The 51,824-nt window shown below is 40.8% G+C and overlaps 1 protein-coding gene across 1 annotated transcript; it reads left to right on the top strand.

Moving 5' to 3' along the window:
• The first annotated feature begins 7,840 nt into the window (after positions 1-7,840).
• CHMP4C (charged multivesicular body protein 4C) lies at positions 7,841-36,117 on the top strand. The gene is made up of 5 exons (XM_006202369.4): positions 7,841-8,218; positions 26,007-26,184; positions 28,374-28,488; positions 31,183-31,348; positions 31,531-36,117. The coding sequence occupies exons 1-5, from the start codon at positions 8,029-8,031 to the stop codon at positions 31,593-31,595; spliced, it is 714 nt and encodes a 237-aa protein (XP_006202431.1). The 5' UTR covers positions 7,841-8,028; the 3' UTR covers positions 31,596-36,117.
• Positions 36,118-51,824: the final 15,707 nt, after the last annotated feature.

The following is a 51,824-nucleotide window of genomic DNA, read 5'->3' as shown; positions in this document are numbered from 1 at the left end:
TTTTAAGGACCATTGTGATTACATTGGCCCCTCCTGGACATTTCGGGATACCCTCATCATGTCAAGATCCTTAACTTAATGACAACTTCAAAGTCCCTTTAGCCACGCAAGGTGACATAGTTCCAGGATTCAGGGATTAAGACATGGACAACTTGGGGGGGTGCATTATTTTATCTACCCCAATATACATTCTCGCGTTTCCTAGAATTGTTCAGTGCTTGACACATGGTAAGGTCTCAAAAACTATCTGTCCACCAAATCAATGAATGAACAAGTCAGCCTTGACATTTAGCTGCCCCATGCTGTTCTTAATCAGCATGAATGAAAATAGAATCTTCAGAACAAGGAACATAAACATGCTAGCCTGATTCACTGCTTGACTGATCCAAAACACCTGGAATACTGTTCTTGGTTCTGAGTACCACACTTCAAGAGTGAAAGAGGCAAACAGGGTCATCTTTAAAGGAAGGCAACAGGATGGTGAAGAATGGAAAACAGTGTTATGTGAAACTCAGTGCCTTTATAAAACGTTTAATCAGTAGAGTTGAGGAAGTGTGTGAACAAAGAAAAACTCATCATCAAGACTGGCACCCCCAGTGTGTGTGTGTGTGTGTGTGTTGAAATGCATCATCTTTTTTAGCAACAGTTTGCCCCAAAAGGAATTTTCACAGGTAAGCTATTCTTTAGAGAGTTAATTTTAGTTGTCGTGAGAAACATACATAAAATTATTCTGAAATGATGATGGCTTCAATTGTGTTCTGGCACAAACTGGGTATTCACATCTCATTAATTAACCAGAGGTTTTTTTGCTTTTTGGTAGGAAATAATAGTTACTACAAACTCTACTCCTTGAAATTCTCACCAATGAAAGGAATCAAATATTTTAAAATATGAACTAGTTTCTAGAGAAGGTGATCCCCTTTTAATATGAGAAGGTGATCCCCTCCTGCTCAAGTGCTGGGTGCAACAATGTCCAAAGTGTTTTCCTTTGCCTCAATTAAGATGCCCAGAGATTTTGTGAGAATCTTTGCACCCTGGTGTCAGATTTAAAGCCCAGAAGTACCGGTGTCTCTTCTGTATCAGAATGATGATAAAAATTACAATGCCTCTGCCACTATTTTCATATTTTATACCATCATTTGAATATTTAATCCTTTATGTTGTATTTCTTCATTCATGCATTCATCTTTTATTCAACAAATGTTGATAGAGTGCCTATGATATGCCAGAATTTGTTCCAGGAACAGAAAGTACACTGGTGAGTAAAACAAATAAAAATCCCAGGTCTCACAGGGCACATTCTGGTAGGGAGCGGCATGAAAAATAAACAGCATAACAAAACCAAGACAGCGTATGGTAGATGGTGGTAAGTGCTCCAAAGAAAAATAAAGCTGGGAAGTGAAGTAGGAATTCTGTAGGAGTAGGGGATGGGGGAGAGGGTTGCAGTTTTAAATAGGGTGGGAGGAGAAGGTGATACTTATGGGAAGAACTAAAGAAGGAGCCAATAAAATGGATGTCTGGTTTCTGAGCAGAAGAGTAGCCAGTGCAAAGCCTCTGCAGTGAGAGGGTGCCTAGTGGATTCTAGCCAGAGTGGGAAGACCAGGGTGGCTGGAGCAGAGTAGAAACCAGGGAGGATGGTAGGATGTGTGGACTGGGAGGTACTAGTGAAGTGAGCGTTGGGTTGGCAGTACTTCTTTTGGGGCTTGAAGACATTTGTGAAGACCTTGGCTTTTTATTGGGTTAAGGTGAGACGTCAATGGAAGGCTTTGACCCAGAGTCACTCTGCTGAGTAGGGAGACAGCAGCAAGGTCAAGGTGAGCGCAAGGAAGTCAGTTAGAAGTCTACTGCTGTGTTGAGCTGAGAGCTGAGAGCTGAGAGTAGCTTGGAGCAGGGTGTTAGCAGGTTGATGGTGGCAAGTGGTCAGGCTTTTGTAGCAGTGAGAGCACATGGGGCGTGCTGATGGATTGGATGTGGGGTGAGAGAAAGTGAGGTGTCAAGGATGACTCCAAGAATTTGGGACTGAGCGAAAGGAAAGCTAGAGTTATCATTAAGTGAGAGGGGAAGGAGCAGGACTGGAGACAATTTGTATGTTCCTCGATTAGGTACCAAATCTCACATGACTGCACTCAGGTGTAATGACGTTCTGGAGGTAAAGGAAAGTGTTAAGAGTCAACTTTGGGACGGTTATGCAGTAAGGGTGACATTGAGGTAGAGGGTGGGCTACACTTCATTTGCTATCCATTACGTGGTTGGTGTAGAAAACACTTTACAGTCCAATCTGATAACTTTGACTTCTTTCTGATCGGAGATGGACAGAGATATTAGAAAACATGGTAAGGAGCGATACAGGCAAAACTCAGTCACAGGCATTATATATCTTCATCGTGAATTAGGGCAATAAAAAGTTTTCTTTTGCCAAATTGTTGCTTTTCATAATGGCGACTATTCTGCTCATTATTGGATTGAGTCTAATGTACAAGGACTATTCGGTTCTAAGAAACAAACAAAAAAACCTGCTGATTTGAAGAATGTGTACATGTTTGTTGAGCTGCTCAGTAAATAACTATTTGATGATGATTCTGCAGTATGTTTAAAGGGTAATTCTTCTTCTGTTGCTTTAGAGAGTTCATTTGGCATCCTAAAAATGGATGTAATTTCAAGGGGTGACCAAAATGTATCAATTAGCCTGACATCTAGGTCTTTTTAACAGACCTATAAATTTCCAATTTCCTTTGCCATCTTAACCATGGTAAATCATCCTGAACAAGATCATTCTTTTGAACAACAGCCTCCTTATTAGCTGAGATCAACTGAGATTAGAAAATGAAAAATACACTAGACACTGAGAACTCTTTATGAAACCACATTTGTAGGATGACTATTGAATGAAGATTAATGTGTTATTTTCAGCTTCTACATCATTGATTTAAACATTTTTCTCTATATCCCACTGCTGGATTAAACACTAATTTATATGTGGATGGTTTCCTTGCTTGCAAGTATTATCTTTTCCCTATTGAGATTATGTATTAATGGAAGGGAAAGATTTTTAATTCAAACGTAGCTTGCATTGCATACCTCGTGTGGTTTTGAAAGTGCTACACATTAAATTGGGTAAAAGATTGTTCCACTGCTTTATAAATTAATGATTAAATCCTTTGTTTTAACTTCTGATTGATTTTCATTTGCTCTTTGGATAAAATACAAGATCCATAGCACATTGTGTGGCCCTGTGTGATCTGAACTCTGCCTACTTTTAAAGACAGTCTCACAATACTCTCCTCGTCTCTGTCCAGATGCCAGATACCCTGATTTTCTTTGAAACCCTAACATTTCAGAGTCAAGATTTTTGCACGTATTGTCTAAAATTTTAATTCTCTAACACCACCTGCCTTATTTATTCCCTATAACACATAGAGTACATTACTTTCTTTTTTCTCTTTTTTTAGCACTTTCAAGATTTATTCAACTATAAGTCACTATGCTGTACATTATATCCCCATGACTTATTTATTTTATAACTGGAAGTTTGTACATTTTGACGCCCTTCACCCATTTGGTGTACCCCCCCACACCCTCCTCTGGCAGCCACCAATCTGTTCTCTGTGACTATGAGCTTGGGGTTTTTGTTTGTTTGTTTCATTTTGTTACATTTTTTTTTTGCTTTTACTATTTTTTAAATTGAGGCATAGTCAGTCTACAATGTGTCAATTTCTGATGTACAGCACAATGTCTTAGTTATACATATACATACATATATTCATTTTCATATTCTTTTTCATTGTAGGTTACTATAAGATACTGATTATAGTTCCCTGTGCTGTTTTGTTTTTAGATTTCACATACGAGTTAGATCATATGGTATTCATCTTTCTCCATCTGACTTACTTCACTTAGCAGAATGCTCTCTAGTTCCATACATGTTGCTGCAAATGGCAAGAATTCATTCTTTTTTATGGCTGAATAATATTCCATTGTACATATAGTCCACTTTTTTTAAAATACATTCTTCCATTGATGGACACTTAGACTGTTTTCATATCTTGGCTATTGTAAATAATGCTGCATTGAACATGTGGATGCATATATGTTTTGAGTTAGTGTTTTGTTTTCTTCAGATAAATACCCAGAAGTGGAATTGCTGGATCATATGGTAGTTCTACTTTCAAGTTTTTGAGTAACCTCCATAATGTTGTCCATAGTGACTGCACCAATTTATATTCCCATCAACAAATGTAGGAAGGTTCTCTTTTCTCCACATCCTTGCCATCTCTTGTTATTTCTTGTCTTTTTGATAATAGCCACTCTATCAGGTGTGAGGTGATAGCCCCCTGTGCCCCCAATTTGTATTTCCCCAACAATCAGTCACTTCAAGCACCCTTCCGTGCACCTGCTGGCCATCTGCATGTACTTCTCAGAAAAATATCTATTCAGATCCTTTGCCCATTCGCAAATTGAATTGTTTGGGGCTTGTTTGCTATCGAATTAAATGAGTTCTTTATATATTTTGCATATTAACTATTTATCAGATTCATGATTTGCAAATATTTTCTTCCATTCCATAGATTGCCTTTTCATTTTGTTTCTGGTTTTCTTTGCTGTGCAGAAACTTTTTAGTTTGAGTTTGTTTTTGCTTTTGTTGCCTTTGCGTTTGGTGTCAAGTCCAAAAATCACTGCCAAGACTGATATTAAGAAGCTTGTTCCCAAGGTTTTCTTTTTTTTTCAATACTTTTTAAATTTATGTATTTATTTAACAATATCATTTTTTAAATTGAAGTATAGTTGATATATAATATTATATGATAGAGGTATAAAATATAGTAATTCACAATTTTGAAAGGTTATATTCCATTTATAGTTCTTATAAAACATTGGCTACATTCCCCATGTTGTACATCCTTATAGCTTGTTTTATATCTGGTAGTTTGTACCTCTTAATCCTCCACCTCCATCTTGCCCCTCCCCTTTCCCTCTCCCCACTGGTAACCACCAGTTCCTTCTTTACATCTGTGAGTCTGTTTCTTAGTACATTACTTTCTTAACGAATTGTCTGCCTTTCCCTAACTAGAAAGTGAGCTCCAAAAATGCACAGATTTTACCTTTTCTTCTCTCACTGCTGAATCTCCAGTACCTAGAACTGTGTTGGGTATACAGTATGTACTCAGAAAAAAATGATAACAAATGGATAAATGGATAAATGAACATTCCTCATCCTGGAATACCAATTTCCCTTCTTTATGCCTAGGTAACCTCTATTCATCATTCAAATTCCAGCTTAAATGTCAATTTTTCAAGTCACCTTTTTTTGATCCCTAAGAGAATATCAGCTTTCTCTATAATTTGTCCTTACAGTTCTCTGTACTTCAGAATGTGAAGTTTTCCATAGCACTTATTAGAACTTTAACTTATAAAGTCCACTAATTGTGAGATAATTTGCTTAACTCCTGTCTTCTCTGCTAAACTGTAAATTGTCCCTATCTTGTTCTTTTTTTTTTTCTTTTTCTCAGTTTTTTTTTTTTGGTCGGGGGGAGGAGGGAGGTAATTGGGTTTATTTTACTTATTCATTTTTAATGGAGGTACTGGGGATTGAACCCAGGCCCTCCTGTATGCTAAGCACATGCTCTACCACTTGAGCTATACCCTCCCTCTCTAACTTGTTCTTAATCATCTCCCCAGCACCTCACATGATGCCTGGAACATCAAGATGCTCCATCTGTTGAATGGAAACATGGATAGATGGATGATTAAGCAACTCCTCATTATAATTTTCAGTCCCTCTGTTCCGCTCGTTCAATGTTCTCTCAACAAAAAATAGTGATTAGTGAACCAGGATGGAACGTTTTTTTTCTAACCTGGAGAAGTTCTTATGCAAACATACTCCTCCATGAATTCACTAATGCTTGTAGCCTCGCTTAAAGTTGATGCCTCATACCAGCCTCTTCACCCCCACGTTATTTAATCAAGTAAATACTTAATGAATTTCTCCTCTGGACCAAACCACACAGAGGGAAAGGTCATGTAAATAGTGTCAAGACCAGAAGCTTTAAACCAGAAGCTTTCTTACACTTGACTGCCTGTGTGAGCTTGGCCAAGTTACCTGTTGAACATTGGATTCCTCATCTGTCAAAGAGAAACAGCAATGCTTATTTCGTGTGGTTTATGTAGGGATTCTTAATAATGCATGTAGTATGCTTGCACATAGTAGGTGCTCGAAAGATGGTAGTAGTTACTAGTATCACTAGAAAGTAAGTTCCTAGAAGGCAGGCTATACTTGCATTCCCAGTGCCTTATGTATAAAATACTCTCAGTAAAGGTTGGTTAAACTTCCCAGCAATGGGAACCAGCCAGAATATGTGCTACTTTTCAACTTTTAAGGAGCTTAAAATCTACGCGAGAAACTACGTTCCAAAACAGATTCATGAAATATTTAGATAATGAAGAAATGTAATACCTTTATAGTGTATAATGCATACAATATCAGAACAAAATATGTATTATTGCTTAAAAGCACTTAAGTGCTTTTAATGGCCAGACAGGAAATGGTAAGAAGCCGCTGGCTGTAGTTATTGGTAAATGATTAATTCACATGTTTCTGTGTGTAAGATATAGACCGGTGAGCCTCCTATAAAAATATTCCATTTCTTTGTCAAAATTCGATGCCGGCTCTACCAATGTTGGAGAAAACGGATCAACCGGCTGCTTCTGTGTTAGTGTGATGGCAGACAAAACTGGATTATTGATCTTGAGTATCAAGGTGTACTTGTCATAGAGCTTTTTCCCCCTTTAACAACCAGTGGTTAGCTAACGATCACAAATAGGCTCTGATGACGTTGGGTACTGTTGCTCAAATAGAGCTGTATTATGGGTAGGACCTACTAGCCTGGAAAACGAGAACGCAGACTCCATTCCATATTCCACTTCTTTGCAGCATGCCCTGCACAGGCTTTCGGTTGAATTGCGTCTTCCGTATTCACTGCCTACTGCTGTCCTTTCATCTTACCAAACTCTTTGCTTGCAGCTCTGACAGATGGGGCTGAAATAGTGAGCGTGGACAAACTAGTATTTCTTTTCTCTAGGACGTTGTGTCCTTTTTGTGACTTAGGTGCCTCTGTAAAGGCATTTGACATGGATCCAAACACAAGGACAGCCCATTATAGGCTTTTGATGCACTAACCATCACACTGAAAGGTTCAGAGACTAATTACAGAAGTGGATGCAGCTACCAAACACACTCAGAAGTCCGCACGTTAGGAAGAGATGATCACCATCCTTCCGCACTTTCAAGCCATGTAAGGATGATCCAGACTCCACCCCTGCCAACTGGCAACCAGGCGCACATCCACCTGCCCGGATTCTACATCCCAGTCAGACCAGCTGCTCTGACAATAAGGCACGTGCCCACACCTGCATCCCAGTGGCAGACAAATGTCCTGGAAGCCGGTGCCCCGCACACTCCTACCCACACGATGTACACACACCCAGACGAACCTATCTGAATATTCTAATTCGCCAGGACAGAGACCCGACACTGCTCAAGCACACTCACAAATAAACACACACAAAACACACCCGTGGAATTAATCAACTTGCTTATCCAGGTCGGCAAAGCGCACCGATACCCAGGCTTTCAGGCCCCGCAAAGACCCCTGGAAGAGTGGCTTGCTTTTCTCCGAGCCGTGCACAAACCGGTCCTTGGCCCCCGGCTGCAGTCCGGTGGGCTTTTCAACTCTCGCCTGCGCCCGAACTCCCGGGGGGCCGGGTGGCGCCGGCCGGCCGCGTCCGCTCGGTGCCTCCCCGCCCAGCCGCGCCGCGGGGCGGGGCCCAGCCGGCCGCCAGGAAATGCCCAGGAGAGGGTGTCACCTGCGCCCGACGGCTTGTTGATTCCCAGGAGCGCCGCCTTCCCGGGTCTGGTTCCCCCCAGCCCCCCGCCCCCTCCGAGACCAGAGCCCGAGCTCGCGCACCTGTTCCCCGCGGCGCGGCCCCGGGGAGACCCTGCTCCTGGCCCGCTGGCCCCCCAGCTCCAGAGCCATGAGCAAGTTGGGCAAGTTCTTTAAAGGGGGAGGCTCTTCCAAGAGCCGAGCGGCTCCCAGCCCCCAGGAAGCCCTGGCCCGACTTCGGGAGACAGAGGAGATGCTGGGCAAGAAACAAGAGTACCTGGAAAATCGGATCCAGAGGGAGCTCAGCCTGGCCAAGAAGCACGGCACGCGGGACAAGCGAGGTAGGCGCGGGTCCGGCCCCAGGCGGAGCCCTCCGCCGCCGGCCTCCAGCCCTTTCCGTGGGGACAGTCCCGTCCGGCCCACCTGTCTCCACGGCCTTTCTGGGAACTGGGAATGACCCGCCAGGGCCCGGACTTGGCCAGAGCTGAGCAAAACACAATCCTAGATGGCGAAACATAAGGAGGCACCAAACATCTCAGTAATCAAACTTAACAGTATTTTATGCAATATTTGTTTTTAAAAACTTGAAACTGATACAAAAGCATCCATGGTGAACAAAAGATCAATATTTAAATTAAGGAGAGGGTGGATATTAGTGATTTTTTCCCTATTGTCGCTGGCTCTTACATGTCCTTCGCAACACTTCTGTATTTAAAATTATTTTTTAAAATGGGATGTCGTGTTCATCATGGATTGTTTTGCATTAATTTTGAGCTTTAAAAGTATCACATTAAAATATTATTTATCTGGATTACTGAGTCTTTCTCAGTAATGCCCGCTTAAATTCTCTCCTGGTTTGCCTCACCCTGGTCCAGCCTTACTGATCGCAAGGCTGAATATCAGCTTTTCTGTTGTGTGTTTGTATCTTGAATCACACATTTTAACTTGCATGTAAATCTCCAGTGAAGTAAATTCTGGTATGTTCTGGTTTCCCTTCTCCTCAGCTGTTGAAGACTTTAGTGGACTGTTGTGCTGTTGAGATATGATACCAAAAAAAGGTCAGAATTAAATATTAATTCTATCGCTGGCTTCTGCTACACGGAAGGGACTTTGAGTCAATAATAAATCTTGGTGCGCCTCCTGCACCTTGAACCCTTTGTTCTTTGCCATAGTTAGTTGGTTTCTTTTGGTGTAGGGCTCTGTTCATAGAGAATAGATCCAAACAGCGCCTAGGCACATAAAAAAAAAAAAACCCAGCAAGAAATTGAAGTGATTTGTTCTTGTAACACAAGGACAATGTCGGACGCAGCAATAGAAGTGGCAATACCGGACTCACCACCAAACCCTGAACTTGCAACCTCAAGTTGGGTTTCTTTTGCCCCATCGAAGCCTTGGGAAGTTTTAGTTCCCTCTTATTGACCCTGCCACTGTTTAAAGCAGGAAAGGAATCATGTCTCCTGGAGTTGACCTTGAAAATCCTGCCTTTTTCCAGAAAAATGTGCGTGATCCATTGGTGCCCATTTATTACCGACAACAAAAAGGCCAAGTTTCATTTTCCTCTGCTTCTGAGTATAACTCTTGCTCACATCACAGCCTGTTTTAGACTTAAGTGCTGGTTTCTATTTTTACTTTATGTCTGAAAACATTTTGGGAAGTTATGAAATGGCAATTTCTACAGAGAGACTCTGCTGCTCCTGGGCCCTTTCCCCTTCAGTTTGATGAACGCTCTGACATTTGCTTAGTATCTGTCAATTTTTTTTCCTTCCTTTTTTGTTTTGTCATTCATTTGGAGCTGTATATAGCTTTATCTACAGTGGTTGCTCCGTATATATTGTCTTTAAAAAAATCCAAAAAATTAAACATCAGCTTTTAGGAAGTGGTAGAAATACAGATATGCTTTTAGAAGACAAAACATAAAATAATATAGAAATGTTCTTGAATTGGCAGTGCACCAAAGTATATACAAGTAGACTTTATAAAGGCATCAAAAAATTTGATAACACTAATTAAGAACATCAATCTAACTTCCTTACATCAAAGTAGCTATGGATGTAAGAATCAAATGCAAATAATCAACTAGTGTCAGAAAAGCCATTATTTTTTGTCATTTGTCCTTGGGAACTTCATTGGTGTTAGCCCAGGCCTGGTGCTACAGTGACTCTGGGAAGAGGCTGGTTAGCATGAGGCCATCTGTAATCTACACTCTGGAAAGAGTCCAATCATAGACCATGCATTGGGAACACTGTCAATATCAGAATCTTCCAAACAAACCAAATAACTTTGTAAACACATGGTTACTATTTTCCATTAGCCACTGGGAAATATTTTCACACACATAATAAGGTCAAATATACTCAGTACTAAATAGGCCTTGTACTGCACAATGTTGGTGTTAGAATGGCTGTAATTTACCTGGTAATCAGAGTGACATAATGTACATGCAGTTAATTTCAGATAACATGCTGTCAAGGATACTAGCTGAGTAGTCAGCTAGTATTGTATCAGAAAAGGCCACACTCCTGGCCAGTACAAATTCTTCCATGATCTGTTTCTCTCCAACAGAAGTTTTGACATCATTCTGAACGTCAAAAATGCGTTTCGTTGGTAAAATGAGTAACTCTTGAACTAGTATAATAAATGTTAGAAATAGGATCTCATTGGTGAAATTGTGGGTATTCTAATTCACACGTTTAATGTGGATTGGCTAAAATAATTTAGAGGTATTTCCTGGCTTCTCATGTAAGAACAGGTGTTAAGAATGTTCTAGGTTTATAACTAACCACATTAGGTGGTACCTAAGCTTGATCAGATCAGTGCAGTGTCCAGTCCTTGGTTCAGGGGGATCTCTGACCTCCCGCAGGGCACAGCCCCCTGCCAGGAAAGGTCGCTGTCCATCTTCAGTGAACTTTTCATGTAAGGTGTATTGGACTAAGAGGACATAGAGTTGGGACTTCACCAAAATCATGGAACAGGTTGACGAATTGTTTTTTTTGCCTATTTGGCTAATATATGTTTGCTTAATAAGCAGATCTGCGTCTGAGACTTGCTTTCATTATAACTCGTAGCAAGGTTGCGCAGTGATAGCTAATTCTTCTCCCTTCAAACTTCTTTGGCAGTTACCATAATCTACCAAAAAGTACGTGAGTGGGCACCACCAAATTGGTTCTGCAATAGCCATGTTATCAAGGCTCTGCTGATCTACAAGGGTAACAGTTGGAGCGAGATTTATAATTTGGTTAAAAACTTGAGGAGATCAGAGATTCCTGATAGCAGTTTATTCAGATCACTGTGCTAGAGTGCCTGCTTTATACTAGTAATCTGCTTCGTGAAAAAGTAAATTTTTTTTATACATCACTTAATTATTTTCTACTTCTGCCAAGCCCTGTCATCTAGAGCAGTTTTCAGTGCTGGATGGATATCAAAGTCACCTTGATGCCTGGATTCCCACCCCCCTCGATTCTCATGTCATTGGCTGGGGTGGGGTTTGGGCATCAGTATTTTTTTAAAGTACCCACAGGTGATTCTGTTCTGTGGCCAGAGTGAAGGATAAGAACCTAAATCCATAGCAGTGTTAATGGGGTAGAAATGAAAGTCCTCTTAGTCTTGCAGAGACTTAGTCTTGCTTCTTAACCATTTTCATATCATGGTACCCATGGGCACCGGTAACAGTTGTATGTTTCACGGGGATAACCAAGGACCAGCAGCTCAAGGACTCTTGAGACCCCAAGTTGGAGCCTCAGGAGCTGAAGGCATCAATAGTTCAGTCCACTGCAACGCCCTCCTGCCACATTTGTTGGCAGGACACCTTAGAGGTCACTGTTCTAACTTCCCTTAGGAAGTCTTTTTAAAAATAATATCATTAAGAGATGGTCACAGGGATTTGCTTAAGTATAATATCCCAAATATGTGAATATTTGATAGGAAGTAACTCAGAGTCGTAGTCAAGAGGCTGGGCTTCAGAGCAGGCAGCCCTGGGTTTGATTTCCCACTGCCCGGCACTTCAGAGATCTCCTTGGCCTGTCGGATTCTCAGCCCCTTCATCTGCATAATGGCGGTGATAAGGCTGACGCTCAGAGTTGTGAGGATTAATGACATTCCTACGTAAAGCCCTTAATTTGGTGCTCTATAAATACCAGCCTTTGTGATAACATAGCATTTTTTTTTTCTTAAGCTGGAATCAGCTTCCTAGAAAGTTCCACTCACTGGCTCACATTTTGTCCTCTGGAATAACATGGGGGAAATCTCCATCTGTCACATGAAGACCTCTCACATATCTGAGGGCAGCAGTCACTTCCCTGAGTCTCCTGTTCTGCAACCCCACCTCTGGCACTTCCTCAGTTACCCTTTAATGTGCTGAGATTTGCTCACCAGGGCCGGTGAGCGAGTGAGATGCCTTAAGAGTGAGTGCCCGCTGACATCTGTCCGCTACATCCCCTCCCTCTACTGGTGGCCCTGTTGCTTACCTTTGTCCCAGGGAAGATAAGAAATCCAAGTATGTGACTGGAAAGGTGTGGAGCCAGGCCGGAGTTACCGCGAGGCCTCTGGCTGTTGGGAAGTGGACTTAGGTTACAGGCTGAGATGGAGAGGAAGCGAATTTGGCCAAAACCCCTGCTGGGTATCATTTCACGGGATGCCCGTGAGAACCGGGTGCCGAGGCCATCCCACTTTTTCACCAGCTGCCTGGTGAAGTGCGACTCCAAGGCGCGGAGTCCTCTGTTTGGCCTGTTTGGATAAGCGGCTCACTCGGAGCCCTGTGCTGTTTCGGGGCAGGGATGGATTCGCTTTCATCCTCATGCAGATCTGGTCTTCCTTGGAGTCAGGGTGTGTGCGCAGTCCTACTGTGGGAACCTTTTTGGGCTCTCGAGTTTGCTTTTTACGATAGTTGTCCCAGAGCTGATTCTGCAAGCTTGGACGCTGGGGACCAGAAGAACCGTGTAAAGAGAACCACATCGGTGTCAGTTGGTTGAGTGCCAAGCCAGTGAGGGCGGAAGCGTGGCTCAGGTAACAGGACACAGACACGATCTGCATGACCTGGATGGAAGTTCCCCCGGGAGATACCACTTACCTGGTGACCTCCTTTCTTAACTGAGTTGCTCCAAATGGGGTCCTCAGATGAGCTGCTTCAGAATTCCTGGAGAATGCTGGTTAAAATGTATACCCACTAGTACCCATCTAAAAATTCTAATTTAGTCGGTTGAGTTCAGGGTTCAGAAACCTGAACTTTGAATAAATAACTCGGTGATTCCCACGCAGTCGGAGAAGCTGGAATGATTATCCAACTGGCTGTTAAACTGGGAGGCACTGTCTCTGCTCTGCTTCCTTTCCTCACCCATGTCTGTGGTTTCTCCCCTCCTCCGTCATCACTTGGGTACCCAGATGAGAAATGTCAATCCACCCCCTGACCTTGCCGTGGCGAAGAAACTTTTCCCCAGCTCTGACAGGCGCTCGGAGGCACCTGAATTAGTTTTCTTTAGGGAAATGCATTCGAAACTATACTTCCACAGTCGTGAAGTGTCTCAGAGTCCTCTGGTATTCAAATTACAACTGGGCATCACAATAAAGTGTTCCGTTTGCCTCATATTAGCCGACTGTTTTGTACCCCCGTTGGTGTATTCTGGGGTCAGGGGAAAGAATTTTATTCCTGGGGCGTTAACAACCACTACCTGGGTCTTATTCTCCAGTCAACTGCCCACTCTCTTCTGGAAAAGACAGATCAGTATCAGTGTGTCCCTCCCTTATCCTCCACCCCTCAAATTCCCTTCCTCACCTCCGGAGCCCCCTCCGGCGTTTACCCCGTGGTGGGGAAGCCTTACACGTCTGAACCAGCCCTGGGAGCTCTATTCTCGTAAGCTGTAATTTTAAGACTTCTAGCTTTCTCGACACCCTCCCCCTCCTCTGAGCCCTGGCAGGGACCCTACACAGGCTTACACTCTCGCTCACACACTCAGGTACTGCCCAGCGTGGTGCCTTGGGTTTAAGGTCTCTTTTGTTCCGCAGATACAGCCTCAATTTGTGTCTGTTTTCTCAGATGCCTTATCAGTTGCTTTTTCTCCGTTTAGACTTGGATCAAGTTAAAACTCCCAGCTAGACCTCCCCTTCCACCTCTGCTTAAATCAATGTGTTAAGCGTCCATTCCATATTTTACGTTTATTTTTTATTAAATATCATCTTATTTTCAGTTGTCTTAAAAGTAAGATTTTTAAATTCCAATTTCATTGTCTTATAGATGAGCTAGTTCTTTTAGTTGAATCCGTCACAGATTTGTTCAGCTGCCTTTTGTTGTTGTTGTCAAAGTATTTGTGAAAGAGTATTGAGTAAGACAAGAACCAAGGGCAGAGCCTCGTGGCATGCCACTGGAGACTTCATTCCAGGGTCACCTCTGCATGATGACAGCAGAGTTTCATGTGCCATTCAGCTGAGACATGATTACCAGTTTGATGGATCAACAGTGAGTTAGTTCAGTTATTCATCTAGCTGTGAACACACCTGACTTGGATCTCTAGCCCATATCATCTTATTTCTCTATTTTTTTTCCCCTTTTCCCTAACAGTGCTTCGGTATAACTTGTGAACTACATTTCTAAAACCAAACCATATTCACAAACCTCTGGTTCAAAATGCTGGTTTATGAACTAATAGTGTGTTAGTTTCATCAGATTCACGGGGAGAGCTCTTTAAGCTGCCACAGCAGTAGGCTGTTTCAGGAGATCTGGGATATGGTTTAGGACTGTGGTACTCAAAGCCTTCTGGATGATTGTGATGTGTATAAGGTTAGAAGGCCAGTGGGTGGTCCATGTTTTTTCCTTGTGTCAGCATCCAGTAACTCAAAGAAAGGAAACCTATGGGATTAGTTTGTGTTTTGGTTTTTTTTTTTTTTCATCTTTTTGGACTTGTATTGGCTTCTGGTTACCACTGGCTTTTTTCCTCTAATTCATTGGAAACTAGAGCATAGATTGTTGCTGTTCTAGAGTCATTCTTTCAAGTTTCTGTGGCATAAATGGTGACAGTTTGCTAACATATTATTGCTACTTCTACAAGGGTAATTGGTACTGTTTCTTGTGTAATATAACATTACCTCTAGTTTATTTTTTTCTTAATGAGTGTGAAACAATATTATAAATACTGGAACATTCATCTGTTATGATTCTTCATTTAAAATTCACAAAGCTGGAATACAGCCCTACATTTGGGGAGATATTTACATTAAGCAAAAATATAATTTTCCTTGATTTATGCTATTTTTCAGGGTATCGAATCAGCCACAATAAAACAGAATAAGGTAGAAAAGTTTTTACTAGCATCATGATTATGCAAAATCATACAATTTCTGCAGCTTCAAGAAACTAGGGCAGGAGATTACTGTGAGCTTGCCCTCAGAGGTACTCAGCATCACCAGTGTATTTCTTGGTGTTTATGTCAGATCAGATTTCATTTTCTGATAAATGAATAAGTAGAACTCAAAATAAAAAAGAACTCAAAATGCAAGAAGCTCTAATCTGTAAGATATGAGGCAAGGGACCTAATACTGAGTTTTGAAGTTTATGATGCTTTGCTTTGGGGTGGGATCAGGCTTGGAAAGGCATGAATAAGCCACTTTGGTATTCCGTTTTTGTGAACCTGTGAACCTATTTGTGGTTTTGAAGGACAAAATTAACACAGACACTTAAAATACATAGATATTATTGAGGATTTATTTTTTTAAGACCACACTGTCACCCTCTGCCTTAGTAAACTGTAGCCAGAATGTTTAGTACATACTGGTAATTTCTCCTACTTTTTCTGACTAGCATTTGATAGATGTTCTAACACATACACAATTGGCCCAAAAGTTTGTCAAAGGTAAAGGAGCAAAAGAGCAAGAGACTGGAATAAATAAATAGAGAACAATATAAAGCAAATAGTAAACCATTTCCTGAGTAATTGACTTTCTTGTCCCAGAGATTTTAATTAGTTATCTCAAACAAGTGGCGCTAATAGGGAACTGCTTATTGGAAATATTCAGGAATAAGTCCAAAGTTTGTATGGTTGTGCTCTAAAGCAGTAAGAGCTATTAAACTTGGACCAGTGGCTCTCTTAGCCGACTGCTAAGCCTTTTCCCCAAATATTTCTATCTTATGGGTATTTCCAGTGAGAGGATGGGGAACAGCTAAATCCCCCCACACCCATCATCTGCTCTGGGCACCTTCCATCAACTCTTCTTCAGTCTTGCAATTTAGCGACGTGAATACCAACAGGGTAATTGCTACCCTCAAACAAACCACACCCAGAAAAGAAGGTAAATGGGAATGGTGATTTTAAAAGTACAGGAAAGGGGAAGTTGACCCTTCTTGTTACAAGTTGAGAATCCTCGCATGAGAAGTTCCTTATTTAAAAATTAAAATGTGATGTCAACCATCTAGCTTAAACTAGTGTAAACTTCAGTCATTTAAGCTAGATGGTTGACATTACATTTGCCTTCCATGTCAAGTTAGAGGAATAAAATTGTGCGACCAAATATTTGACAAGCACTTTGGACATCTCGTTCTCTATTTACACATGGATTTCTAGTGAGTCTTCTCGCTTCTTTCACATAGTGCTACACGCTGCGCAGTCGTAATGGGCGTGTCTCCTTTGCTGCAGCAGGAATGGTGCTCAACAGGCCTTTCTCAATGAGCAGTGCTGTTTACACTACCAACTCCTTCCGTGTATTTCATTCATGTAAAGTGAAAGTCAATATAACCTTGGAGTTTGAGCAAAGATATGATCCTCTTCACTCAAAACTTCTACTGTGTTAACTGCAGCAGGAAAAAAAAAGTATAATTACGTATAACCAACTTATACATATTTCAAAGATTACATACACAAGAACCTATGTTTTATCATTTTTGAGAGTTTGACAACTTTTCTTTAGGTAAAACTATATTCGTTGAATATTGTTCTCATATTTGAAAAACTAAATGATAGTACATAGAGTTCATCACCAGTTTCAAGATAAACCTTTTTTTTTTTTATGATGGGGAGATAATTGAGTTTATTTATTTATATTTGGAGGAGGTGCTGGGGATTGAACTGAGGACCTCATGCAGGCTAAGCACGTACTCTACCGCTTGAGCTATACCTTCCCCCAAGATAAAGCTATTCTTCAAGAATTTCAAATAGCAGTAGTCACCTTGAGGGTAGAAGCTCTGTATTTGTTGATCATAGGATCTCCAGGGAATAATCACAGAATCACAGGCAGTGGGAGCTGAAAGGGACTATAGGGATAAAGTTTGTGGGTTCTCAGAAGCACTGCAAGCCACGAGCACAATAGTACGAAACACTGATGCATCATATGAACAAGGAATACTTATTTACAGGTAGAAAATAAAACCATACCACACACACACACACATGTATATAGATACATATATACACACACAACACACGCACATATATACACATGCATATACATGTGTGTACACATATATGTGCATGCATATAGGTGTACACATGCATACACGTACATACACACATACACAAACTTACACACACACAGTATATCCAATTACATCCACAGATATCTCCGTCTACCCTGTAGAATGAAGCACGATCAGCTATTTCTGAGTTTTTCTGTTTGACATTTTCTGGTTTCATCTTCCTACTGTTTCCCATATATTCTAGGCATCGCAGGCCCCCAAAGGTTACCGATTTGTGAGGCTGCTAATACTACTAGTAGCAAGTAGAAAGCGCCTTCATTCACTCGGTTATATAACTCTGCCTGCTTAAGCATTTAATTGGGTTTTTACAAAGACTATCAAGTAGATTTGAATGGATGCATTGGTATGTTGTTCCAATAACAGGTCAGTTCTACTTGCCTGACATTGACCTGGGGAGCAATTAATTATAAAAAAAAATTTAAGACTTTCGGTGTGTATTTACAGTAAATCTTTTATGTAAGCATTCCTTCTTTTTTTGACAACTGCAGCCTGAAGCTCTTTTAGGTCCTGACCTTCCCCTCTGAGATTTAACTCCTCTGATGATCTCCGGTGCGACATCCTGGTGGTAAGAACTGCCTCATCTCCAAGTGTAACCGCCAGCTGTTTAGGATGAGGAGAGGAACCTCGTTTCTGTCAGAAAACAACTTCCGTTTCCCTGTCCCTTGCTATCTTTCTTCAGCTAGAAGGGTCAGGCCACCTCTTTGTAATCCTTTATACTTTATTATATTAATCAATCACCGTTTCTTTTTTTTTTTTTTTTTACACAGGATTCAGTCCGACGTTTCTGCCTTGCTTACAGCAATATTCCACTTCCAAACGCCCTTTTGTTTACTTTCTCCAAGCACATGCCTTTTTACTTACTGTCTTCTCGGGCATCTGCTTTGCCATTGTATAATCCCCTACGTCATCGCTGTGGCCAATCTTCTTTTAGCTGCCCGTTTACCCTTTTTATGACATTTAATATTCTGAGACCTCTGAAAATAGGGATCTTACTTAGAAGATCCAGTTGGTGTAGCAGGTTGGTGTGATTTGCTCTGGTTTCTAACATACATATGCACCAGAAAACTTTGCATTGTTTAGTAGGAGATTTGCAGTCAGGTAGGGCCAGGGGCTGGAAGGAGTTCCTTGTGTAATACCTTTCATCATTCATATTCTTTACTGAGCAGTGTGTTTGAGCATCTCTGTAGACAGTCACCTGGCTTCATCTGCATCACCTCCTCTGTGAGGTCTTCCCTTACCCTCCAAAGAGTGTCTCCACATCCTTCTGTGTCTCAGTGGTACCTTGTACATGTCTCATTCCTTTCCTCTATGTCTCCTCTGCTACTTGAGGCAAAGGATGTAACTTACATGTGTTAGTATCCATGAGAACAGTTCCTGTAAGATGGCAGGTGCTTAAGAAGTGCTTGCTGAATGATGAGTAAGTGATCGGATGTCTGTTTTCTATTTCGCCTCCTCTGAGATCGTAGCCTTATTTCTTTGTCCCTGCAGTGCCTGACATAGTGACAAGCCTGTGGTGGCTCTTCACTGTGTACTTGTGGAGTGACCAAAATGAGTGGATAAAAGAATGTTTTTGTCTTTTTTTTAAATGAAGAAGGCCAGGGAAAATTCATAATGAGGTGGCCCTGGATAAATGAATGTGAGAACATTCCAGCATTTCCCCAGCTGATTCCAATCTAACCTGTGACTCGGAACAGAAGCATTTTGTTTTTATCCCATTGATGGAATGCTCGTGACAATGCTTATTCAGATTGTTTTTCGAGAACTAGAGCAAGGTTCCAGAAATAGAAGGCATGGTTTAACGAATGAAGTGATGTGTATGTGAGTAAGAACAGGGCTTACAGTAAAGTTTCTCAAATAAAACAACACGATTATGTGACTTCCTAGGTAAAAGCAAAAGAGGACACAGCCAATTATGAGAGGCATATGTCACTTCAGCGCTCTCTGGGATTACTCTTCCGAGCCTCATCTTTTAGGCTTTCTCTAGAGATGTCCATTCTTGGAAGAGAAAAGAGCCATTGTAATGCAGTTTTATCTTTTGCAGACGGATGTGTCTATAGTCACTGGATATAATGGCTCCTAAAAGGTTCTTCCTTTTTTTTTTTTTTTGCCAACTAATGGATTAACAATGGACATACTTATAAACCTTGAATGAGTGAAAAACAACTGAGTGATCTTTCCAACTAAGATGCCCTGTGCGTTATATGAGCAATGAAACCACAACTCTTTTCCATTACAGCCTGAAGTTATTTTTCATAGATAACTAACTGAAAGCCTTCCTCCTCTGGAAACATGGGTAGAGTAAAGTTGCTTAGGGCTAGGTGAATTTTGGTTCAAGTGGGTAATTCTTTTTTTCCCATTTTAAATTAATTTTTAAAAATTTTATTGAAGTATAGTTGATTTACAATGTTAGTTGCAGGTGTACAGCAAAGTGATTCAGTTATATGTATACATACACATATATTTTTTCTTTTCTCGTTCTTTTCTGTTATATGTTATTACAAGATATTGAATGTAGTTCCCTGTGCTATACAGTCGGACTTCTGTTAGTTGTCTGTTTTATATATGTTGATCCCAAACTCCTAATTTATCCCTTCCCCCTCAGGTGGGGAGTTCTCAAATTTCAGTCCCAGTCCTCAGTGTGCTGTCTAGTAAGGGCTTTTCACAGTACATGTGGGACACTGTTCTGTGGCTCCATTGCTGAAGGAACATCACTGTTACACAAGGAGACAAAACTCTGGAAGCTTCCTCCCATGAAGGAATACAGTAGATTCCTTTGTTTTAGAAAGAATGTTTTCCGGGTTGCATCAGCTACCTGAAAGCACATGCAGGAGCTTGGAAGATTGAATTGCACATTCTACATAGATTAAGTTACACGGCTCTAAAAACATCCTTCTTTGCCAAATCAGGAAAAATGCTTGATCTGCAACATTTGTTGAGTGTCTTAAAAAAAAATACAGCTATTTCTTTCCCAAATTGGTTACTGGAAAAGTTAAAGCCTGTCCGACTCATGGTGGGCCCGTGGCATTGTTGTTTCATGTGAGAAACAGCTCACAGGACTGCTCCTCACACCTAATCCTTGGCTCTTTGAAACAGAAGCCTCTTGCCTCAGTGTTTGAGAGAAGCTTCCCGTGGCAGGCAGAAGCCACAAAGAGTGTCAGGTGTCCCGGGGCGGGGTCCAGCCAATGCAGAAATCATCAGTTTTGCTCATACAAGGGTTTTTTGGAAAACTGTAAATCAGCTTTTAAATTGGAAGGATTTGGGAAGCAAATCCGGATCTCTTGCTTCTTTGGAACGCGTGGCGGGAAGGCTGGGCGTGCAGCCGGGGACTGGAGCCCAGCGGTGTGGCTTCCATCATTTCAGGCGTATGCTCTCCTGGTCGCTGGCGTGCCACTTCTTCCTGTTGACTCCCTGGTACTGCGGCCAGCGTCCACTGCCATCCGTTGTCACTCTTGCAGTATTTTTTACTGTTGTAACAGAAGTGTTCCTCCATCGCTTCCTCACAGGTGAGGTAGCAGAAAAGACCCTTCCCCTTAACCTCACTGTCTCCCCTTCACTTACTCTCATTACTGCTGAGTCCCTCAGAATTTCGGACGCCGATGTAGGTCAATGTCTAGTTTGTGGTATGGGGATTATAGTGTAAATTCAGATCTCACATTTTGGTGAATTTTCAAATTTTCCCCAAATATCTTGAAGGGCAGAAACCATATGTTAACATAGGCATTCCCACGTCTCTTCTCTGAGCTTCAGTTGGCTGTTCCGGAAATGGGGATATACTCCCCATGAGGCTGGGTGATTGTTCTAAGAACTAGTGATAACTTATGGAAACTACCTGGACAGAGTAGACACTTAGCAACTTGATATTATTACTAATATTATGCAACATTCCTTAATTAATGAGATTGAATATCCTACTTCCGAGACCACTGAGCAGCAAGTTACCTGTTTTTTCACCCTGCCGCTGTAACAGGAACATCATATTACAAAACAGCTCTGCATTTCAATGGTGCAGTACATTCTGCGATTCAGCAGACCATCCCAGGAAGCTAAACTCCAAATACACATATCCACCCAACACCCCCGGGTGTGGAATGTTCAAAGTAGGTCTCCTCCCTCTCTCGTCAGGCTGGTTCAGTGTCTGTACTTAGTCGGAACCTAACTGATACCCATTGACCCAGAAGCATTTTCTTTCTTTTTGGTAAGAATTTTTTTTAAGTTCTTATTAAAAAAAAAATCTCCTAGTAAGAATTAATTTCAGATTACTTTCTGAAAACCGAGAGATGCAATTTGGTATAAAAGATGGGGCTTTGGAGTCACTAGATCTACAGTGTAATCCTGCCTCTACCAATTAAACACTGTGTGTAGTAACCTTAGTGAGTGACTTTAGCACTTCTTAAATGATGCTCCCTCACTTGAATAGTAACAACGAACAACAACAACAATACCTAGAAGGCGACAACAGGACACTGTACTCTGGAGTCAGAGTGCCCACTTTCAAATCTAAGCTCCACCTGTTTAGTGCTAAGTAGCCTTGCACAGTTGCTTATTGGAAAATGGAGATATAACTTACGCAGTTGTTGAAGAGTAAATGAAATAACTTATGTAAAGTATTTAGTGCAGTGCAGGCGCCTAGGGTGGGGTTACTAAATGTTAGAACCTTCACCGTCATCACCATCATCATCGTCGTCTCCTTCACAAGATTCCAGAACCACTCGTTGGGAGCCACATGGTATGATGTCCAACCTTGCCAATATTTTTTACTACTACTAATAAATTCTGGTTGGGACATGATTTTGGGACGTGACTTTCCCAAGAATATACATTAGGTCATGGAAGAAAAATTCACACTCTGGCCTTAAGGGCCATACTCTTTCTGTTATACCATGCTGTCATGATGCACACAATTATCAGATTTATTCATTTGATATTCATTCATCTGATCTTCTGTAAAATGGGCCAATAGTAGTATCTACTCTTGGAGTTTCTGTGAGAGTTAATGATGTAAATCACATAATGCACATAAAACACTTAACACCAGTTTGGCATACAGTGAATGCTCAATGAATGTTGGTTTTTCCTGCTGTATTTTGTTGGCTATACCCCAGGATCTGGGCCAGGTGGTGGGGAAATAGATGAATAGGATGCTGTATCTTTCCACGAAGGGCTTGTCCATAATACAGGGGAGATGGAGTAGAATTGATTTCTTAGGGGAGGATGTAGCTCAAGTGGTAGAGCGCATGCTTAGCAAGCACAATGTCCTGGATTCAATGTCCGGTACCTCCTCTAACAATAAATAAACCTAATTACCTCTCCCTGCCAAAAAATTAATTAATTAAAAAAGTAGATTTTACAAAAATTATAATCAGTGTAATCAATGCAATAGTAGATGTGGATCCACAGGCAGAGTGACAGCCGAGGGGGGGGTCAATCAGCCACCCTCCCTGTGCGCAGAGAAAGCCCTCATGCAGCCCTGCTCAGTGATGTAATGAGCCTCTGTACAGTGTGATACCATATATACAATATGATATTGCAGAAAGGCCTTTGCACGAGATGACTTTTTTTAAAGTTCTTTCCTAAAGGACAGAGTAAACAGTCAATTTGTTCTTTAAAGTGTAAATGCTATTCAGCAAGGACTTACATTGCGGTGTTGCAGCTGGAGAGGGAAACAGAGCAGAGATGAGATAACCCTGGACCTCCGCGATGGGCAGAAAGGGATGGGGAAGGAAAGTTACCACTCAAGGGAAATACAGAAAAATGATCCGCACCTACAAACCCCTTCTTTGGCAACTATAGGAATCCCCAGCCTGTCTGCTTCCTCCCTCCCCGTGGAAGGAAGCCTGTCTGTTAGTGGGTCCCACCCACTTCTGCTACAGAGCTTTGGGTAGCCTTCTCTTTCCAGAGGGAGACCTCATGGAGAAACACACTCACGTAACTACAAGAGGCATGGCTACTTATACTATTATAAATATGAACCTATAGTAGAAGGTCAGAAGAATTTCTAGGAAAGGCAATTGCTTGAAAGAGAAAGACCAAGATAAGCAAGCAACTGAACAAGAGAAGAGAGATAATGTAGGAAATAAAAGGTGTTAAAAAACAAAACTTGTATTAGTATCTTCGGGACAATCAAGAAGCTACCGTGTTGGTACACTGCTGGTGGGAATGCAGTTTGGTGCAGCCACTGTGGAAAGCAGTATGGAGATTCCTCAAAAGACTAGGAATAGACTTATCATATGACCCAGGAATCCCGTTCTTGGGCATATATCCAGAAGGAATCCTACTTCAAAAAGACACCTGCACCCCAGTGTTCATAGCAGCACTATTTACAAAAGCCAAGACATGGAAACAGCCTAAATGTGCACCAACAGATGACTGGATAAAGAAAATGTGATATACTTATACAATGGAATACTATTCAGCCATCAAAACTGACAACATAACGCCATTTGCAGCGACATGGATGTTCCTGGAGAATGTCATTCTAAGTGAAGTAAGCCAGACAGAGAAAGAAAAATACCATATGAGATCGCTCATATGTGGAATCTAAAAAAAAAAAGAATGTAAATACGGATCAGAAACAGACTCATAGACATAGAATAAAAACTTGTAGTTGCCAAAGGGTCGGGGGTGGGAAGGGACAGACTGGGATTTTAAAATGTAGAATAGATAAACAAGATTATACTGTATAGCACAGGGAAATATATACAAGATCTTGTGGTAGCTCACAGCAAAAAAAAAAAAAATGTGACAATGAATACATGTATCTTCATGTATAACTGAAAAGTTGTGCTCTACGCTGGAATTTGACACAACATTGTAAAATGACTATAACTCAATAAAAAATGTTTTTTTTTTTAAAAGAAGCTACTGAGTTGGAAGACAAGAATGGGCTGTCACAAAAATGAGCAATAAACACTGCATTTCAGTGTGAATAGCTGTTGAAATTGTATCTATGAAGCTTAATGGTTCCTTAAAAATTGAAAGAATAATTTAAAAAACTGGTAATCATCTGGAAATAATAAAAGTGCAGATTATTTCAATCAACCATTGGGGGTTTGGGGGTGATAAAAGAATCTTGTCTGAAGACAATAAGTTTTATAGATACTGATTAATTTTCAGAATGGATAGAAAACTTAAGTTTAATAATATGTGTATATTTTAAATACAGGAGTCTCTGTTAAAAGAATAAATTTAGTATATATATAATTATCCCATAATTAAAGGCGCAAAAGTGTACAAAGGAAATCTAATCAACCTACAGAAAGACAAGAAAGAACAAACAAAATTAAAAGCATAACAAACAGAAAACATAAAACATAAAAGATGATGGTAAAAAGACCATGTTAGATACCATATCAGTTATCACAATAAATAAGAATAACTTAAAAACTAACATTGAAAGTTGGAGACTGTCTGATTAGTTAAAAACCATCACACACATTAAACATTCAAATATATGCTCTCTGTAATAGGCACATCGAAAAAGAGCAAATAGAAAAAAATTTAAATGGAGGTCCAGGTAAAATTATTACAGGCAGATTGTAACAAAAAGAAAGCTGAAATATTAATTTAGTCTAAAACAAAATGGAATGTAAGGCAGAAAGAATTAAGTGGGCAGCAAATAATATTTATTTACTAATCACCAATAAAATCCAGCAAGAAAGTATGACGGCTATGAGTCTGTGCACCAGACAAAAAGCATTGGAATAAGTAAACTGAATCTGCTGGAATTACAAGAAGAAATGGACTAAAACAGTTAGAAAAGAACCTTTTCTCAGAAAGGCTGTGCTTCTGATAACTTACATGTTGCAATAACTTACATATTTCACTCTTAGCTCTTGTTGTCAGTTCTCTTTAATTATCTTGATATTAGCAATTTTCTGCTGCTCTTTTCCTCCACTCTCATAAAAGCCTTATCAAAACTTCTATTTTAAGGCCTGTTTTTGGGGGTGCCTTACAAGGGGTCAGAGTCAGAAGGGCTCTGTTCGTTTTGTGATTCCTGAAAGAAGCAGGTAAGGTTAGTTTCCTAAGTGTTCGGGGGAGGGTATTTGGACATCATTTTTCTGGCAGCAGCATTCTTTTTCCTCACCAGTATGCCGTTAATCCTTGAATATGACTCCATGGTGTTGATTTCATGGGCACTCATGATTAGATGTAACCTCACTGGCCGCCTCATGATCACTTCAGCCCAAGACACGCGGCTTGGTGTCCTAGATTTTGGATTTGTCACTGACTGACTACCTTCAAGCAAGTCACTTCTCTGGGTCTCAATGAACTTGTCTTTGAAATAAGGAGAAGAGGTGAGAATAGACAGTCCTTAAGGTTCTTTCTTCCTCTCAAGTTTTATTTTCTATTACATGATACTTTATTTTTATCTATCTTTTTCTCCTAATATCCAATATTAACAGAAATATTTCTGTGGTATATTTTATGGAATATGAAATTTGGACTTTTCATCCTCTGACACTTGGCAGATCTTTGGAAGAATAACAAAATGTTTAAGGGCCTGGTATTTGGCACAAACAATTAAAAGGGCAGACGTCACCCTTAGGTTTCTCATCTTTATTTGGTATCCTCTTTGTAGGCTTTTGCAGTGCCGAGTTCATGGCTGGTGCTGAGGAATATTTCTTGAATAAGTGACTGGGCTCTCTCCTTATAAATGTGCCTTCTCTCTTATTTAGCTGCGTTGCAGGCACTAAAGAGAAAGAAGAGGTATGAGAAGCAGCTAACTCAGATTGATGGCACCCTTTCCACCATTGAGTTCCAGAGAGAAGCCTTGGAAAACTCACACACCAACACCGAGGTGTTAAGGAACATGGGCCTTGCAGCGAAAGCAATGAAAGCAGTTCATGAAAACATGTGAGTGACCTTGGTCTCCCTCTGAGTCATAAATTCCCTAACCATTGGGATGAGCCTTTGGAACTGTATGATGATTTGGGCAGGAGCGGACTGACTCACTTGAGACTCTTGGACATGTTGTGACAGCATGCTCCCACAGGGAACGATGACAAATTTATAGTGGCGAAAGACAACAAAAAGTCCGTGAAAAAATAAATTAAAATAATAATGAAGAAAATAATAAAGGATAAATAAAGGACATTGATTTGGCCATTAGTGTTTCCCAGTTCCCTCACTATTGCCTGACACTCTACTTGTAAACACTTTCATTCTGTAATTTTAAAAAGGCTTAAATGTTAACGTCTGTGTGGGCGTTAGACCCAGACAACAGTGGTTGTCAAACTTTGCTGAGACTCAAAAATCACTACTAAAGAGAACACAGAAGCTCAGCCTCTTTCAAGAAAGGTAGGGGTGATTCTGATGCTAATGAGTTCTTGAGAACCATTGACGGAATAATAGTTAAGAGCATGGCTTTGGGGCCAGATTTTCTGGGTTACAATCCCAGTTCCTGCTGACCGGCCTTGGGCAAATTCCCTTGCCTCTGCCTGATTCAGTTTCCGCGTCTATATACTGGAGGCAGTAAAGGTACTTACCTCATGTGGTTATTGTGAGATTCAGAGAGATCCGAGGTATACTACCCTTAGCATGGCTCCCGGCACAACATAATAGCAGTCAGTAGTTGTGGAGGTAGTGGGGCTAGTGATTCACACTGAGCATCAGTGCCGGGGGCCCAGCCCTTTGTGAGCTTAAAAAAGATAGTGAAGTTTGGGCCAAAGATGCACAAGAGCAATGAGTGCCTGAGGGATGGAGAGAAGCTTCCAGGGATGGAAACAGTGGGAGAGGGAGAGGCTGGGCCCAGTGAAGACATCTTGGCCAGCATTTTCTTGCCATGATAATTAATTGCCAATCAGCCAGGGTTTTGACAGCTTCAGACAGCAATCCTAAAATTCATTATCAGAGTCACAACCCTCTGTCGTTGCTGTAAGCCAGGTGCTAAAATGTATCACAGAATCATAGCCTTTCTGTCCAGGTAGTTTAGCAACATCATCCCTGGGTGTTGTTCCTTTTGAAAAAAATTTTCCTCCCAGGCCCAAACGTTGGCTATACCTTTCTCATATGATTTTTTAAAAATAAATAATCCTTGTATATTTGTTATAAATATAAGAATTGGAAATAAGGGTGGTAGGAAGATGGCAAAAGTAGCCTTTTTGATTACTGCATGGAATTATGTCAAAATACTCAGCTTTTCCCATATATAGAGTCTGGGAAACTTGCATAAAGATTTATTCCACTGGGAATCAAAATTTCAGTGTTAATTGCTTAATAACGAGGAAAACCGTCCCTTCTCTGGTATCCGATTTGGCCTAGCTTCAGAGCTGGAGGAATGATTCAGAGACCAGGTACCAAAGAGGCAGTCCAGATGCTGGCATTCAGATACCGACGACCTAGCTGGGCGGTTCGGGGCCAGTGAAGCTCAGGCTGACTTCAGAGCAGCTGTCCATCCTGGGCCTGCGGCTACCTGGATTCCTTTGCTAAAGCTGCTAATTCTTCTGAGGAATTCATGGGCCTAATCCTGCTTTCATCAGTAATCTCCCAGGCTATGGGAACGTTCTCAGGGAGTCAGGATCTCAGAGCTACTGGGCATTCTCGAAAACAGACCTCTAGTTCCAGAGTTCAGCGTCTCAGAAAACTGCTGTCAGATAGCGGCTGCTGAGAGCTGCACGGTTTATCTCAGTAACCACGGTGGTTCTTGGTGTTCCATGGCGTCACTTCCTGCAGAGCTGATACATGGCAGCACGTATTTAAATTTTACATATGCCCTACCAGACAGAATTTCAACATAAGTATACAAACATTGTGAGTCATCAAATCGTTTGCCCTCTAGTGACTCCCAAATGTGATGAGTGCCAATTTAACTTAATGTCTATAATTTAAATGTATATGTACATATACAGAATTGTTACTTTTTTGGAAATGCAAATTCTTTTTAAAAGTTGATGCATATTAGCAACAGGAATCTTTGTTATCATGCTGAAATGTCTTACGAGTTTATATTAAATTGACACATTTTTTTTCATATGGGATTGTATCTAAATTCATAATTTTAAAGTCAAATTCTAAAATATGTCAACAAAAATATTATTTCCCAGGGATGTGAATAAAATAGACGATTTGATGCAAGAGATCACAGAGCAGCAGGATATTGCCCAGGAAATCTCAGAAGCGTTTTCTCAACGGGTTGGATTTGGTGATGACTTTGATGAGGTGGGTGATACAATATGAAAAATGCAGTGTTATGGCTGCCGGAAAGGATAGCTTCCCACCATATGGAGCAAGCAGGTTTTCTTACAGATTTCCTTAAATATCATTAAAGAATAAATGATATTTGTTAGAAATGTACCTGTCTTAAGAGGGAAATAGAGTGTTGGTAGCTCTGATGTGAAGGAGGGATTAATACAGTTTGACAAACAGCCTTTAATTAAGTTTTCAGCTATTAAGGCAAAGCAGTATGTAAAGTTAGGGACATTTAATGGCTGAAGCCTAAATCGCCCCATTATGAGAAACTGAGTGCTCCCACATCTGGGCAAAACAAAGCAGACTGTGTCACTCTGCAAGGAACAGGTGTATCATGCTCTGTGGTTGTTACAGTAGAGGTCAGGCTGGCTCTGTTTATTATTCAGGCAATGAAACAAAGTTAATGTGGAGTGGCGTTATTCACACATACATTCCGTTTAGATGAATCAGTCCAATAATACAGACCTGTAATTATAATGGTGGTGTCTGTACTGTGAATTTCAATTGTTCTACTCAAAACACACGCAAGTAGGGCTAGTACGTATTTTGAAACGTTTCCTGTCCTCAGACTAGCATGGCCGAGAATCTGGCTTCCTACACCCACATGGTATTAAAAATGATACATCTGATAAGTAAGATGCAGTTCTGCAGAAATGTGGAACCAGTCCCTGCAGGACTGGGTGGCAACAACTTTTTGAAACGATCTAGACTAGGGGTTGGAAAAAAAATGTGGCTTTTAGGCCAAATGCTTCCCAAGTTCTGTTTTCATGCGGCCTGTTGAGCTGGATGGTTTTTATATGTTTAAAGGATGGCAGAAAAGAACAGCAACAATGACAATGACAACAAAGATGACTGTTGGACAGAGACCATACATGGTCTTCGATGCCTAAACTGTTGCTACCTGGCCCTTTACAGAAAAAAGTTTGCCTCTCTCTGGTTAGACTGACAAGCATCTGATGAGTGTGTGATGACGTGGTGGAAAGGGCTCTGGGCTCATGAGGACGTCTGGGTTTCCCTATTTATTACTAAGCTTTGTGTAAGTCCCTTTACTTTTTCTGACCCTTAGTTTTCTCATTTGTAAAATGAAAATGACTGGCTCACTAGATTATCTCTAAAGTTCCTTAGGTTCTAAAATTCTTTTATCAATGAGTAAATGAGCGTTTGGTACCTAAAGTCTGAAAATGATGGAGATGCTTATTCTGTCATCACATATTTGCTAAAGAAAATATCGATATCTTTTCAGTGCCACTGATAACTATCAAACACTGTTAGCAATTCTGGGCATCCGTTCAGCGTGGGATGGTGTGGTCTGCTATTACCGTATTTACTGTATTTGCCCCTCATTGTCTTGTGAGCAGAAATAGGATATCAGAATGTTCCTTCTGAAGGTGTCATTTTCATACAGCCTGTGGAGAACCGTGGAGCCCACGACTACGTTGAGGGCACTGTTCCACATGGTCTCATGCTACACGCTTTCATGTTTACTTCCTTTTTATGTGGCAGTTGTAACAGTGGTCAGACAGTCATTGAGCTTGCTGTTTGTCTGATACACGCTGACTCGATCAAATATTGTAATTGGCTTAAGGATCTCCACTCTTGGCCCGTAGTATTGTTACTCTCATCTTAATATAGAATAATTATTTGCTTATGCACCTTTCTCCCGCATTCAGTAAGCTCCTTAAAGACAGGGACTGTTCATTCAACTTTGTCTCCCCAGCCCTGAGGTTAGTACCTGGCCAGGAGTAAGCTCTCAATAAATTTATTCAATGATGAGTGAATGAATAAATGAAGAACCTCCTTTGTTCAATGATGAGTGAATGAATAAATGGTTGAATATAAGGGTGTCTTAGGTCACCTCTAATGATGACAGCCTAAGAAGTCTAATGATGAAAAAATCTAGTTTTGACTCCCAGCCTTTCTCAGGTGCCTTGGATGCCGGCTGTGGGCTCATGGAGCCAGTTAGACCTCAACTAGCACAAGTCATCTCATATCCATAATAAGATGACTTTTACCCGTTAAGTCTCAAACTAATCTTGCCTCTCTAAGGTTCCTGACACAGAGAGCAGTTTATGATTAAACCAGACTCTGGGACTACCGCTAAAAGAAAGAAATACAATGCACTTACCTTGAGCTGAAGCCTTCTTAACTCAAACACACAGCATGTTTTTTTTTTTTATTGGCTTTGGTAATTAAATGAAGGAACCATATTATCTTTGATTCTTTTTACTTTCAGTGTGTTATGGTTTTGTTATACCTGTTACTTTCAATAGCATTAGTGCAAATGAAAATATTTATTTCCTCCTGTTGAAGTTTCACAGATTCTTAATTCTTAACAGTAGAAAATAAAAGATACATTGGAAAAATGACAGGCAAGGTGTAAATTTCCTAGAAACTGTGGAGGTGATATATTCAGCTTGCACAAATTACTTGAAAAGCTGTTGACTGAAGTATTATAAGATTAACTCCAACAAATTTGCACAACCCCAAATATTCAGATTTTAATTATTGCTCAGTGTTGCAAAAAAGATTTAGCCTTAAAATAAATATTCCATTTCACTGGGTTCTCACGTATCAACTGGGGAGCAGATGTTCTTGTTACTGTGTTTGAGGAAACCCACTTCTTGAAACATTAACTCCATAATTCTTCCTTTCTCCTGTGTTCAGGATGAGTTGATGGCAGAGCTTGAAGAACTGGAGCAGGAAGAATTAAATAAGAAGATGACAAATATCCGACTTCCAAGTGTGCCTTCGTCCTCCCTCCCCGCACAGCCAGGCAGGGTGCCGGGTCAGATGCCGAGCGTGCCCTCCTCTGCACATCGAGCCCGAGCAGGTCTGTTCCCCACCTCAACCTCCTGGGGTCAAATAGCTCCCTGAAATAATAGCCAGGCCCATCCCTTTTAGCACTTTTCAGAAATATATACCTTTCTGTACATAATTTATACCTGATTGTGTGTGAATATTGAAAGTATGAATGTCACCAGTGTCTAATTTTTACCCATTTTTTGGTTCCAGCATCTTCCAGGAGGGCAGAAGAAGAGGACGATGATATCAAACAACTGGCAGCTTGGGCTACTTAAATCAAAACGGAACTTTTTGACTCCTAAAATGAGCTGTACATAAGACATAAAAATATCTTTTTGCCAAAATCAGAAATTAACAGAGAGTCCATTTTATATTTATACTGGATGAATAATTGTCTTTTAAGCCTTGTAAGTAAAGGTTTAAAAAGCAGTTGTGTATACATATAGGACCAGGGATGGAAAGGGACTTCTTAATTGCCTTTGAGAAGATCTCTCCATACTGATGGGAGGGGGCGTTCTGCCTTGTTTCTTACTGTGTTTCCAGTCCTGGTACATAGTTGATACTCTCTATATATTTGTTGACAGAAAACTGAATTCTATTAACATATGAAACATACAACAGTTTATAAGCCGTCTAAGAGTGATGTGTTTAGGATAGCTGGGGGAAATGACTTCCTTTCCTATGCGAATGCAAGTTTGCCGTGTGTATCCATGTTACAAGGTAACGAAGCCATGGTGAATGTAGAAGAAATGTGCCTTTTGTAGGAGAGACTTCCTGTAGGGGAGTCTGGTGTGAGTCTTTACATAAAGATTTTCACTTTTGAGTTTTGCAGTTTAAAATCTTAAAGGAGTTTTAATTGGCGTTTATTATGCCAATTAAGCTTGGAATGGGGCAATGGATGCATTTCCCAAAATGTCTGAAAGCGCTAACAGCTTACACTGCTGAGCGAGGATCTCCCGGGTGTAATTTAGCCACTTAGGGAGCTGCGTTAACATCCCCAGGCCATTATGATGCTGTTCCGGCTTCAGCGTGCTAAATGTGTGGATGTTCATTCTTTTCTGTTTTGTGCTCTCTTGTACATTTATTTACACTTTACATCATTTTTCTTGTGAATACATACAAATATAGGCAATTAAAAGTATATCTGGAATCAAATTTTGGCCATAATGATTTTTAAATGAGAGTAAATTACAAAATTGTGTATTGCCCATAATGTGTCATGGACCAGAAAATGACAAATGCCATTATATAAAGTGATCTCATATTCCCAACATTTGCTTAATGACATAGTGAAATGGAAAGTACACTAGACCTGGAAGTAGGAGTCCCGGATTCCATCGCCTGCAATACCACTAACACTGTGTGACCAGGCAAGTCATAAACTCCCAGCCTCTGTTTCTTCATTGGGAAATCTAAGAATTGGACTTAATGATGTCTAATGGTCCCATCCTGCCCCAGGCCTTTTGTATATGCTGTTCTTCTTAGCAGACTTCCCAGCCTCTAACACAGACACCAAATCTTATTTATTCCTTAAATCTCAAGATGTCTTTTGTTTTGGGAAACTTCTCCTGATTGCAGACCGTGTCTCCCTGTTGTGTGCTTTCATGTCAGTCTTCTCTCCCCTATCACCTACCGTGGTTTCTGTTGCATATTTACTTGAGCAATCACTTAACTATTATTGTTCTTCCCTGCTGGCCTGTGGCAACTTGGACTGTGCCTCTTCCAGTTCAATTCCACCGTGGATCTCTGCACAGTCCCTCATATACAGTTGGCATCTAATAAAGATTAAATGAATGACTTAACAGGACCTGGATTTATCTTTCACCTTCAAACAACTAGAAGATCAGACAAAATATATGAAGCAACAGTTTATAGATGTTGGACAAAGGGCAGCGCTAGACTAAGATTCCTGAGAGGCAAACAAATGAAATGAATACTTCCAGGGCCCGGCTCACTGCCTTCACAGGGAAGGGGGACCCAAACAGAGCCTGCTGGCCTTGCTGAGTGGAGGAACTCTTGGGGGGAGATTCCCGGAAAGGAGGTTGCTGCGGAGAGAAAGCAAGAGAGAGAGAGAGCATTCTGGAGACGTGCAGAGGGATCCCTTCAAGTCCTTGGCTGAGAACTGATCTGTGTACGTGTACGAGGAACCTACTGAGGACGGGGAGAACCACCGGAAAGGAGCGGGCGGATCCATCATCCCCAGGGCTCACACAGGCTGGGAGTAGTTTGCGTTCACCCTGGCCATAGTGGGGAACCTCCTAATGCAGGGGCATCAGACTGAGTCCTCAGAAGGGTCCTGCTTCAGGAGTGAGGTCATATTACGCCTAGACTAAAGGCTGTTCTGGGCTCATCCTAAAAAGCCTGAAAGTAACCTTCAAAAGGTTGAAATGAATCCAAGTAACTTAACTGCATCTCAGAAGAAAAACCCCCAATACTTAAAAGAAAATAAAAGCTAGTAAGTAGCAACAAACAAAGCAACTAAAATAAAACTGGTACCCAACAATATCAAATTCATAAAGTTGGGGCATCTAATCAAAAAACTTCAGGTATGCAAAGAAGCAGGAAAAAACAACCCCAGGCCAGGAGAAGACTCAAACAGTAGGAACAGAATCAGAAATGACATAGATGGTGGGATTTGAAGGAAAAGGATATTAAAACAGCTATTATAAGTGCATTTTCTATGTTCGTTAAAAATGCTATAGTGAATATACTCCATATGTTTGAGGAAGAAGAGAAAAGTACGATCACAATGGAAGGAGACACGGCAGATATTTTTAAAAGAATTGAAATTCTAGAGATGAAAACTACATTATCTGAAACGAAAAATACAGAATATGGTGGATGGGATTAACATCAGATTAGATGTTGCATAAGAAAAGGTTAGTGAACTTAAGGACACAGCAACAGAAATTATTCTAAATTAAATACTGAAAAGAAAAAAAAAAGACTGGAAAAAATAAAGTAAGTAAGCTGTGAGACCATATTTAACTGCCTAACATGAAGGTAATTGGAGTCCTGGAATTGTGGTGGGCTGAGTGGATGGTTTTTGAGTGTGAGGGTGGGGGAGGGATAAAATAAAAAAATATGTATCTTTGTAGAAATAATGGCTGAAAAATTTCCCAGTTTGGTGTACTCTATAAACCGTACAGTTTAGTGAAGCTTAACACACCTCAAGGAGAAATTCCTATGTCTTTCAATAAAGAAAGTTATTGTGGAATGTTAAAACATCAGTATCTCATGACTGAGACCTGAGACATGTTTGAACATCTCTGCTCACCTTCTTAAACACAGTTCTGCTAGGCCTGTGAGGTCCAAACGGCATCCCTGAGCACCTGAAATGTGGACAGTGCAGTTGAGGGACTGAATTTTTTATTTCATTTAGTTTTAATTAGCTTCTAAACTAATTCTCAATTCAGTTATTAAAAAAACTTGAAGCATGCTTGGAAAAACTTGAGTACATACTTCTTTCTCTTTTTTTGAACACTTTTTTATTGGGTTATAGTTATTTTTAAATGTTGTATCAAATACCAGTGTAGAGCACAATTTTTCAGTTATACATGAAGATACATGTATTCACTGTCACATTTTTTTTTCTCTGTGAGCTACCACAGGATCTTGTATACATTTCCCTGTGCTATACAGTATAATCTTGGTTATCTATTCTACATTTTGAAATCCCAGTCTGTCCCTTCTCACTCCCCGCCCCCTTGACAACCACAAGTTTGTATTCTATGTCTATGAGTCTGTTTCTGTTTTGTATTTAAGTTTTGTTTACATTCCACGTATGAATGATCTCATAGGGTATTTTTCTTTCTCTTTCTGAGTACATAGTTTTTTCAACTGTAAAATTTATAAAATCTATACACAGAAAAAGTATTGCTGATTGAAATTTGCATCTGAATTCAGGTGTGCTTCAAGTGTAAAATATATGTTGGATTTCAAAGACTTAGTATAAAAAGAATGTAGAATATCTCCTTAATACTTTTATATTGATTTCATATTGACATATTATTTTGGATATATTGGGTTAAGTAAAATTTATTATTAAAAATTATTTCCCCTGTTTCTTTTTACCTTTTTTGAATGTGGCTTCTTGGAAACTGAAAAGTTATGTATGTGGCTCAATGATATTTCTGTTGGTTAGCCTTGGACAAGGTCAACTCCTCTTTAGCAGTGAGGGCACCAGTAATATATAATTTGAAGTACTAAAATGCAAAGGGTTAAAAACAAAAGAAATTTAGCAAAAGGTGACATCTTACTCTGAAAATAAAATACTCTGAAATAAAATCATGTTGTACCTCTGTTCACAGTAGAGAAGGAGTGAAAGACAGACATAGAAAACAAACTTATGGTGACCAGGGGGTAAGGTGGGAGAGAGGGATACATTGGGAGTTTGGGATTAGCAGATGAAAACTACTGTGTACAGAAGAGATAAACAACAAAGTCCTAGGGAACTATATTCAATGGCGTGTCATAACCTGTAATGAAAAAGAATATGAAAAAGATTATATATACATATATACTGAATCACTATGCTATGTACCCGAAACTAATACAACATTGTAAATCAACTATACTTCCATTTTTAAAAATGGGGGGAAAAGGAGTGAAAGTAAATCATCCTTATGTTGAAAAGGTATTAAAAAGAATAAAGGTATTAATCAGACATCTAAAGCTGTTTCCAGCAAGCCGTCCTTAGAATGGAAGAACCTTTGTTTGGAAGTTATAAATTATGGGATGTTTGTTAAAAATTGGTCTCACTACATTACAGGGGTACCCGAGGGGTGGCTCTCCATTTGGGTCAGGGTTGGAGAGCTAGTATTTTGCGTTTTGTATTTTTAAATAAAATGTCTTCTAATATATCCTTTGGGTTTTTTTCTTCTTTTTGGTCATAAGAAGTGCATTCAACATACCTTAAGAGAGAAACTTGGATTTATTGGCAGTGATTCAGATATTTCCCAGAATCAAAGAAAATGTTTCAAATGCAAATTAGAGGAGGATCAGAAAATAGGGAGGCTCAGTAGTCAGATCTAAGGGAGTCCTTCTTCTGAGTAGCCCATTGTTTAAAAAAAAAAAAAAAGGAACCTGCTACCATTTTGGCAAGCTGTTATTCTGCTTAAGAGTCAAATTCTAGAGCCAGAATATCTGACTGATCAACCTTGGCTCATGTAACTACCTCTGGAATAACCATCTAGACCCTCATGAACTGAGATGCAGGAAGGGAGGTTTGCTAAAACATAATCAAGGTGGACCTACCTGAAGAAGAGGGAATGGATGCTCCCCACCTAATACTAAAAGCACCACCTCATACTACACATGTCGTCTCAACAGCTGAGGGTCGTTAAATCTGAACTCCGGCGTCTCCTCATTCTTGGCAAACATAAAGTCTGAGTATCGATTTATTAGCAGAAACTGGACGAGCAGATAGTTTCCACACCACAATGGTGTCATCTGTCATGGGCTATCTATACATCAACTGAGTGCAAAGCATCTTATTCGATATTTCTCTTAGTTTGTAAAACATGGCTATGAATTAGGTATTAATTAATCACTTAATATAATTAGTCTTTAATAATAAATTTGAAAGTGGCTCAAAAAGATTAAGCAGCTTCCTGAGGCCACACGATTGCCAAATTAAGATTAAGAATTTGAATTCAGGTTTCCTTTAGTTCAATATCTATAGTCTTACTTAAGAAAATAACCATCTTTTGAAGTGTTCTTATTTATTTTTTATTCATTTATTTTATTTTGGGGGGAGGTAATTAGGTTTTTATTTATTTACCTTTTTTAATGGAGGTACTGGGGATTGAACCCAGGACCTCATGCATGCTAGGCATGTGCTCTGCCACTGAGCTATATCCTCCCCTTTAATACCTGTATTTTAACTCTTTCCCTTTATCTCTACTGATACCAGTGCTTTCCTCACAGGATGACAGGCATAAAATCCTTAAGAACATAGTTCCAGGCAATAGAATCCAAGAAAGGACCATCCCTGCAGTGCACTGCCTTAGTGAGATTAAGCTTTAACTTCTACTGGCCTTTCTCCTAGAGAGTTGTTTTACTTTGGACAATGCAAAACTTCATAAGCCTAGAACTGTGTAATGGGTCAGATGGACTGTGTTTGTTTGTTTATCTGATAGAGTTTGTTCGTTTAAAGGACATTTATGCTTTTTGCAGAGAAAGAAAACAAACTTCAGTCCAAAAGATTAAGCCAATGACAGTTCTAACACTGGTTCCCCTCAGTCCCTATTTGAAAAGCTAGTCCTTTCTGCAGTTATTCATCAAGATTGTTGAGTTGAAGATCGTGTTCTAAAACCAGGTTCAAAGGAATTTGAGCTGTTTTTACTCTGAGCTGTTCAACTGCTTTCCTGAAGATGCTTGTTGGCAGGATCTTAAGCACTCTGTCATGGACAAAGGCTTCCGATGACTGCAGTGCCTTGTCACCCAGTGCAGATTTTAAAGCGCAGGACAGCTAAATGTGTGACGCAGACACTCCCTGAGACCCAGAGTCATTACGTGCTTGTGAGCTCCCCTCTTTCCTTCTCTCAAAATGTTTTGCTTTTTAATGGTTTTAAAAACACTGAGTAAAATAACATAAATAAGACTTGGATCAAGCTTATTTTCAAAGGGGTAGAAGTACAATTGCTAAATCTTTGAATTCTAAAAGCATTGATAAATAAAACAAGTCTGAAGTTAGAGTGTTTTTGTACCGTTTGAAATAATTAAGTGTATCATTTATTAATCTGACCCTAAAAGCATGAACTTGGAATATAATTTGCCTGCTCCTTCATGACAATAGACTAGATTGTGAGGTTCCTGAGGGCAAGAACTATAAACAAATGGTCCTAACCAACCAAACCACAAAACAGGTAAAAAGGTGAAGAACTGACAAATACTTATTGAGTATCTATGCTTAGTACCAGAGATGCAAAGTTAGGTGAGCCTTGTTTATCACAGGGGGTGGTGCAGCCTAGTGGGTCCAGAGCATGGCTGCTGATTTAGGCTGCTGAGCTGGTCCAAGTGCTGGCTCCATCAATTACTAGCTGCTTGACTATTACTGGCCGGGCTCCCTGGGGAGCTGACTCTGAGATGGAAAATAGAGTGCAGGAGGTTTAGTAAGGAAAATTTTTGGCATCAACACCCAAGGGGAAAAAGGGGGAAGGAAGAAGAATTGGATAGAAGGAGAAGTTGAGCTGCAATGCAGTCTAAAAGGAAGCTTTCGATGACCCCGTGAGACACTAAGATGTGATGTCTGGATGCAGGCAATGCCCCATGGGGATCAGTCATTGAATGTGGGTGCCTTGAAAACAGGGCATCGTCCTGGGGTGACAACCCTTCAAACAGATGAGGGAGTAAGTCTTCTCTTGAAGGGGGATTTGAAAGGTATATTACAGCTTCCACCACAGTGACTTGAGATAATTTAACTCTGTTGACCCTTATTTTCTTCATTTATGAGTATTTTACAGATATCTTTATAGGTGTTACGGAGTCCATATTCGTTCTGCTTGCCATATGACAGGCAAATAAATCCGAAGATGATGTGTCGGGGCAAGGAATAAAGATTTTATTTGGAAAGCCAACAGACCGAGAAGATGGCAGACTAATGTCCTGGAGAACCATCTTCCTCAAGTCAGAATTCAGGCTCCTTTTCTATGAAAAGGGAGGGGGGTGTGGTTAATGTTGCAAACTTCTTGGTGTTGAAATCCTTTGTTCTTACGGCTGCCCTGATGTTGCTATAAACCTCCAAAAAGACAAATGTTATTCTCTGTTCTGCGACTTTTAATCTCTACATGAATGGGAATGTGTTATCCCCTTAAAGGTCAGAGCCTTGAGAATGGGCTGTCCTGTCTATCTCAGGCTCTAGGCAACATTCTTTTACAAAAGATGCAGAACCAGCGTGACTGAGCCCAGGAGACAGAGCACAGGGTTAGAGCTAAAGGAACTGATTTAATATGGAGTCAGATTCATTCTGCCTTACAACATAGGGGCAAAATGAGGATTAGATATAACAGTGCAGACAACATTCATATTGTGCCTGCCTGGCCCATAAGAAATGACAAGGAGTTTCTATTATCATCTTGTTCACAAATTCTCCAACCAATGTGTAGGGCTTTAGGGTTTCAGAACTGGGTGCCAACAGTTCCCGCCCTCAAGTCTGGCTGGCACATCAAAAGAGACTGCAGTGCGATATGATAAGCGTTCCAATGTTGCTTGGATGCCTGAGGCTGGCCTTTTGGACAACCTGTTGCCTGAGTTGAATCCTGAAGGCGCTGGTCTGAGGAGCTGGTGAGCAGTGGCTAAGTCAGGGAATGGTGAAAGGGTGTGCTGGGGTCTAGGATGGCTGGTACACTGGGGGTAAGACAGTGGGGAGAGATGAGGCTGCTGGGAGCTGAGTGATGAAGGTCTCAAACATCCTGGCGTAGGGGTTTGGATTTATGCTGAAGGTATTGGAAAGTCAATGAAGGATTTTTAAGAGCTGATCAATTTGCATTTGAGAAAGTCCAGTTTAGCACAAAAATAGAGACTAGATGGGAGAGGGGCAACGTGAACAGAGGGAGACCCACCAAGAGGCTGCCGTGAACTGAGAGCTGGGCACTGGGGTTTGGATGTGGAGGGAGGTCAAAAGGGACCGAAAAGGCATAGATATCCCCAGATTCCCGTCTGAGCGGCTCGGCAGGCAGTGGCTCTGTCTCCTATGGTAGGGATCCCGGAGGCGGGGCTGGCTGGTTTCAGACATCAGAGCTGAGCTGTTGAGTGCCAGCTGATGATTTCCGGGCTGGAGTGGGAAAGATAATCTGTAGAAGTCAGAGTTTGGACCCTGCGAATTGCAGCTGTAGAGAGACGAGCGTGGCACAGCAGAGGACTGGCTAACACCCAGTTAGTGGAAATTGCAACTGAGGAAGGAGTGGGATCCGCAGAAAATCCAGGGGAGTTTCTAGCTTCTATATATTGACAATATGGGTAAATGTCCTATTTCCATCCAGCCAATAAGCCGCTTTCCATCTTTTACTTGAACAAAGCCATTTCTCTCTGAATATCAACTTCTCTCTCAAAAGGAAGATATGGAAAAGCAGAGAATTTTTTTTTAATTTTAATGAGTTGTAGTCAGTTTACAATGTTGTGTCAATTTCTGGTGTACAGCACAACTTTTCCGTCATACATGAACATACATATATTCATTTTCATATTCTTTTTCACCAAGAGCTACTACAAGATCTTGTATATATTTCCCTGTGCTATACAGTGTAAACTTGTTTATCTGTTCTATATATACCTGTCAGTATCTGCAAATCTCGAACTCTAAAAGGGAGGAATTCTGTCTTTTCAAAATTAGGTGACAAAAAGCCGATACACCACTTTCAGAAAATTGGCTGAAGGCAAAAGGAGCTAGAGAACAAGAAATGTTTTGATAAGGGAATAAAGAGAATGTGAAAAAATGAAAAATGAAAATTCAAGAAGTAGAATTATTAAAAACTTTTAGAAACAGGCACCTTTTCAGTGGTGTGTAGCTGGCATCCTGAGTGAAAGGTAGAACACTAGAAATGCATACATTGAAAAGATTATGAAAAATTTTAAAATGGTGATAGTGAGCTTTTAGCATTTCAGATATGAACGTGGGTAAGGCAAGGGTCAAAGGTATGTTTCTACCTTATGAAGGTAAAGGAAAGATTCACCGAAAATTCTACAGGAAATGAAATACATCTCTGCTAGGCCATTTGAGATTTGGGTGGGATGAAGACACTCGTCCAGGTGGTACACTTTCTTAGATGAGATAGTCCCTCAAGATAAACCTCCTTGGGACACGTCTCCTTTAGGTCGGACAAACCCGTAAAACAGCAGTCAGACACGGAGACCGGGGGGTTTTTCCACCTCCAGCCTTTCCGGCGTCGCCCCTGGTGCCTTTCTCCTCCGCAGAACGCCACGTTATCAGGCGCTACCACCCAAGGTGGCCACTAGGCGGCACTCCAAGCTCATCCTCATGGCGCAGATGAGCCGCCTGTTAAAACCTGCTGTAGGCAGCTCCGTTTGTGGAAAATTGCTACCAGTTTGGATTTTATTAATTGAAACTTTAGAATTGACAAATGCTTCTTTATAAACTAGGCAACAAGGCAGGCCATATGGTTTAACTGAGCCTGAAAGTAAGCCGTCTTTGGAATCCTTCTTTCTGCTGCATCTCACACTTGGGGGCACCTTGTGGACCAGTAGGGCGAGGCTGCCAGGGTCCCTGTCAAGGTGGTAGCGACGCCTAGGGTGGCCCTCTCTTTCCCAGGACAGATGGCCTGCGACTGTGATAACTGGAAGATGCCTTGGTTCACTGCTTCTCAAGGAATTTATAGGACCCAACAGCCTTGCTGAGCCATGTGCCCAATATAGGTAACCTCTCTAACGAGCAGCTCAGAGGAGCAAAGCTTTGACTGCTCACTGGCAGAGAGGAAGCAAGACTGCGTGAGTGACTGAGACAGCTCGACCTTCCAGTTAATTCGGAGGAACAGTTCTCCTTACCTGTGAGGTTTCAGGCGTTGGAACGGGCAGCAATTGCCCGAGACTTCAAGCAGGTGGGTAGGGTGCATGCAGCCAGGCTCAGGCCCTGTTTGTTGGTATGAAAATGTGACTCATGACCCTCCTTCACCAATCTCCTTTGTCAACCTAAGGCTAAGAGGTAGAACTGGAACCCGGAATTAGGGACAAATCTGAGAACTCTCCATCCAGAAGCTGTGGAAAAGTTATTGCACAGATAATGGCTATGATCCATTGTCCATAAAGATATGGGTATAACTGAACACAGGAGAGATTAGTATGAAATCAAGCAGCACTGGAGTGGGGCCAAACAGACTTGTTTCTCATGATGCTGCACCCCTCAGTCACTGCGTTCATGTAATCTTTCTGGTTTGAGGTTTCATCTGTAAGATGAGGGGTTTGGAGCAGAAGACTTGACAGACTCCTTGCCGTGTAAACATTCTAGGATTCGAATCTAGCGAAGTGGAGTCTGTCTGCAAACGTCCACCCCACCACCGCGGCAGGAGAGCTTTCCAAATCACAGTTGCTTCTGGGGGAATGGCAGATTTGTTACCTACGGGATTTCTGCCAGTGGATCCGTTTAAACCAGCTAATTTCAAAAGTACTTCTAATTATAATAGACCCTTTGAGTCCATATTACTTGCGAGTCATTTATAAAGTATTAATAGGCTGGGGGCTAAGAGATCCAAAGATCTGGTTTTTCAGTGCTGCTTCTGAGAACGGTCACAATCCATTCATATGCAACAAACACGTTTAGAGCCCCTGGCATGTATATGCCAGCGCTAAGACATCAGCAGTGAAGGGCTGCTTGCAGTCTACGTGGTGGATGGACTTGAATGAGGACAACCAGAGGAGTGTAAAAGGTGCTGTGGGTCCATCCTCCTGCACATCCCAGTGGGAATGCGCCATGCAGAGCTGGAAGAGAGCATGCCTGGGGCTCAGGGCTCGCTGTGGGGGCTGGAGATGTAGCTGAGAGCAGTGTCTGAAGTGTTTCTGAGACAGTTCTGTAGATAGAATCCATTGCCAGCAGAGGCTGTGTTTTTGTTGCCATCGTTTTTCCAGAAACTCCAGGGACATGAACAGGGATCTCGCATTGGCTTAATTTAAGGAAAGTCTTATTTCCGTATCTCCAAATACAATGTCCTTAAAGAATGTCTCTTCCCACGTCAGCAGAAGCTTGTGGAAAAAGAACAGAATAAGGGGGAGGGTATAGCTCAGTGGTAGAGTGCCTGCTTAGCATGCATGAGGTCCTGGGGTCTATCCCCAGTACCTCCATTAAGAATAAATAAACCTAATTACTTCCCCCTCCAAAATAAAAAAAATAAAAAATAAAAACATAAAGAATGGGATAAAATTACTCAAATAGTATTTACTTTCAAACATTTCGATGTGAAAAAAAATCCCTATGTAACTGAATGAGGAACCAACCAAGGCACAAGGCATATTCTCTGTTTAGTCACAAAAACCATTCTGTACCTTGAAAATAAATTGACGAAGTGACTTCCGTATCAGCTTTGTATGCCTTGACAGTGCACTAAATCAATATTATTCCTCTGACACATTTGAAATGTGGGACTGAGCCAAAAGAAAAATGCTTCCAAGGATAAGATTTTGGGAATCTGGTATTGGACAACAAATAGATCAACTTCCTCAATTTCCCTACTTCTTTGTGTCCTTACATAATATGCCTGTTTGCTTTACGCATTTACACTGGACATTTCATTTTAACTTTCAGTGTTTATGGAGCAATTTGTAAGCATCACTAATAAAATGACTTATTAGTAAGACTAGAGATGCAGGGAGCTGAGATTTCCCTAAGTGTGGGCTTTATTCTATTGAGAGACAAGTAGAGATAAGATTGTGTGTAAAGGTTTTTGGGGTGGGGAAGTATTTAGAACATTCAACGAACTGAAAAAGGCTAGTGTGACTAGTAAGTAAGAAGAGGAGCGATGGTGGCAGTGAAGAGGTGAGCTCCACTCCACTTGGGTGCATTAAACATGTATTTCCATGAAGTTGATTCGGAGAGCCCACCATCACCAAGTACAACTATAAAAGGTAGGAATATGGATAGCTCAGCATTGCAGGCAGCCTTCTTTTCTCCTTTTAAGTCTCCAGACAGAGACTGGGTTGTGACCTTTTTATAACACAGCATGGTGGGCGCTGGGTGAGGCAGGAATGCCTGACGAGCACACAGTTTTCCATGAGCACAAAAACCCTCATGCTACCCCGCTTAGCACCTGCGCAAACCCATGCAGTCCTGGGGCGATGGTGCTATTTCCAGGCCACGGGAGATGCCAGGTCCACAGCTGAGCACTTGACACACCGTTTCATGTGTACTCCTTTCAACAAATCAAATTGGTGAACACTGTTATTTTCTTCATTTTAAATGTGCACTGAGGCTCAGAGAGACAGAGTAATTCGCTTCACTTGGTAAGAAGCGGACTCAAAACTCAAACTTAGGTCTGTTCAATTTTTTAAAAAAAATTATATTGAAGTGTAGTTGATTTACAGTGTTAGTTTCAGGTGTACAGCAGAGTGATTCAGTTATACATATACATACATACATATTTTTTTTCTTTTCAGATTCTTTTCTGTTATATGTTATTATAAGAAATTGAATATAGTTCCTGTCCTATAGCAGGTCCTTGTAGGTCTGTTCAATTTTAAAATATATTCTTAACTAGAACTGCATTATGAAGTAAGTGACCGTGGAAGGTTCTGGGGCTCCAAGAACTGGAGAAAATTTGGAAATAGTTTGTAGCCATGAAATGTTCAGAAAAGCAAACCCAACATGTTTTAAAAAAAATAATTTGAGGAAGACATTGAAAATATATCCACGTAAGCTATAGCAACCTTTATAGAGGAGTTCATGTATTACCTAGCTCAAAAATGAAAGACATTTTTAAATGTATTTATGTCTTTCAGCACATACAGTAAAAGTCCTTGAACATACATTTGTCCACGTTATTATAAAACAGTTTCTCCAAGACCCTGCTAAATAAATTGTTGACTGGGAATCTGAAGGGTGGGGGTCTGACAGTGAATTCTCAACCTCCCAGACTCTGAGTGTTTGCCTGCTTTTGTCTGGCCCACCATCATCCTCCATTTTCTTCTGGTCATCTTTCTTTCCCGTCCGAGGCATGAGCCCAAATGCTGGTGTAGGAGGGGGCACTGGTGGTTCAGTGGTAGAATTCTCACCTCCCAAATGCTGGTGTAACTCTTGCTTCTTTTATCACACAGACTTTAATTAGTTCAACTGGAGGCAAACTCTCACTTCTTCCTCTGTCTTCTAATTCCTGTCCGTTTATCACAGGAAAATCATCAATCTATTTGAAGCAAAAACACAGCTCTTATTTTGATTAATGAGCATAAAATTAGAGCTGGTGATTGATAGTCCTTTGCCAAACGTGAATGCACGAAGACACTGAAAAATAGAATTAATTGTCAGGGAACTGTGCCACCGCCAGGAATTCCCTTACATGGCAGTAGGCTGTCTAGGGAGGGTCCACATGGCTCTACTCCAGCCTAGTGTACAGAGGCAGGGAGGGAGCCAGTGGTTTCTTGCTCCCATGACCTGGTGCCATTATTGCCCCACGTATCCTGCATGAACCACCCAACTGGAGGTTGGGCTCCGTGAGGGACCGAGGAGAATTTGGAGAGCTATCTTGTATCCTTACGGCAAATTTTGTGCACTGTTCGTTGGCCTATTTAGTTGAGATGGTCAGAGCTATCATTTTTTTAGCAGACAACCAATCTGTATCCTCTCTTTGTGTTTGGCCAGGCTCACTTTGAAATCTCACGTTTGAGTCTTTACATCTCTTACCTTTCATCTCTAATGAAACTGCTTCTAGCGATCCCTGTCTGTCCACATAAATATTTGTTATTAAATTATTCTCAATTGCCAGGTCAAAACCATTTTGTCCCATTGCAAACATTAAACAGATTTCTGGTATCTTAGAGGCTGAAAAGGCATTTTAAATTTAGTTTAGTAAACCATTGTTTACCGATGTGTCACATGGAAATGTGGTTAGAGGAACTACCACTTGTAAACCAGATAGAGACTACTCAAGCCCTCGAAACTTGAAACATAGGGTAAATGACGGAATAACGTGGTTGGTGAATAAATGACATTTGGTCTGTCCACCAAGATCAGTTTAATGAAGGATTTCCATTGTGTTTTAGGCATACAGGCACACTCCTGAATGGGTGACGATGATGGTATTCAGTGTGGGGACGGGATGTCAGAGTCTGTTCACTCACTGGTGTCTACATTGCGATAGACTGGGGTTGGGATTTTCACACTTCCTCTAGGGCACTGCAATGCTGTTGTGTGGATGGCAATATCTTCCCTTTACAGGAGACAGGTTGAGGAATTTGCCATGAGTCAAACAGACAGTAGATGGTGGGGCAATACACTGTTAGTTATTATTGGAGGTAATTTTTAAAAATTACAAAATAATACATGCTTATTGTAGAAATGTGAGAGAATACAGATTCATGAAAAGAAGGAAATCAAATTTCTTCATCATTTGATTAATCAAGTAGATAACCATGGCTGTGATTTTACTATTTTAAATCTCTCTGTATACCAATGCATAAATGTATATACCTTTTTCCTTATAAAAGTGAGATCATACTATCTTGAAATCTACTTCTTTCTTGGTGGTCTATCATGAACATATTTTTAAAATTTTTTAATTTCTTTTGTTTTTTTTTTCTTCTCTTTATTCTTATCGTGAATATTTAAAAATCTTCTGCAATATCACTTTTTGGATACAAAAGCGTACACTTTTTATCTATCATAACATATTTAATACATCCCCTTAACACTGGAAACTTTGGTTGAAGAGTTTGTGATAAACATGATGCATATCCTTTAAGCAAAATCTTTAAACATAACATATATTCCCTTGGTTCACGCTCCTAGGAGTGTAATTGCTAAGTTGAAGGCTATAAACACTATGAATAGTTTTACTGTATGTAGCCAGATCAGCTCCAGAAATAATATTCTTCAGCCAGTTCACACTCCCACCAGCAATGCACAGACTTCATTTCTCCATACTCTAGTAAAAATACTATTAAATGTATATACATATGGCAACTATATTTCATTACCAGTGAGGTCAATGTATATTTGAATTTCTTCTTTTTCTTAAACTTTGCTATAGATACTAAGTATTCAAATGAGCCCAAAATAAGGTAAAACTTTGTGATATTGTGCTGTTATTGTATCTCTTCTGAAGGAAGAAGAAAAACATGATCTTCTCTGATAACAAATTACTTATGGAATGAAAAACAAATTAATGGGATGAGGCACCTGGGCCCATTAGGCAAATTTCCATGATGCTTGTCACCATGGTACCCAGGGAGTCATGCATTTCTGGTCTTCGTTTTAGTACCGCTAACATACGAGTCCCTGGGAGTACCAATGGGCGAGGTACCAATGGCTAGGGATATGGAGAATAATGAACTCTAACTAATCTCACTTGAGTTCTACAGGGCAGACCTCTCCCCTGAATTTGGGGTGATTGTATCCAGCTGTCTGTTGGAGAGTTCCACTTGGATTACCTCTGGTATTTCAAACTCAGTCTGTCCCAAACTGAATCTACCCCCTGCCTCCCAAAACCTTCTCCTCCCTGCATCACTCTCTTCCTCACTTAGCAGCACAACAGTCCATCCAGAGAGTATCCATCCCCAACACTTAACCAAATACCTGTTTTCTCTAATATTCCCCTAACTCAGGTCTTTATAATCTTAATTATTCAGTAAATATTTTTGAGCTCTTACTATGTGCTGTATCTTCTTTCTAAGCTTTGTGGTGAGGTGTCACCAAGGGAGACCAGGATTAGAGGAAAATAGAAAAAGCCTTGGCTTTGGGGGAAGGCACCGAGGAGGTGGGCAGGTGAAACAGACAATAAGAAAGTAATAAGGAATATGAAAATTGAGGGGACTGAGGACTGTTTAGGTTGTCTGCAGAGGGAACATGTAAACTTAGACTTGGAGAAGAGCCAGCCAGTGAGGCTTCTGGAGATAGCATTCCAGACTAGGGGATATGGCAAGGTTAGAGGGCAGAAAACCTCAACAGACTCAAGGAACATTTAAGGTGGCCATTTGGGCCGACATGAGGGAGAGGAGCTGGCAGAGTGAAATCACGTTTGGAGGTCAAATGAAGAAGTATGAATGTTATAATATTAAACGTGATGGGGGAAATGAACGGTTTTAAGCAGAAAGAAAACAGGATGAGATTTGTTTTTCAGAAAGAACACTACGTCTACTGTGGGAGACGGATTACGGCGGGGCAACGGTGGAAGCAGAGACACCAGCTGACAGACAATCGCAGGAGTTCATCTGAGATGTTATTGTGATTTGCGCCAGGGTGATGGCAGTGGAGAGGAAGGGAACTGGATACAGTCAAGGCATAAATTATGCCATCCCCTCGCCACACCCTAGCTCAGAGCACATAATCGACCTGCCAAAGTTTGCCATCTTCTCTGTTCCAATTCGCACTCACCGACACCGCGGCATCCTGGATGCTCAGGGCTGCTCGGCTCCTTCTTGGAACACCTGCGTGCTCCTGCTCCCTCCCAAGAGGGCTGTGTTTTGTTTCCAAATTTGTGTATATCAGCTGTACTTGAAATTAACTTTAAATAGGTTTATTAATAGTATCTGGACAAATGAAATATGAGAACAAATGATCATTCCTAGGCAAAACTAGGTCAGATGGTACTTGGTAAAAATATAGGCAAGATAGCAACACAGGACTGAAAAAAAAAGCAGTAAAAATTGTGCTTCCTGTCACAGATTCCTTCACGTGTCTCATGCCTTCATCCTACAGAAACCAAAGCGAGGGTTCAGAAAATGCATCAGAGGTACGGCTTAGCAAGAGAGAGAACCAAACCACCATTAGTGAAACCACACCAAAGCCTTGAATTCCTATAGAACATTGGTGAACGTACACTTCCGTGCATTAAGTTAAAATAATAAAATGTTTAAGGTGTGTATTGTGGTGTGTGTCCCTCTCTGATCTATCACATCAGGTAGGCGGAAGGATATATACAGAGTGCATCAAGTCCTCGGTTCAATCCCCAGAACCTCCTCTAAAAATGAATAAATAAGCCTAATTACCACCCCCTCTCCCCAAAAAACCCCCCTATTATCACATCAGGTAAGTGGGCTTCTGCATCTTGTAGTTATAACTTAATGGGCTGGATGAGGGAAGAAGAATTAGGGATAAAGTTATTTGTCACTTGCATAGCCGGGAGCTGACTCTTCAGCTGGCTGTGCCCTTCTCTTCCACGTTAAGCAGCAGCTGAAGAGCTAGACTTTGGCTTTTCAATCTTTGCCCCTCTTTCTGGTCCTCTCCTTCCCATTAATTCATCACAGATATGTCTATTACCACATTCACCTCCATGCCTCCCAGTGATATAAAAAATCTTATCACTCTGAACTCCTTCTTGAAGGGGTCATGTGCTTCTCAGTAACTTTCCAACCCAGAGTGGACACATGGTAGATACTCAGTGCTTGTTGAATGAACAAATGAAAGAATAGGCTATTTTTATCTTGTGAACTGAGAAATATCTTTGCAAACATTTAATAACGTCACATTCATTCTATATGGTTGTAGACTGAATGTGTTCCCCTTGAATTCGTATGTTGAAGCCTTAACTCCCGAATGTGGATGTATTTTGAAACGGAATCTGTAAGGAAGTAATTAAGGTTAAACGAGGTCATAAGGGTGGGGCCCTGATGCACCAGGACTAATGTCCTTATGAGACACCAGAGAGCTTGCCCTCCACACAGACATGCACTGAGGAGAGGCCACGTGAACACAGTGAGAAGGCAGCTGTCCGCAATCCTGGGCAAGTCTTCACCAGACAACAACCCTGTTGGTACCTTGATCTTGGCATCCAGCCTCCAGAATTGTGAGAAAATAAAATTGTCATTTAAATCATCCAGTCTGTGGTATTTTGTTATAGCAGCGTGACTGGACTAATACCTGTATAAAGAACAATAGATTTCTCTTTCATATTTGATTTGTCAAAAGGAGCCTCAGAAGTCAGAGTGATCTTTGATATGTCTAATAGTTGCTCCTCTCCCCTTTAGCTTTCAGGAAAAAGATTTTCTCCTTTAATTTTGTCTTTGCTAAAAAAAACAGTATTATCATGGGAAAAAAAAGCCTTTTCCCCTCTTAAGCTTACAACCTACAACTCAAATTTAAGACAGCTTTTATCTTGGTACAATTGACAAACAACTTCAGCTCAGGTGGTTTAACAAGAGGCTGCAGTCCCTGTGGTTCTCCTCCTCCTCCGTGCCTGTCACGCCTCATGTTTGCAGGATGGTTCGCATTGTATCTCTGGATACCACCTGAGGTCAAAACAAGAGGAGGGGGTCTGTAGCATGTTTACCTCCTTACAGGAAAAGCAAGAGAATCCCTGGAAGCTCCTAGCAGACATCCGTTTGTCTCACTGGCCACAAACCTAGCTGGGAGAGGAGCTGAGAAAACAGTATTAAGTTAATTCAATTCCTATTTGGGAGGTGGCAAAGGAGAAGAGGGGTGCAAATGTCTGTGGGGTTTGTCCATGAGTGGTGTTTGTTATGTAGGGGCCTGGAAGACTGGACTGGCTGATCAGCTCCTTCTAGAAGAGTCTACCAGTCATGAGCTTAATCCCCCCAAGGTGGGGTTTGTATTTCACACTGTTGTAGCAAAGGACTTCGGCCATCCCCTGACTAACACTAACATCTCTTTGACTACAGTTAGCTGGGTGGTGACAGTACATTGCAGTGTTTGATGTCTACACCTGGTCTAACGAGTGTCTAAAGCACTACCTTTCATCTACTGGGTATATGTTGGCTGTATTGTTTATTGTTTGTTTTGTGCAGAGGAAGTAGCACCGTTCTACTTTTCTGTCAATGATAAATATAAGAAAGTGGTGAGTAGGGTCTGTTCTAATTTGAGGCTACGGTTAAAACCATAATTTGAGTTAATATTGTGCTCTGGCCAAGAACCTGCGCATAGCTACCAGAAGACGGCGGTTCTAAATTTGCATTCCATGTTCACTGGTTTTACTTAAAGCATCATCTAAAGTAATTGGTATAATTACTGGCCTCACTTAATGGTGCAGTAATTGGGTTTGTACAAGCTATGACGAGTTTAAAAATATCATTCAGAGCTAAGACTTTATCAGAACAAAAATACATCTGTTCCAATAGAAGAACTTAAATAGGGAAGAAAATTGGAGTCAAGAGAAAACAAGATAACTCATAAGGTAGAGCTACAGGTGAACTTCAGTTTGGCTTAGAGCTGCCCAGAAAACAAAAAAGAGAGACAGTAACGCAGTCTTTAAGATAAAAACAAATCAACTGTTCAGGAGAAGCAATGGTTTTACTGGAACTGATGTCCAGAGAACTTTCTCCCATGAGTTCCCACAAAGGGTACACCATGCGACAGAGAAGGCACCAGCTTTAAAAACACATGTATTGAAAATACAAGTTCTGATGGCTGTTTTTGCTAGTAGAAGCCAACAGCACAGAAGCAAAGTGCAACGCAGTAAAGCTAATTCCACGAAGAATCAGAACGTCGATCAAATGTGCAGCTCTTTGAAAATCTCCTGGAAGATAAAATTTAGATTCCTTTCTTTACTAGCTAGGAATGCAAACTTGTTTTAACATAATCTAAAATCTCCTCTCTTCCCAGAAAGAAATGAAACTCCATTTTAAAACCAACTAATTATTCTTAGACCTAAGGCCACTATTCCTTCTAAGCTTACAGAGAGGTGGAATAGAGTATATAAATGATTTATCTGAGAACTATGGTTTTCTAAATAAATGTGCTTTATTTAAATGGCTAATCTCATAGTAGACAGAACACATTTTAAAATGCTAAATTTTATGGCTGTTCTTCTTATACGTGGATTTAATTTTCAAAACATTAAGTTAAAAGATTATCCACAAAAATGTTTTCTGTTTCAGCTATGTTCAAATTTTTT

Source organism: Vicugna pacos, chromosome 29 (genome assembly GCF_048564905.1).
Source record: "Vicugna pacos chromosome 29, VicPac4, whole genome shotgun sequence".
In the NCBI taxonomy this organism is placed as follows: domain Eukaryota; kingdom Metazoa; phylum Chordata; class Mammalia; order Artiodactyla; family Camelidae; genus Vicugna; species Vicugna pacos.
This window is presented reverse-complemented; position numbering and strand designations above follow the sequence as displayed.

Coding starts and splice junctions, on each gene's coding strand:
- CHMP4C (XM_006202369.4), top strand. CDS start 8,029: ATGAGCAAGTTGGGCAAGTTCTTTAAAGGGGGAGGCTCTTCCAAGAGC. Junction 28,489..31,182: donor TTGGTGATGACTTTGATGAG/GTGGGTGATACA, acceptor TCCTGTGTTCAG/GATGAGTTGATGGCAGAGCT. Junction 31,349..31,530: donor TGCACATCGAGCCCGAGCAG/GTCTGTTCCCCA, acceptor TTTTGGTTCCAG/CATCTTCCAGGAGGGCAGAA.